This window comes from Uloborus diversus, unplaced genomic scaffold (assembly GCF_026930045.1).
Source record: "Uloborus diversus isolate 005 unplaced genomic scaffold, Udiv.v.3.1 scaffold_311, whole genome shotgun sequence".
In the NCBI taxonomy this organism is placed as follows: domain Eukaryota; kingdom Metazoa; phylum Arthropoda; class Arachnida; order Araneae; family Uloboridae; genus Uloborus; species Uloborus diversus.
This window is the reverse complement of record NW_026558474.1, coordinates 72,692-144,780: the sequence shown is the minus strand read 5'-3', so window position 1 is coordinate 144,780 and position 72,089 is coordinate 72,692. Positions and strand designations below refer to the sequence as shown.

General features: G+C 31.9%; 1 long non-coding RNA gene across 1 annotated transcript; it reads right to left on the bottom strand.

The window, feature by feature from the left end:
- Positions 1 to 37,010: 37,010 nt before the first annotated feature.
- Positions 37,011 to 52,088, bottom strand: LOC129233288 (uncharacterized). The gene is made up of 4 exons (XR_008581450.1): positions 51,986 to 52,088; positions 47,217 to 47,281; positions 44,119 to 44,169; positions 37,011 to 37,363 (listed from the first exon to the last, which is right to left on the bottom strand). It is a non-coding gene; the product is annotated as an uncharacterized LOC129233288 (long non-coding RNA).
- Positions 52,089 to 72,089: the final 20,001 nt, after the last annotated feature.

The window sequence follows — 72,089 nt, the reverse complement described above, 5'->3', positions numbered from 1 at the left end:
CTTTTTGCAGTGGTGTCAAAAAGAAAGCTGAGACAATTCCTTCACTTTTTACTGATTGATTTTATGTAAAAAGTGCATAAACACAGTTGCATATCTTGATTCTTAAAACAATTTTGGTTGTAAAAAAAAAAAAAAAAAAACTTAGTTGTATGAGATTGTGTTGAGAATTCATCCTTATTATCCTCTATCAGCACCAAATGTAATGTTAGAAATCTAAGCACTAAAATATATAATACTGCATGAAATCTGTTTTCAAGTGTTCGTTTCTGTTCTTTTCTATAATTGGCATAAACTAAAAAATTGACTTTTTCTCTAATATGCATACAGTTACTTAAATTTGTTAACTGTCCTGTTTGGAAAAAAAATAAATAGCCGCTGAATTCATCATTCATTTATGTTGTTTTGCATGATTACATCTATTATTTATCTTTTACACAGTGATGTGATTCCTGCCTTAATGTATCATCAAAAGAAGAAAGTAAGGCCTTTTCCATAGAATGCTAACTTGAGCACAGGACCAACTTTGACGATTCCTATCACTGCCTACATTAAGGTAAAATTACATTCATTTATTGTTTATGCATGTTTGTTTAAAGAATATTTTCAATATAAATCGGTTATGCTCCAAAAGTAATAGAAAAAGATAGACTGACATCTATGATTCATAATATTAGTGTTTCTTTCAAATCCAGAAAGGACAAAGAGCACTTCAACTCAATTAAAAGGACACTTTTTTTATGGTAGAAAATAAAGTTTTTTAGTACTCTTCCTATATTATTCTAGTGAACAAGGGAAAACAACAGGATTGCATTTCAATGCTTGCTGGTGGGAGTTTTCACCTTTCGAGAAAGCAGATTGCTTTTGTGATCAAGTATTGATAAACTTCAAAGGGGCTAGCAGGGTGCAATGAGGGATGGAAAAAAAAAGGGGTGCAACAAAGTTTCCCTTAAAAATTGTCCCCTTTGCAATTCAAACAAAGAAATGGACATTCGCCACCTGCACATTTGTACCCAGCTTTCCAGACGTAGCCTGTGTGACCGTTATTGGGAAGCAAGAGAGCGTATCGGCAGCTAAATATTTCACTATATTGTTCCTGTATTGTTCCTTACTTTTTACACTCTTTATAGCAGCCTCTAATGAATCTTAAAATGTGTATTAAATATTGCGAGGTAAAACATACATTCAAATCATTTATATTGGCATTTATTTGTATTTAGAGCAAATTAAAATTATAAAACGTGATGTAGGTAAAAATTTCTCACCTATTTCTTCCTAACCTATATTGTCTGCATGATGGGAAGATAGGAAAGATAAATTCTAGTACAGTAGAACCTCTCAATTAGGGACACGAAAGGGACCCGACATTTTGTCCCTTAAATAGAGGTGTCTTGTGTAGCAAAATGTCGTGTAGCCCCGTATGAGGTGGGAGATAAGTTAATGGAAAGGCAACCGTATCCTTTAGCGAGTGCATGGAACCCAAGCCAGAGTCTTGCAACCACGACAATCGCAAGGACACCTCGACCAAGAAGCGAAACTCGTAAGTGAGAATTATACGGCGGGGACCAGGGTTGGCAAGTTCCTGCCGAGGCGGTAAAAACCACTTTCTGCCACTTTGCGGAAGAAACTGGCAAAAACTCACAAAATAAAAAATTAATTCTTGATATACAACTGAAAATGCATGGAAAAAGTAATTAATTGTTAACCAAAGTACTGTAATTTTATTACAAAATTATCACAATTCAAAATCAAATGTTACATTATTTGGACCCTGCAATTGCCTCTTAGAAAAGGTGGTTTCAAAAATCTAAACAGGCTCTCAATTTACTATGCACAAATGAGAAATTTTAGAATATTTTTAAAACAGAAGAGCTAGCAGACAATGAATGCATCAAGGAACAAGCAATGTTCGTGAAACTTTCATCTATTGTATAACTGGTCCACCATGTAGTAACTGGGGTTGCGGTAAAAATTTGACTCAAAAAATAAGTTGAGAAATGGAGCCGATTTGTTTTGCAAAGCTGTAACATTAGGTACAAAATTTAGGCAAGTAAAATTCTGGCACTTTCTTCTTGAAGCACATGACATGATAATTTCAATCACAAACAATTTAGAGGAAGCATAGAAGTGAGCAAATTACAATCATTAATGCCTGTTTAATTCTGTATGTCACTCCTCTTTCCAAAGCACCCCTGTATGATTTTTTATCCTTTGTTAAATTAATCCGAAGACTACGAGCCTTTGCATTTGGAAAGTTCCCTTTCTGAACTAAATTAAGGACACTAGCATGGGAATTTATTTTTTTAAATGATGAAATGATGTTTAGGTTTTTAGTTTACTTAAACAAACATTATTTACTAATTACTTGAGTTATTAAAGACATTTTTAAAATTTTGCCAGTTTCTGCCGGTTTTTACCAGTGATAACCAGTTTCTGCCACTGGCACGGCAAAAACTAGTTTCTGCCAGCAGAAAGTCAACCCTGGCGGGGACAATCAGACTTAAATGACATCATTTTTCAGATCAAGCACTTTTTAAATGACTTAAGTTGGCATTCGTATACCACATAGTTCAAGAGATAAAATGGAAGTGTGTCACCCGTGTAATTTCGCTCAGCAGGCAAGGAGTAATCCGCAGACAAGACGCTGCACAAAAGTTTAGAAGAGTAAATAAAAATGTTTAAGAACATTTTTTTCAACAAACGAATGTTGTTAAGAACAACAAGCCGATACATTATCGGCTCGGATCAATAACACTTTTCCAATTCCAAATTATGCCATCAATCAACATCTTCAGAACATATAGCCACATATATCAATCATACACCTGTCGGCACAAATAGGACAAAAAGAACTTCCCCGGCTCAAAATCAGGATGTTAGGCCAGACTCTGCATAGACGGTAGCGGGAAAGGCACATCCGCTAAAAAAACAAAACCAGCCCAGCGCACGTCTATATAGCGCAAAGGAAAAATGATCAACTCCCGAAAAAAACCGAGCAAATTGCGCGGCAAGAGAAAAAGTTCGTTATACAGATAACGAAACGGGTGATCGAAATGCAAAAATCAAAACTCTCAAACACAGCATTACCATATTCGGCAGCCTATGATAGCGGGGGAAAAAGATACCGGCGCCACATACGAAAAAACCGTCTGTTGTGACGTCATCACTTTTATATTGTCTCAGACCGGGACAGGTCAAAATTCGCTCTGAGGAAATCTCCTGCGCGAAATCCAAACAAAAGAAAAATAAGGGATTCTAATGTGGATTACACCACAGTGTCACTTCCTCAAAAGTAATTTTATTTAATCCATACAGTGTGTTAAATCAGTTATTACATACAGTGTGTTAAATCAGTTATGAACTTAAGCTATTAACATTTGAGATTAAATACTTTTCCTTTTTCATACTCAACTAAATAAACTTCCCACTTAATGATTTTTTAAAGTTTGTATTATTTCATTAATTATAATCGAGTCAAAATTTTGTTAAGTCTAAAGTTTTGCTGCATAAAGCAATTATTTTGAAGTAATTCATTGCGTGAATCTGCTTCATGTCGTGTAATTTACTATGTAAGACATTGTGAATTACAATTAATGCTCACATTTCAATTTTTACACAAAAAGCTAGTCAGTGTCTGTGCCCTCTCCTTTGGCCCTGAGCCTACTTGAATAAATATCTGGGTAGGAAAATCATGCATTAATTTTCAGCAAGACTTTTACTTACAATGCTTTTTCTTTAACATATGTTAATGTTCAACTCTCCTCAATTAATATTTCGAGGAAAAGTGAAACATGAATTTCAGTAAATTCACACTTTCTTATGCACTTGTGCATAATTTTTTGTAATTTTTTTTCTATGTGATTGTCCCTTAAATAGAGTGTCCCTTATTTAGAGGTAAATTCATGGAGGTCCCCCTATTCAAAGGGACTGGGACCAGAAAAATATCCTTTAAATAGAGGTGTCCCTTATGGAAGGTTTTACATTATATATTTTTAACTTTTTTTTTATACCTTTACATGTATTTTTTAATATTTTGATATTGTATAGTACTTTTTAAAAGTCCTTATCTTAAAAACTTAAATGTGGATGTTGGTAAGATTCACTTAATTAATTTATAGTGGACTGTATTTTTAAAAAGGTAAATCGATGAAACATAGGTAGAACACTTTTTATTAAGTAACTAAAACATAATGTATAAACAAATCTCGGTGTACCTGCGCCGGAGTCTTCAGGTAACGACTGCCGAAGCAGAATGTGCGAGCCTTTTAACAACTGCGACGGCGCCACATGCGCATTAGTTCTAGAGTTGAGATGTAACATGCCGCCCGCATTGAAAGGTTCAACTTTCAAAAACCAATCACACATATAATACATTTCAAAAACAATCAGAATTTATCACAGGATATGAACATAATGACATAACAAGCTACTTCAAAATTATATATAAGAGGTAAACATGTAAAGAAGTTTAAAAAATCATAAATAGCAAATTTTAATACCCAAAAATAACCTTTACTGAGTTGGTAAAATGCCAATTTTAGAAATTGATCGAGAGAAAATACCATTAGAAGTTCTAATTTTTAAGACTCTTATTTTGTTATCTGAACCCTTTACGGTTTCCACAATACGACCAAGTAGCCATTGTAACGGGGGTACGTTGGGTTCCTTTAAAAGTACCATAGTACCAACTTCAACATTATCCTTAGCAAATTGTCACTTGTTACGCTGCTGTAAGTGATTCAAATAATCAGTCTGCCATCGTTTCGAAATTACTTGAACATAATTTGTTAATTTTTGCCACTTAGACAATTTACTTCCTGGAATGTCCTTTAAATTTGACTCTGGAAGTGCAAGTAGTGGGCGGCCAATTAAAAAATGACCAGGGGTCAAAACTTCATACTCGTTCACATCGGTTGATAAAGGAGTAAGTGGACGGGAATTCAGAATTGCTTCTATCTGAACCATTACAGTGGTAAATTCCTCGAAACTTAATTTATTATTACCTACGGTCCGTTTTAAATGATGCTTAAAGGATTTCACACCTGATTCCCATAGCCCTCCAAAGTGAGGAGAATGAGGGGGAATATTTTTCCAAACAATTTCTTCAGACAATAAATAGTTATTTAAGGTTGAGGTAAGCGTGTCTGCTTGTGCCAGTAACTTCTTAATTTTAGAATTCGCGCCTTTAAAATTGGTTGCGTTGTCACTGATAATGCTAGACATTTTTCCCCGCCTAGAGATAAACCTCTTCAGAGAAGCAATAAATGCATCTGAGGTTAAATTAGAAACAATCTCCAAGTGAATGGCCTTTGTAGAAAGACTTATAAAAATTGAAACGTATACATTAACAATTTTTGCCTTTCGAAGGTTACTTACGCGAATTTGAAATGGTCCACAAAAATCGACACCACTATTGACAAAGGGGGCAACTGGGTTTACTCGTTCAGAAGGCAATTCTCCCATTAACGGCAATGGCGAACTTGGGTTATTTTTGAAACAAACATTACAGTTATGCACAATCTTTCTTGCAATGCTTTTGCCATTAATAGGCCAAAATTGCAGCCTTACAAAATGAAGCAATCCCTGGGCACCAATGTGAAAATATTTTTTATGAAAACTTTCAAAAATTAAATACGTTAATTTGCTATGTCGAGGAAGGATTAACTGATGCTTGGCATCAAACTCTATTTGAGCTTTAGTAAAGGCGTCCTCCTACTCGTAAATTATCATTTGAATCCACAAAGGGATTTAGGGACGAAATTTTACTTGAGCCTGAAATACCTTTTCCATTCTTTAAGGCCGCAAGTTCAGAACAAAATGCCTTACTTGCACCTTATTAACAAAAATGGCTCTAGCTCTTTGCAAGTCATCCAAAGAGAGGATGGATTGACTTCTTTCTTCCTTTTTACATTTCCAATAAAATATGAGAATAAACCTTAAAATTCTTAATAATTTAAAATAATCATTAGTTACATTTAACAGATGTTTTGCCAGAAGTTAGTTATTTTTTTGTGTTACTGCACATCACATTTGAAACTCTCTTTGTTAAACTGTCCAATCTTCTTTTTGTTATAAAATCAAAAAAATGATTTTTTCTTAATAGTTTATAGATAATTTTTATTTGAGTGGGAAATAGAAATTTTTCATATGCTGGGGAAACACTCTAATTGCTGTGTTGCTTCAATTATGTATGAGATAATAAGTTAATTAATGAATGATATCTCAAATTTTAAGCAATTATTTTTAATTGGGACAATACTTTTCTATTATTTGCTTCTATAACCATACATTTTGATTATTTTCCTTTTATCATATGAAGCGGACAAATTTTGTCCGTTTACTCTTTTTAAATCATGTTTTCAATGCATTTTGTGAAAAATATTTTCCACACAATTAAATAAATAAATAAAATAAATAATACTAATAACTGAATACATATAAAAAAGTAACTAAACAAATGAGAGAATAAATATATAAAGTAAACAAAAAAGTGAAAGTTTAAAAAAGAAATTAATAAGTAAAACGAAATAATCTAGAAAAATAGGTTGCAAAACTCTAAATTTTTTTGTCTGATATTATGGACTCTAAAACTATTTCTTGTACTTTTGGGTTGACGTCTTTTGTTGCTAAGATATATAGAAATGTAGTAGCAGATTTTAGGGAAAGGGGGGGGGACACCCCCCAAAAGGAAAAATTTATTTAACTAGTTCTTTTTTTTTTTAATTAACTGCTCTGTATAACATGAAGAAATGTTTACAGTTTTTTAAAAGAACATAAAAGAGACAAAACTTGTTTGAATAAAAGCATTTTTGTTTGCTAAACATGTAATACTGGAGTCTGTATGTACATTCTATTACTGGAGTCTGAGACCAGAACGGCAATTTAACTTACCTATTGGTTTCGAACTCAAAAGAACGTATTACAGACATTCATCTATTAATTGTTCTTTGATAGAATCAGTAATTGACATTTATAAAAAAAAAAGAAGTGTAAAAATGTGCCTAGAAAAGTCATTTCAATACAGGAAGCTATTTGCGAAATATATTTATTTTTTCAGCTTATAAAAATACAAAATGAAGTAAATCACATGATAGTTTCTTGACAAAACCACAGTATTAATTGAAACGGCATGTAGTTTTTAAATTTTTGAGAACAAATCATCCATTGCTTTGAAATTTGCAAAGAAGTAGCTTCTGAATTCTTTAATAAAACCTTTATATTATAAAGCTATAATTTTCTTATTTACATAATATGTTATAGTTAAAATATAAATTCATTTTAAAAACTCAAATGCGGTATATGTTTATTTAATAACCTTGTACTCGGTTCATAATCATTATGAAAATGTTCCTAATTAAAACTGCCAAATTTTTCCGCATCTCGTTGAAATTATATAGCCTTTAGTGTTTAATTGGCTTGAAATAATAGAAGATATTTTACTCCCATATTAGTAGAAAAGTGCATAATGTTTAGTTAGGAAAAAAAACACATTTGTTGATGATCTAAATGAAATGTCTACCTTTCCTCCCGATCATTGTGAAAAGCCTTTGGATTTATTTGTTTTTCTTATTACTGATTGGCAATAAACTGCAAGAACTTTTTCAGCTTTGCAAGCCATGTGTTTTGTCATTCAACCATTATGTTGTGTGAAATGTAGCTGTGTCTTTTGGTTTCATGTTAACAGTGCTAATAGTCTTCTGCTTTAAGATGAACTAAAATAGTTACTTAAAATTATACAGTCCACACTTATTCCTTTGCGGGCCATCGAATTAACAACATTTGAAAATAAAATCATGAAAACTTCGTTATGAAAAAATTTGAATTGGGGGGAGGGGGTTGAACTCTTCAATTTCTTGGGGCCCTCTCCAAAAATTTTCTACATCTGCTCTGTAGAAATGAAATAGTATACTAAATCCTATTGTTTGAAAGTTAAAGTTAAGAAGTCGAAGATTAATTTAAAGAAAAAAACTAGATTTACTTTGCCGTTATTTTGTTATCGAGTTAGATTATAACAATATTTTGATGTATTAATAGGAAACATTTGATAAAACCATTTAAACTTTTAGTTGGTTCTACTAATTTACTGAAACTTTTAACTTAGGGATGCACAACCTTTTTTTGAGTAAAGGACTGACTTAGCAGACATACTAGTGAAAGTGCATGCAATATACTGACAGCCCAGTTATCCCATCCTGAGACTAGTTTTGTCCTTGTTATGTACTCGTCAATCTGGAATAAGGAATAACTGAGCTGGAGGCAGATATCATCTCATTGAAGCTGAGAGGGGCCTCTTTGCCCTGGCTTAGGGATGGTAGCTTACTGCTAAATACAGTAAAACCTAATAAGTTGACCACCCTTGTTAGTTGACCACCTGTCTAAGTTGACTGCTGTTTTCAGGCACAGAATTAGATCTTATCATATAATTTAACCTCTATAAGTTGACCACCTGTTTAAGTTGACCACTATAGTAGTGTACCGCAAGTGGTCAACTTACACAGGTTTCACTGTACCCAAGCTTTGCCTTCTATTTTAGAGTTTAACTGCATCATGTCTGCGGACTCTCGCTGTTGAGCTAAATTTACTTTATCTACCAGTTTGTTGGCACTCTCAGCTTCAATGAGATGACATCTGCCTCAGGATTGATTATTCTCTATTCCAGGCTGATGAGTTCATTACAAAAGCGAAACTGCAGTCTTTTGATGGTATAACTGAGCTGTCAGTATATTGCATGTAGTTCTGCTTTAGCCCTGGCTTATGGTAGTAACTTACTGCTAAACTAGTGAAAGGTCCCCAAGGCCAAGAACCCAATAGACTAAAATTATATATAGTTTCCATTTAGGATTAATCAGTTCAGCTTTCAACCAATACGTGAATAAATAATGAAACAAAAATTTAGGAACAGAATAACAGTCATAATGGTATGGCTATAAAAGTTCACTCAAATGCAGTAAAATTATAATATTTATACTACTTCAGTGACGACAGAGGGTTGAGGCAAGGAGATTCTCTTGCATGTATCCTTTTCAACCTTGCCTTTGAGAAAATCATTAGATCTTCTGGTATCAACACTCGAGGCACTATTTTTCAACCAACAGTACAGATTCTTGCATATGCCGATGACATCGACATAATTGGAAGATCCAAAACAGCTGTCACGGATGCTTTCATCGCTATTGAGGCTGCTTCTAAAGAAATGGGCCTTAGCATTAATGCTGACAAAACCAAATATATGGAAATAAACCATAAATCATTCGATTCTACCCCATTCTTTGTTAATGGCTACTCAACCCCTTTGAGGAGTTTAAATATCTTGGAAGTATCATCACTAGAAACAATGACATTAGTGTTGAAATCAATTGCCGCCTAACTATGGCAAGCAAATGCTACTTCGGTTTGAAAAACCAGTTAGAAAGTAAACTTCTTCGGTAAAGTACAAAAATAAACATATACAAGACCCTTTTAAGACCAGTCCTAACTTTTGGAAGTGAGTGTTGGGCTTTAACCAAATCAGAAGAAGAGAGATTGATGGTTTTTGAAAGGAAAATTTTAAGAAGAATTTTTGGTGCTATCCAGGAAAACAACAGGTGGCGCACTCTCTATAATTTTGAGATGTATAAAAAATTCTATATACAGCCAGATATTATCCACTTTATTAAAGCCAATCGCATCAGATGGCTGGGGCACCTCTTTAGACTAGGTAGTAGGGACCCAACCCATAAAGTCACCTTCACAATTCCAGATGGTGCGCGGACCAACCAGATGGCTCGACTGTGCCGAAAAAGACTTAAAAACTGTTGGCCTCGGTGGATGGAGGAAATCTGTTTCTGACAGGGCGGGATGGAGGAAACTGATTGAGATGGTCTTGGCCTGCTCTAGGCTGTAATGCCGAAAAAGAAGAACTACATCAGTGAAATAGTTGAGACTAAGTTAAAGCTCCTAGTTGCTAGTTTACAGACTCATTGTTGGTATTCTTATTCTTTCTTGATTGTAAAAAAAATATTTGTCTGGAAATTTCCTCCTTAGTCTAGGAGAAATGGCTGGTTCTCAAATGTACCTGCGCAATACAATGAAACATAATGCATCAAAAATGCAGTATGTTAAACTTTATGCAATGTGAAACATTGTACAGGGTTAGCATAAAAGAAGATCACAGTTTTAAAAATTCATATTTTATAAACTATTGCACCTAGGGCTATAAATGATACATAAAAATAAAGATAAACTGAAAGTGTTTTTGGGCTGATAAATGGGGTATGGCTATTAATGTTGGGAAATGTCAAGTGCTAAATTTAGGGCATGAAAATAAGTGTACAAGTTATTGTTTGCAAGGTTCAGTCATTAGTCAGGCAGAAAAAGTTACTGATCTGGGCATCTTAATAAGTCAGGATTTAAAGTTTAGTCAACTGTGCAGCATAGCTAGTAACAAAACCAATAAGGTGCTTGGATTTATCAATAGCTCTATTTCAAACAAATCTAAAGAAGTTCTTCTGCCCTTATAGAGAAGTCTGGTAAGACCTCATTTGGAGTATGCTGTTCAGTTTCTGTCTCCTTATCTTAAGAAAGATATTAATATATTGGAAAGGGTTCAAAGGCAGGCTACAAGGCTAATAAATGAACTTTCTCATTTAGACTACGATTCCAGGCTTAGAATGCTAAAAATGTACAATCGTGAACAAAAGAAGAAACCTAGGGGACATGATTCAGTTGTTTAAATTTAGTAAAATGAAAGATGTTACGGGGCTGAAGTTTAGCACTGAAAACAGTACAACGGGTCATTGTTTTAAGCTATTTAAATCTCAGGCTAACATGGATATGAGGAAAAATTATTATTTTAGCAGGGTGGTGGAACCTTGGAACAGCTTACCAGAAGAGGTGGTAATGAGCAAGGGAGCTGATAGTTTTAAGAGGGCCATTGATCTTCACTGGGGTTTGTAAATTGACTAGGAGCAGCCTAGCTGGACCCAGAGCCTATTGCTGGTCATCGCTTTTGTATTTGTAAATACTTAAGCGTGCACATTCCGCTCTAGCTTTTTTTATCACAACAGTCCGTACATGTGTATTAACTTCTGTATTAAGATTGGCAACCAAGACCTCTGGTGGAAATGCTTTAACTCCCAATCCCTCTCTCTCCACCCACTTTGCTGGGCCACTGACCTTTATTCTTTTTTGCAACAGGACTAAAGTTACTTATCTCTCTTTTATTTTCACTTACTAATAGGAAAGCTTGGAATAATTGGAATTTAAATGATTGAAATAAATCTTTTCAGAAATTCGGAAAATACCCGTGAAAGGGAGCTGTCAGAAGATAATGGTATTGGGGACAAGCTCAGCATTATTGATGATGTTATATATCAGGTCGCAAAAGTAAGCATTTTAAAAGGTCACAGTACCTTTCAAACATTTTTTTTTTAAATTTAAGTAAATTTTATATTTTTTTGAAACCATAACATGCATACTTATTTTGTAATCTATAATTTACTTTCAAAATTTAAAAATATTGCCTACTTTTTTTAAAAATTCAAAAAATTGAGAAAAGTTTCAATTTTTTAAAATCCCTTAGGCTTTTTTATTTTTAAACTAATATAAAAAACGTTTTTTGCTAAACGATCACTATAATCATCTCTAAAAATCTGTGTATTCATTTACTTATGAGTTTATTAGAAAATTTTCTGTGATTAATTATATAAAAAATCAAAGTTTTTTTTTTTTTTAATTTTAGTTTTTAAAGGTTTAACAATCTCTAAACATTTGAGTAATTGATAAAATGCTTATCCAATGCAGTTTTGTCAAATATGTTATCCTAATTGCAAAAAGTATTACTTTAAAGCGGTATCTTTAATAGAAAAAAATGCTTAGGGATTCTAATGACATGAAAACACAAAAAAAAACATTATTGAGAAAAAGCAATTTGAAGTTTTTCTTTTGCATAAGAACACGTAGCGAACATGGCCTAAAACCACTCATAACTTTTCAAATATTTGAACTAAAGCAATGAAACTTTTCCCCTGGATTCAGAATAGTTTTTAGTTTTGAAATATGCAATAAAAAAATTTTTGATCGTTCCATAATACTTCACAGGGTCAATAAGTGATCAAACCAAAAATGAAATCATAGCTTACGTAAATAGCTTAAAATTAGTATGGCATTGATCGGTTTTTCTTTTCAAATTTTATATCTTTTGCTCCAGTTCAGCAACTGTTTAGCATTGCTTGCAATTTTTTCCATATCTCAAAAAATGAGAACAAAAACAGGCACCTTTGCGTCATTAGTTTTACTTAAATGCATTAAAAAATAGATTTTTTAAATTTTCAAACATTTACTTTCATACCTGTATATTTTACTTCTACTATCGGCATATTTATAATATTGTGGGCATTATGCATAAAAAATCATTGTAAGTATTTTTTTTTTTAATTGTAAACTCTTAAAATTTTGGTTGTAGCAAAATAACAAACAATTAAAGTCTAATACAGTATGAACTGTGTATACATTTGGATATGGGTGTAATTACGCCTGTATGCAATATACAGTTAATGTAGTGTTGTGTAATGAATCTACTTTACGTTATTTAGATGTGCCCATCTTTTGTATTTTAATAGTAATTGTACAGTACAGTGTACTCCTTTTACAGTAATTGTAATAGTAAAAATTTTCAAGTTATATATAATCTTATAGCTTATATATATCTTATATATATAAGCTTATCTTATTTTCAAGTTTATCCACACAATAGTAGCAATCATCATTAAAATCATCTCTACAATATTATAAGAAAAATCTTAAGTTTTAATTAAACGTTGTTACAGCAAATATGAGTATGCATCATGAGTCTGTAATCGTAATATCAAAATCATAATCTATTACATTTTTATCAACTGTAATCGTTTGCTGTAATTGTAATTACTTTTTAGCAGATGATTATAATCATAATCGTAATCTCCCAGTTTTCAAGCTTGTAATCATAATTGTAATCAATTACAGTTTCTCGTAATTGACTCCAAACCTGATCACAAGTAATAAGCATTATTATAACAAATATTCTTTGAGTTATAACTTAAATATGTTTTTTGACCGAAGTAATTACAAGCCCTTTTAATTGGTAACTCATAGTTAAATAATTGGTTATGATCAAAATTTAATTAGAGTTAATACACCTTTCATGTATTTTTATTGTAATGTGCTGCTTAGTTGCAATTAAATATCTTTTCCTCAACGAAGTTTGTTCATGGGAAATTTCTGTTCTTTATAAAAAAAAACCTTGTTTTTTTTTTTTTTTTAATTTTTTGAGCAAGCTCCTTCTAATTTCCAGTACTTCGGCATTCTACAACAGGGATCCTAACCTTTTTTCACCCAAGAGCACAATCTAGAATATCAGCTGAATGGCAGCGGCCACTTCATATGTTTTTCTTTTTTTTTTTTTTTAAGTAATTTATTAATGAGGCAATATCATTAAACCTATAAAAGGTGTTGCTTATTCGTAATATTTTATGTAAAATAAATAATTAATACAAAAAATTATATTTTTAACTAAAAGTCTGAGTTTTAAGAGTCAATATGATTTTTTATCATTGCATTTCATTGGCCATTACTTTGTAATTAGGAGATATGAATATGACGACATTCCCTGATAGTAAATTTGTATTTTTTCTTGAGGTGCTCACTGAAAAGGAAAGGTACAGTAACCGTCGCTTATATGAACCACGTTTGTTGTAAACATTGGATTGATCAATTAAGCATTGATTCAATTGACCGGCATCCACTGTATTACTCGCGTGAATTTAAGTTTTGATACTTCTGTAATACTGCAAAGGTAATGCAACTCATCTCGGGACCCCCCGAGAAGTGTAGTCTCAAGCTCAGACTTAATCACAACCATACTATATGAGAAATTTGGTTAGCTACAACTTGGGGCGGGGGAAAAAAAGAGATTGGTCGTATTTTGCTTTGCTTATAACAATGTTAGGTGTCATTTCTACTTTTGCATAGCTAATAGTTAAATGTGAGAAGTTTCTCACTGCATTTCTTTGAAACTGAAATATTTTTATCCTCATGCAGCGATAGGAAACATAAGACGATCAGCCGGTGCCGTGGCGCCTGTGGACATAGGGTTGGAGACCCCTGTTCTACAGCATGTGAATGAGGAGGATCTCTTCCAATTTTTTATAAATGTAATCAAAATTCAGGAGTAGACCTAAGTTACAAAAAGTTTTGAAACCAGTATTTTTTATTTCATCCTTTGGAGGGTAAAATACAAATTTAACAGTATAAAAATGAATAAAATTGAAATATTTTATTACTTGCAATTTCACACCTGGAATGACAGAGGGTTTGCGCAGGTCATGGGAGTCCTGGAACTCATGGGGAAAAAAATAAGCAAATTTTTCATATCTGGGAAAGTCATGGAAAATAACAATTTTCATTCAATGTCATGGAAATTTGTCCCAAGTCATGGAAAAATGTCCTGGTCAAAGAGAAAGTAACAATAGCTAAAAGAAATATTGAGTGATTTAACAGTACTGCACCATAAACGCTATTAAAACTGGAAAATTGAACGATCCTATAAACAAATCTGAATTTATAAATCTTACTGCATCCACTTCTGTAGCAGCCGCTCGTCTTTTTTTGCAATGTGATTTTACTGCTCGGACATCACTCATTTTGAATTTACCATTATTTTCAGCAATTCTTATATTTTATATTCTGTAGTAGCAAACTTGCACGTTCTTGATTTTGCCACGCACACTTAAAACACGCAATTCAATTGTTTCTCATTTTCATCTATCATAAAAACTTAATTATAGAACTTATCAGCGTTTAACTAATTTGTTGAAGGTTTCAGAAACTAAAAATCTTTAGTCAGGCGATAAAATGCAGAAATAGGATAATTCTAATGCTCTAAAACAGTAGTGCCCAACATACGGCCTGCATTTGACATCCTCATAGACCACCTGCACATACCAATTGCTTAGTCGGTCTTTAAAACTAATCCATGCACCCCACTGCCACGGTCAATATCGGGAATCAAACACTATATTCTGGAATTTCTGAGTCTATTAATTTATATGCATTTGAAAATGTTCAAATAAGTAAACAAGTACATTTTTTTTTATTCACTACTGAATATATATATTTTTTTAATATAAATATCTGGTTTAGAAACATGAATTTACCAAAAAATGTAGCGTTGGGTTAAAGAACCGAAACACTGTCAAATTATGTGGATGATTAAGTGCACTGTTGACACTAAAAGGCAACTTTTGATGCAATTTATTGAAACTTGGTAATGATTCATTCAACCTTTGTCTTATTCATTATCACTTTAACTGTTTACAAAAAGAAAAAAAAACTATTAGATTTAGTTTTAAGTATCATTATATTCCATTCATTATCTTTCCTTTACAAAAATTTATATGATGAAGACACAGAAGAATAGAGTTTAGCTTTTTAGGTGTACACTGATATTTTTTCAATCACAAGTAAGTGCTTTGAGAAATAGTGGCATTTAAGTAGAAGTTTTGCTAAAGCTCATTTCCAAAAAAATCGGCAAGTTTGATATTAAATAGTACTATTCTCTTCATTTAACGAGGTCATGGAATTTTTTCATCCGAATAGAGTATGAACCCTAATGACAATAAATGTATTTATAATTTTCAATTATTTTTGCAGCATTTAACAATTTTCCATTTCATATGATCTTGTTAACCCAAAACTAGGTTTTCGGCTTTGTATAGAATATGTTCTTTTTATTGTTTTAAAACTTATTTAAGTATCTAAAATCAAAAGTATGAGAAGCTGTAATTGTAAAGCTGTTGTTTAAAAAATGTTTTACAGCTTGGGTACAGGGTTTTAAACTTTTGACAGTTGTTGTATAAATTATGTGAAATATGTTTTTTACATCATGATTAAAAACCAAATAATAATGTCAAAAATTCACCAATCCTGATATAAATATTTTGTTTCAATCATATAGATAGGAACTGTCAATCCTGTTTGAGACTTTCAAGAAATGACGAAAAATGGTGATCCTATGTTTTTTGTGAGGGTAAGCTGTGCCTATTTACTGCTGTTTTTTACTTCTCTGTATAAAATTATTCAACCCATTTGTGTGCCTGTGAAATCATGTAATGTTTTTAGTTCTTAATTTTGTCTCTTTTTTTTTGGATAATTCTTCTAATGTAAGTATGTGATGCTATTTTGAATTATTGAAAGAAAAATTCCAAAAACTAGCATGACCGAGCGGACTAAATCTATTTTAAAGTTATTCATTTCATAGTAGTTATAAAAGAGCAAAAATACTACCATGTGTTGTAGACGGGGTTCGCTGATATATTTCAGTCAATATATATCATGATATGTATCGCTATATATATATATCTGATATTTTGATATTTTTTCATTAATCATATGAATATTATTCATTTTGTACTAAAAATATACAAAAGGAATATACTATATATCTATATTATATTTAGATATTTTATTGATACCATGCATAATTATGATATATCTTTTTTAAATTTATTTTCCTAAAATTGTTAGTGATGTTACAATTTCAATATAGATTAAAAATGCCTAGTTGAATAAAAATAGTTGGTCAAATAAAAAGGAAATGTATTATGGCTGTGCACTAGGGTGGAGTGAAAAAAAAATCAAAATCTGATAAAAAATAAGCATTCGTGCTGCCTTTTTAGAGACATTTGGTTATGCAATAGGATTTTGACTGCGAAACATATATTGAGGTGTCGCTCGCGCCTTGAAAGTGGCCATTATTGCATAAAAACTGAAAAAAAATAACAAAAATTTCATCAAAATTTGATAATTTGAAAAAGAAAAATATTTACATCAATTGTATGCTTAAAAAATTACAGGTCGCTTTTCTTGAATGCTTTATAGTTAAAATTTACGTATTGTTGTTAAAGATCTTGAAGCAGTAATTATTCTACGCATGGCAGCCATCTTGTAAAAACCTTTTACAGTATTAGAAAATTAAAAATTATCTCTAAAATGATGTATCAGACGTTAATATTGATTGAGTTTGAAATTTTGGGCTACAGGTTGACATTTTGGAGGAATGACCCTATAATACAATGATCCTGAATCATTAAAACACATTTTTAAATTAAATGATACTAGTGATGTGGATCGGGTAAATACCCAGTGAGTAGGTAAATATTTTTTGGGTATTTACCCAAGGCCTGGGTAAATACCCAAAAACTGGGTATTTTACAACAAAATGCAAAAAGTGAGTCTGCATTTTTTTAAAAAATCTAAATATGAAATAATTGGTAAAACTGATACATACATATGTATTACACAGTTTATAATATTTTTTATTGGAAGACTTGATGAAATTATGAAAGAAACATATCATGAACCAAAGAATCTTTCTTTTCAATGTCATAATTGGACAAGTATAAGCAATTTAATGATGAACTTCAGGATTTCAAAATCAATCTATGTTAGTCATCTCCAAAAGGGAAAAAAAAGAAAAAGAAAGCATGAGGGATGCTTGGAAGAATTTACTGAGAAGTTATTAAGACTATGATGTTATTCATTTATTTTATTGTTGTTTAAGTGATAACGTGGCAAATATAGAAACAGTTTTCACATTAATAAGCAAAAAAATATATATATTGTTTTCTGTTGCCTTGCTCATTTGCATTTGCTCCTGGGTACTTCATGATGAAAATTTATTCGAACTATTTTTAATACACGCAATTAGTGATGTCCGGTGGGAAGGTAAATATTTTTTTGGGTATTTATCCAAAGGCAGGGTAAATCTCTTAGTAATTGCACATTTTGCCAAAAAAAAACTTTAGGTGGTATCAAAAGGTGATGATTTTCTTTTTAAAACAAACTGTAAAATGAAAATTTAAAAATATAAAAATTTATATATTATAATTTCTTTAATTAAAGGCATAATGAAATCTTATCAAAAAAAACTGTCAGAATTTAGAATGAACTAATCTAAAACTTAAATAAGATGGCACGATAATTTAATTTTTTATGGGGTAAAGCAAAGGGATATAAGTTTAATTTTGTCACATAGATGGCGTAGCACAACTTTTCATCTTTGATTTTTCATAATATCATGCTACCAGTTAATTTTGGCTTTGAGTTGTAATCAGTTTGTCCAAAGCCTCCTAAATACTAAATGCCTATCACATTTGTTTAAAAGTGATCCTCCGCCAGTACACAAACAACGCTACTGCCTGATGGCAATACATGGATGGTGTTGCTATGATAATGGATCCAAGCAATTCTAATCAAATCGTTAATTGGTTAATTTTATAATTTAAATTTAGAGGTTAACCAATTGTTTTCTCCACTTTTAATTTCTAATGCTTTCGAACTTCGATAATTGGCAGTAGCCAGAAGACCGAAAATATGCTTACTGGGATGATTTTGTTCTATGTTAAAAAGGAGAACGCGATAGACATTTAGTATTTAGAAGGCGTTAGTTTGTCACTCACTTTGTATTTGTACCGGTAAAACTTTAAATTTTGCTTTGAAAAGTGAAAAACAAAAAAGGAAGATGGGGACATTGATTAGGCATATCCAACACATTTAATGTGAATATCATATTAGATTGCTAAGTTGTTTCACACAATGATTCTTTTAATATGTGATAAAAATACAATTTTTGGGCAGAAATTTATTGTTTTGTATATGGTTGGTTATATATATACATAGTGGAATAGACTGAAAAGTATTTTAGTTGAATATAAATTTTTGAAATAAATACCCGGGTAAATACCCATTTTGGGTATTTACCCGGGTATATACCCTGGGTATTTACCCCTAAAAATAAATACCCAGGTATTTTACATCACTAAATGATACTAGAGACGTACCGAGCACTTGGTAACTACTCGGTACTTGGCCTACTCGGCCAATTTGCCAAGTACTCGGTACTCAGCCAAATTCTGATCAGATACCCAGTCAATACCGAGTAGTTGCAAAAAATTGAATATTGTCCAAGGCAGTAATGAAATTTATTTAAAAAAAAAAAGAGCAAGCATTATATTCTACAATCATTTACAATTAAAATTTATAAGTCAAATTTAAATTTTGAGAATAATGAAGTTTGTAATGCTTCAATGGAATAAATCTTTATTTTAATGTCCCCAAAGTTAATAAAACTTATTTATTAAAAATTATGCAAAAAAGTTTAGTATAGAAAATATGGAATTTTTAAGTTAAAAATGGATTTTTGCTACAAACAAAAATTGGTTATAAAAATACCTTTGCTTAAAAAATAAAAGGAAATAAAGCAACATTAAAAGTACAGCGCAGGAACATTGCAGACATGTGTTTTGGCGTTACAAGGAATTCCTTTTTCAATGCACAAAATGGGAGCTCGTGGATTTAAAGGCATCCGGCAAAATTCGGATTTTTTTGTCGAATTTCTTTACATTCTTTAGCTCACATGTTATGCACTAAAGAAGATGTTCCTTGTAACGGGAAGGGGGGGGGGAGTCAGAAACATGTGTCTGCAGTGTTCCTGCACGTTTGTTGTATTAAAAAAATTATTTATGTTTGGTGGACTAAAACTATAATTGATTGGTATAGTGAAACCCCTCCTAACAGACACCCCTCTTATGCGGACAATTTTTAATTCCCCAGTTCCAATACAAATAACATTATTAAACCGCTATCCTGCGGACACCTCTCTATTGCGGACAAAAAAAATTGTCCTGTTAGTGTCCGCATTAGAGGGATTTTACTGTAATTTGTTTTAATTCCAACTTGATTAACATACCTTTTATTTATTAATTTTTTTTTTAATAATTTTTTTGTAAAATTTTTGACTCAAACAAAATTGTTTATATAATGCGTAATTGAATTTTAGCAGGAATTCAGTTTTAAAAACTATTATATGGACAAGGAGGTCTACACTACTATTCCAATAAGTTCAAAATTCATCACATGTGTGTCGGTGGTTCTTCTTAAAACATAATTGGTACTCGGCAACTCGGTACTCGGCCGAGTAGTGAAAGGCCTCGGTACTCGGCCAAAGTGCTAATTGGTACGTCTCTAAATGATACGAAGGGTGGAAAGACCTGATGTAATTTAAAATACAAAAGATTGAAACATCAATGCTAGTTAATAGATGTTATTTCATGGCAACTTTTTTGCGTAAATGATACTAAAACTAAAGATGTGATTCTATTCTCAATAATTAGTCTATATCTTTCAAGCTGAATTTCATAAGAAATAAAACAGCTTAAAAATTTGTGTAGAGAGACTCCCCTGTGTACTGCTGCTCATAGCTCTTAACAGAAAGTAGAATTTAAAAAGTGAGTTTTTCTTTGCAGCTATGAGCAACAGATTCTGAACTCATGTGATATTTTCTTCCCTCATGTTCTTCTCGATAATCACTTGGAAAGCTTGTATTTTAGTTCATTTATGTAACATTTTCATCTGCACCAATTTCTAACTATACAGTTGACTCGCTGTTTAACGACTTTCAAGGAACCACAAAAAATCTTCCTTAAGTAGAAAGCATCCTTAACTAAAATGCTTTTAACACTATAGTCAACCATCTGGGACTGGGAAAAGTCGTCGTTAAATAGAGAAAATCGTTAAATAAAGCGTTGTCAAACAGAGACCCAACTGTATAATTATTTTATCATGCAATATTTATTTACAAACCTCTAAGTAAAAAGATGAAAACAATTTCCCTCTTTCAATGTTCAATACTAGTGGATGAACAAGCATCTGATAAGAGCTGTATTCATATATTCTTCCGTATTGTTAAAATGATTCCTTTTAACTCTGAAACACATGTATGCAGTGATTTGCAATTTTCATATTTCAATAACATTGCTTACATCTTTTTATTGCTTTATTGACTTAACCATACTGAGGTTTGTCCGATGTTTCCATTGATTATTCTTTCTGAAAGAATAATCAATGGTCTTTATTTTTTTAGCTGTTACACAAAGAGCCGAAGTTGAATGAACTTATTTGAAAGATTAAAAGGATGTTAAGTTGTATCATTCCTAAATCTTTGAAGTTGGTAAAGAACTAAGGGCATCTTGACTCAAAGTAAGAGCCAATTATAAATGTATTTTCATAATTTTGAAACCAACTCTTTTTAGCCTACTTTCCCAGTAAAAGTCAGAAAAAGAAGAAAAAAGCATGAAAGAAGGCTTAATGCATCTTAAAAATATCCCGAAAAACAAAAAAAGTCAAAAATAAATAAAATAATTAAATAAATATCAAAAAATCAAAAATTGGAAAGTAGGGTATTGAGATGGGGAAGAATGTCTGTCGGTCTGTCTGTCTGTCTGTCGGTCTGTCTGTCTGTCCCCCCCTAATAACTTTTGAATGAATAGTCCGATTCGAACAAACTTTTTTTTGTTCGAAAGATCTCGGCAAGGACACCTCATTCCCATATTTCGCTTTTTGGTTTGAACTATTTTTTGTTCAATTTTGAACAGTTCAAAAAAAACTTAACATTAGCTCCTACGGGGAAATTCAAGGCAATTCCGAACTGTGAGGCGAATTTGCTTCAAACAAACTTTGTAGGAAAAAGCTTTTGATGAAAAACTTGTATATAAAATATCTTTTTGATTTGAACAATTTTCTGTTCAATTTTGAACAGTTCAAATCCCTTAACATTAGCGCCTATGGGGAAACTGAAAGTCAATGTCGATTCCGTACTTGAAGGCGGATTTACTTCAAACAAATTTTGTTGGAAATAGCTCTTGACGCCGAACTCCAGACTCCGACTCCGAGAATTTAGGGACACCTGAATCCGAATCCGACTCCTGTGCCTGACAATTAATCGGACTCCGACTCCCCGACTTCAACTATGACTTCCTAGCTTTGGCAAAAATTTATACACGGACAAATGACTGACTCCGATTCTTGGATATTCGACTCCGACTCCTTCATCCCAAAATTAGATTGACTCCGACTCTGACGCTATGGTTTTAACTGTGAAATAATTATTGTTGATGTGATTTGTTTTTATTTTAACGCTAAAGTTTTTATTTAGGTATTCAGTTTTCGGTGAATAAACTCGAAGACATTTATGTTTCTACATAACGATATGCGCAGACGATTTTTTTTTTTTTTTGACAATGAAAAGTATTTCTTTACTTTGACATTTTATTGTTTTTATTTATCTTGATACGTGCATTAATTCATTTAAAAAATTATTTTTGGCAACAGGGGAAAAAGAAACGATTTTTTTTTTGATAGGATGTATTTATTTTAATGAGCTTATTAATTTTTATTATTTTTTTTTTTCGTTTTGAAAGCTGTTGAAGAATTTTTTTTAAATGGAAAAAAGTGTATTAGCTGCTTTGTTTAAAAGTTGCTGCTTATTTTATTTGTTCGTTTTGTTTTGTTTTTCTTTTTTTTACGCATCTAATTTTTTTGGATGAGTGAAGAATATTTTATTCCTAGAAAGTAGCTTAAAATATTGGAAAAATATGTTTGAAATAATTTGCGATTTTAGCTATTTTGAGAACATTGATCAGGTACTAGAAAGTAGTATGGGTATACGGGAAAGTAGGCTCGTCTAGTTCTAGACAGAACTTCTTGTTTTCCATTGTCATTAGGCTTTGTTCTAAAAGATAAATATCATTTTAAAAACATATTTATTTTTAATCAAAAAGCATATGCTTTTTAGGTTTTTAAGCAACCTAACCCTGTTTTTTATTGACTTATTAGTTTTATCACTTGTAAGCTTATCATGTAAAAGTCTTTTACATCTTTGCGAAGGTTTTCTTCTCATGACCAGGGTGTCATATCACGATATAAAACTAAATTACCACCAAACTACTTTAGGTAAATTGTTTCTAAAAATTGTCAAGCTACTCTAGTTTCTGTTTATTGCAGTTATAGAACGTATATATTAAAACTATGAATTTAAAAAATAAATTACACAAGTTTTAAAATATCAGTGCATGTATTTAATCATCAACTTATTGCTCTTTAGTATATGCAGGGGTGGAAAATCTGTGCCAAACTGTGCCAATTTACAAATTCTGATACAACCTGATACAAAATGGCCAAATTCGCGATTTTTGCGCCAAAAATGCGATTTTATTTCCCAAAAACATTCACATGAAAAAAAAAAAAAGCCTTTGAGTTACTTTTTGTTATTCAAAGGTAATAAGAAGCAAATAAGTAAAAAAGGGGGTAAAGAATTGTTTATATTTGCCAAAAATTGCGTGCTGTGCTTTAAGTTTCAATCCTTTTGCATCCTGTAAATTTTTCAACGATTTTGAAAAGTGGAAGTAATTTTCACCTATGTCAGCTTAAATTGGCTTATTTTATTTCTTATTTTATAATTATTTCTTGTTTTGGAATAAAATTAAGGTGTTGGGGAATGTGGGGAAAAGTGAAATAGCAGGTCAAAGTGGAATGGGGAAATATTTACTCTGCTTTTAGCTCCTCTATCTAGTAATATTTTAACTATGTACTAATGTATGTAGTCTACTCCAGTCAAAAAAAAAAAAAAAACCTCTGAAAATCAAAGAATATGATAATACAAGCCATTTATCAAAAATTGATACTCATATTGCAATATTTTGTTATAAGTCAAAAATTAACTTTGTCATTATAAAAGGAGAAAGTTCTTATTATTAAAATTTTAAATATTAATTTACACCTACCAATATTTGGTGTAGTATTTATTTGCTTAATATTATGCTCATTTATATTTTAAATGCTTTTTACAGTTAGTCAAATGCATGCGGACAAAGCCTATGGGCAAAGTGAAATAGTTTGTTTCATTTACTTATACAACAATCCTTTATCAAATCACTTAGGTATTCATTCATTAGTTATGTCCTTCATCATCCTTCATTTAATAATTTCCTTATTAATTCATTCAGTTACTTATTTTTTTCTTAATTCACAATTTTATTCCTTCATTTACTTTTTCTCATTTAATAACTTATTTATTTGTTTATTGTTTCACATTTTCTTTTCATTAATTCTTTTCTTGAATTTTACTCATTTATTTAATTAATGATATGTTTAATAACCAAATAGAAAATATTTCAGTAGAAAAAGTATTGTTTTTCACTTTGCCCAATAAAAAAAGTGAAAAATTTCCACCTGTTTTCGAAGGTACAAATTTATTGCTAACAATAAAAAATAATGTTTCAATGCAGGTTCTGTTTTCAAATACATTGTTCTTCATGCACCCTAATTTTCAGCACGTATTTCCAATTTGTTCATTTTGAAAAAAGTAAAAAATTATCTTAACTTTCACTTTGCCCCGCATTTTCCTACTTATAACTGAATTATTATGAATGAAAAAAGTGTCTTAAGAGTTCATAAAAGTATTAAAATTTATTTTTTTAAATACTGCATTTAAGCAGTAAGCGCATCAAAGCATCCATTTCTTTTAAAATATTTTTGAAAATATAGTTTATTTTGCACATTATCTACTTGCTGCCATTCATACCTGCATCTATTACGTTTAAATTACAAAACAAAACATAGTTTATTTAATACATTATCTATCGGGTGCTACCGATGTTGAGTAATAAAATTTTCTCTGGTTCCTGGTGAAATTTGAACTAATCAAAAGTGACACATCGACATTGAGTGAGGTTAAATGTAATGCAAATATATGTAGTCACGGCAGGTAATGTGTAAATCGTCATACTTAACAGTAACATGGAGTCCACATCCTTTCTTTTTTATAAATTTTGTTCAGCCAATGAAATGTTACTCCTGAAAATGAGCTGCTTAATAAAGCTTAGTAATGTTAGCATGAAAAATTAATGATTTCTCTTTTCATATAAATGTTGATATTATTTTGGACTATTCATCCAGTTCTTGTTTAATCCACTACAAAATTGTCTCGTTACCTTTTTACACCATTTCTAAAACCACATATTTATTTTCAAACAATAACAACAACACATCTACACTTAAGAACACAAAGTTCTATTCTACAATCGCAATTACGCACATCAGAGATCGGGAGCAGTCAGCGCCCTCTATACTGTCATTACTTTGATTTACAACAGTTGATAAGTAATTTCTTTAGTAGTTGTTAATTTAAATTTTAAAACTTTTAGTTTTTTAAAGGATTTTTAAAATTTTCAAATTCTAAGTACTGAAGTAGTCTTTAAAGCTTGAGGAACTTTTATCTATTTATTTATTTATTTATTTATTTATTACTTTCTTCTATATCTAATATATAGAAAAAAGTATTGGATTCGTGCAAATTTTCGAATTTTGACAGATTCGAACGTTTTGAGGGCTTTGGTTCAATTTTGACGCCAATCGCTCCAAGAGGTGTTGATTTTTTTTTTTTGCGAATAAAAATAGCTTTATTAATGCAACAATAAGAAAGATAAATCGTAATAGATTGTCGTCTGCGTATTTCTCGTGATTTTAATTGTATGGAAATGATCGGAAATATTATCTCAATGATTTAAAATTTTTAACTGTTGCCATTTTATGTTTGTTAATAAATTAAATATTTGTAATTATTTCAAGCAAGGCTTTTAAAATAACTTTCAATTTTCGCTCTTTGCTTTGTTTTTACAATAATTCAGACATTGGGATGGTCGTCAAGTTTTTGCATGTGTCATTTTGTTTTTGTTAGGAATATTGCTTCCTCGTCAAGCATGGGGCGGGATCAGAAAAAGGAAAAATATAGAAGAAAGTTTCGTGATGGCCACAACATACTAGTTTTTTTGCTAGTATTAAAAGTAAAATTTCAGATATTGATACAAGACTAGAAAATTTAAACAGGGTCTCTAAATTTGGTTATGTACGTGTGAACAACTTACTGATGTAATGGTTTCTAAATTTAATTCATGGGGGGGGGGGGGACATGTTGAGTTTAAAAACTTTTATTTCTTCTAGATAAATCTCTAATTCTTGGCATTTTTTTTCACTTTTATTTTCAAATCTTTCTGTTGAAGAAATGCTTTTTGCACTTCAAAACTTAGCTTTTCAAATCAACTAATCAATTACAAAAAAAAAAAAATAAATAAATAAATAACCAAAGTAAAAGAAAATCTTTATACTAGCATCTCCTCCCCCTCTCCCTTCTGTTTTTTGTAATAATTAGAAGCGGCTTATAAATGTTTTTTGAAGGGTTTTTCTCTCCCTTTAGCTTTGTATGTAATAAACATACAAAAGGCATTTTTAAATTGAAATGCTTTAGTCATTGTCTGTGTCATGTAATGCTATATATAAATATATGACAAATGTTTGCAACAACTGCTAAGAAACAACTCTGTGGCTGTTTGCTAAAAGTTAATATGTCAAATTTGTCATGTTTTCAAGGGAGTAAAAACAAAACATGATATGTAGAGTTATCAAATTTTGGTGTAGAATTATATGAAAGTTTTTATTATATCATGTTTGGTAGTTCATATATTTCCAGCTTAACAAATTCTGGGTGTAGAAAAATACCACTCTAAACACATATCATGGTTGGTAATATAGAACATGGTCAAATTTGACCTATGGGTCATTATACAAAAAATGTAAGTTTTTGAAATTGGAATTCATAAAAAAAAAATCTTCAATTTTTTTAAAAGTTACTTTATATTGTTCCTTTTAGGCACTTTTTACTCTCACATAGTTAGTCACATTCTTGATTGATTATTTTATAACTTTCTTTTGTAGCTAAAATTTTGGGTGTGAATGGAGGGTAATGGATAGAGTAAATATATATTTAAAATGTTATTTTTAAACTTTTCATATAAATAAACATTACATCTTTTATAAGGAAAAAGATTTGAACTGATTAAAATGTACACATATTTCTTAAAATGGATTTAAAGAAAGTAGTATGCTCCATTTCTCATTGTATATCCTCCATTACATCTGTGATACAGAATATCATACGGAAATGGAGGATACAAATACTTAAGAATCACTTTTTTTAAAGTAAATTACATAACTATAATTTTTTTTGTACAGAAACAATTCTTTCCTTTGTATCCTAGTTCTTGAGTTAAAAAGTTAAGGACCTATTTGACTTCAAAGAGAATAATGCTGAAATTCTTTCACACTAATTTCTTTAGCTTCACTATGAAGACCCAGAGTTGAAAAGAGCTAACTTGTGATTCTAAACCTCTGTAATGAGCTGCCAGTATTGCCGTCTATAGGAAATTCTATTGTTTAGTTAAATTCTGAACGGAGGATACAAGAAAGACTGTGACAGTGTTTCAAAAGATTATGAATGCTATATATTTCTTTATTTTGCAACATAATGCTTTTAACCTATTAAAAAAATATCAAATGATGTGTATTTCACTATTAAATCTGTTATACTTTTTGTATTGAGTAAATAAATGAAAAAGTACGTGGGAAGAGATGTGTTGGGACATGTATCCTTCCGTTCAGTGAAAAGAAAATTTAAAAATTTTCATAACATCATTAATTTGTATTGATCATTTTCAAAATTTGTTATATTTCTCTAAATCTTATAAAAAATTGCTTAAAAATAAATATTTTTGAAACAAACCACCCTGGACGTAAAAAAAGGCATTTTTTGTAGAATGACCCTATCAACTTTAGCAAATAACCACAGAACTAAATTAAGATTCTAGTTAGGTATGTATTATGATTAATCGAAAGTAGTTTTTGCACTTTACCAGATTACAATATTGCTGCCAAATGAAGCTTTAAGAATTACTTATGTTTTTTTTTGCTACAAATGTTTTGTATTTGCTTCAAACTGTGTAGTGACAGTGTTCAGAATTAAAAATTTTGTTACGAAACCATGAATTCACCTGATACAAAACTGATTAATCTGATACAAAACTGTTCTTTCTGATAAAAAAATTGGCATTTTTGCCGATACAGAAATGAATTTTTGATTTTCCACCCCTGTCTATGATTTAAAAAATAATTTTTGTTAAAGTATCATGTAAAACAAAAACCATTAAAAAATTAAGCTTTTTAAATATTTACCAAGACAAGTACTGAAAGTACTTGTCTCGGTAAATATTGTGAATTTCCTTTCTTAACCCTATCAACTATTACATAAGGAAGTTTTTTATGTCATTGGTTTAAATTAACATTTTTTAAATGAACATTTCTGAGAATATCATCAAATGTTCATTAAAACTCTTCAATATTTATTCATTATTTATTTTTTTTCCAATGGGGATGTATAAGATACCCACCTCAAGAATCGTCTGGTCCACAACCAGACCTAGTGCGCTCCCCAACAATGCATCATAGTCTTTCATGTGTCACCATTAAGGCACGGATGCATGACACAGTAGTTTTTTGATGCCCAGTTCCCACCAGATGGAGGCACCTAGGATTTGATGCAAAATTGCTCTAGGAATTTAATTTTGCCTTGGGAATTTTAAGCCAAACAAATACCCTAGGGATCTTTTACGTGCTGCATAATCATACGACATTGAGCGCTGATGATTTTCTGCATCTGGAAAATCCACCGACTGGCTACCTCAGGCCGGCCAAAACCTGGGTCTACAGGCGTAGAAGGCCAACTTTATTTACTGTATCATTTGATTAAAAACATTTTTTATAATCATAGAAAATATTTCATGACAAAAATATTTTATTTCTTGCTTTGTCTCATAAAATCAATAAATAAAATCCACTTATTTGTAGAGCGAAAGTTAACTGCTAAAAATGAAAAATACTATTTCAATGCAAGTTTTATTATAAAATACAACGTTCTTTCTTTATGTACTGTAATTTTCAAAGCAAATTTCCAATTTGTTCATTTTGAAAAAGCCTCTACTAGCATATTTTTAAAAAATGTAAATGTAGCATTAGAAATTTTATAAAAGCATATAATTTTTTTTTCTGTCTGGAAAATGTTTGCTATTCTGATTATTCATTTTATGTTTCAGTTGGATGAAGTGTGATGTGAAGCTCTGAAAATCAAATAATGTGATTGGTTATACAGTTTCGATTCATATTTTTATAACATATTTTCTGTAATTACGATGTTATGGAGGTTTTTTTTATATAAATTGGCTTTTTTCTGTGTGATAATTCTTTTTAATAAAATAACATAATGTATACTTGCTTCGTTATTGCTGAGTTCTAGGTTTTGAAGTAATTACAAAAACTTCGTTTAGTACAGCCCATTCTCTTATATTTCACTCTTTTCTCTTTCTGCGGCAGTTGCAATATTCTTTAATAAACAAAGAGCATTCAGCCTTTTTACTATTATTATTTTTATTTTTCTGTAAATGTAATTAAAACTTAAGTGTAAAAGTAAATAAGAAGCTAATGGTTGTTTTTTCTGCAAAAGTAATAGTGAATTTATTTATTTTTTTAAAGCTTGATGTATGCTACAGTATGTTAGCAACACTTACCTAAGTAATATCTAACATGTTTAATTTTTGTGAGTATATTTAAACCCTATTAATGATGAAAAGTTTCGGAAAATGATTTGTTAAATGTTTTCAACCACATGCCTATGAATAACTATTATATGGGTGCTAATTACAGGTGGGACATCGATGAAAGGAATTACAACATCGATGGTGTTGATATTGATACGTAGACCAAAAAAACATGAATGTTTTCAAACGTCGCTCTTTTTATCAATATATAGGGTCAGGTGGGGAAGAATGGGTAGTTTATTAATCTTTGAGTTAAGGAAAAAAATTTTTTTTTTTTTTTGAATAATAAAAACATACATGTTATTTACTAGAAACGTACCAAGTACCCGGTAACTACTCGGTACTTGCCCAATACCGAGTAATTGTAAACATAAATTTCTCTCTTGCATAAATTTATACTATTTGGAAAAAATGGGGATAAAAATATTTGGAATTGTGAACATTTTTTTTGAATGATTATTGGTCCATACTCCATACTGGAGTCGACCCTGGGACCTTCCACTTGGTCGCCAAATGGCCTAACCACTGAGCTATTTTGGTTGTGGAGGTGAAGATCTTACATATTATAACAAAATTTTAGTTTAGTTGACATAGATTTAAGAATTATAAAATCTGGAATTAGCACCATTGAGTCAACATAAAATTTTCTTTCCTGCATGAATTATTACTATTCGGAAAAAATTGGGGTTAAAAATATCTGAAAGTGTGAAAATAATTTATGATGATTATTATACCCCCACTGGAATCGAAACTGGGACCTTCAGCTTGGCAGCCAAACGCCCTACCCACCAATCTGTTTCTGTTCTGGAGGTCGAGATCTCAAACATTACAATAACAAAAAATTCACCTTAGTTGATATTGATTAAAGCACTATAAAATCTGGAATTAACACCATTGAGTCAACATAGAATTTTCTTTCCTGCATCAATTATTAATATTCGGAAAAAAAGGGAATAAAATATTTGAAATTGTAGAAAAAAGTTATGATGATTACTGACATCCACTGGATTCAAACCCGGGGCCTTCCGCTTATTAACCAAGCGCCCTAACCACACAGCTATTTCGGCTCCGGAGACTGACATTTTAAAAAATATAAAAACAAAAAATTCACCTTAGTTGATATTGGTAATATAGAGGTAACATCATAGAGTCAATATAGGATTTTCTTTCCTGCATAAATTACTATTCGGGAAAAAATGGGGCTAATAAAAGATTTGAAATTGTGAAAAAAAAAAAAAATTATGATGCCTTTTGTTCCCCACGGGAATCAAACCTGGGACCTTCTGCTTGGTTGCCAAAAGCCCTAACCACCGATCTGTTTCGGTTCTGGGGGGGGGGGGGAGATTTTAAGCCTTATAAAAACAAAATATTCTCCTTAATTGATATTAATTTAAGCACTATAAAATCTAGCATTAGCATCATTGAATAAACATAGAAATTTCTCTCCTGCATAAATTAATACTATTTGGAAAAAATGGGGCGAAATAAATATTTGGAATTTTTTTTTAAATGATTGTTGGTCCATACTGGAATTGAACCTGGGAACTTCCACTCGGTCCCCAAACGCCGTAATCACTAAGCTCTTTTGGTTCTGGTGGGGGGGGGGGGGATCTTAAACCTTATAAAAACAAAATCATCACTTTAGTTGCTATTGGTTTAAGCACTAAAATCTAGAGGTAACATAGAGTCAACATAGTTTTCTTTCCTGCATAAATTAATGTTACTCGGAAAAATAGAGCTAAAAAATTATTTGAAATTGTGAAAGAAAAAAAATGATTATTTATCCCCACTGGAATCGAACCCTGGACTGGGCGCTCGGTAGCCAAACGGTCTAACCAATGAGCTATTCGGTTGTGGAGGTCGAAAGTTTAAATCTTATTATAACAAAACGTTCAACTTAGTTGATATTGATTTAAGCACTACACTGTTAAAACTACAGGATGCATTCGGCACCTTTCAGGGGAGAAACGCTTGTTCACCAGCGGCACCCAATACGGAGCCGAAATCGCACCTCTAAATAGGGTGAAAAACAGGCACCTTTTAAAAACTAGACAGCCGGAGTGAAAAAAAGGATCCTTCGGAGAGAGAAATGGCAACCTTACTATAGATCCTCCTCCCCCCTCCCCCGTATTGTGTGCGTTTTTAAATACAGTTGTGTACCTTTTTTTTTTAGTTTTGTTTTGATTTATGATATTCTACGTTTTGGACATTTTTCACATTGAACTCGGTATTGGAAATGATTAAAACATGTAATTACAGCATTTGATCATATTTCAGAGTTTTCAACATAGTTAAGAAGTGCCCATAGCGTTAATTCATCTGATCGTGCTCTAACTCAGTGTTTCTCAACCTCTTTTGACCCACGGGCGCGGTAAAAGCAAATGAAAAACTTTGCGGACCGGTGAAATCTTTATCGTTTTCTTAAAGAATCATAAAATAAATAATATGAATAATAACTCTGGGGTCGTTAAAAAACATGTGAAAAAATTCAGGGTTCTGATGTTTTTTTTTTTTTTTTTTTAACAAAAAGTAATGTTAAAAATTAATAAAACAATAAATATCTACCCCTTCACTTGTATCAAAGATCTGTCACAAATACGTTATAATTTAAAAACGAGTAATTATTTAAAACATGTGAGAAATTATACATTTACTAAAACTTGACGTATTCCGAAAATGAAGCATAGCTGTACTTATGGATTATTTAAATGATGAGCCAAAAATATTCAGGGATATTACAATTACGGAAAAACAAAATCGTTTCATAAACGTTAATCAAGAGTAACAAAAGAAACTGCACATAAAGTTTTTCAACAGTTAAATAAAAAACCAAAAGAAAGTTCTAACGCTTTCGAGGACTGCTAACAGGAAATGATTCTAACACTTGAATGAAAAAGCAAAAAAAAAAAGAAAAAAAGAGCTAGACTGAGAGAGATTTTTTTTTTTCGCTATCTTTATGTTATAATCTACGAAGCACAAGAAACATTTTTATTAAGGTTCTTTTGGTGATGGAAATTTCACGATAGTAACGGTAAACGAGAACTAGAAGACTAACGGTTACTGTGAAAAGCAAAAAATGCACTTTTAAACACTTAACTATGTTTGAAAGCCCTAAAAGCTACAAAGTGATCAAAAGCTGTACTTACTTGTAATTTCGGATAATTAATCCTAGAAAAGTTGGGTTTTAATCCAATAGTGTACTTCATTCAATGTGAAAGACACAAACGCAATCATTATTTGTCCGCCATATTGAGGTGGTTGAATGTATGTCTAAGGCAAAAAGCGCATGCGCAATGAGTCTTTCTGCGATTGCATGCTGTTTTGGCTCCTCTGCTCTATTTTCTGGCCTGCATTGCTCCTTCAGGCACTATGCTTTCACCTTAGAGGGAATATTTTCACTCGTCTGGAACCCCTGCTTTTAACAGTGTATAAAATCCGGAATTAGCACCATTGAGTCAACATAGAATTTTCTTCCCTGCATAAATTATTACTACAGTAGAAGACCGTTACGCACACCTTGAAACGAGAGCTTTTGCATTATACAGGTTTTTACATTATATAGTTCATTTCACAAGTTTTCAAATTAATATTTTACAGAATATATCTTTTTCTTTCCTGCATAAGTTAATACTATTCAGAAAAAATAGTGCTAAAACACTATTTGAAATAGTGAAAAAAAAATGATTATTATTACCCACTGGAATCGAACCCAGGACCTTCCGCTTGGTAGCCAAACGCCCTAACCACAGATTAAATGGTTAACAATTTTAATGGTGTCAAAAAGAAAATTGTGGGATAATTCCTTCACTTTCTATTGAATGAAGAAAGTAGTGCCTAAATTTCAGCTAAGCCTAAAAAAATTCGAGTTAAAAACGCAAATAACTCCCGGAGTAATCAAGTTAGAGCATTGGAACAAATTGCGTAGATCGCGGAAAATTCTACCCTTTCGTCAGTAATATTAATATGTGCAAGTAATTTTTCACCCCCATATTCGAGAATTAATGTGCAAGTTGGGCTTAATTTGGAATAAAAAAAGAACTACTCGTCGAAGTTTTTTTGAACTGGTCTGCAAACCTTTCCTGTGCTGAGGAAAGAAACTGTAAATTTTCGGCGAAATCGGCAGGGTATTTCTCGAGGTTTTCGCCTTTAAAGAAACAGACGCTCTTTGGAGACTTCATATTATACTATGTAGAGATAAAAGCAGAGCCGATCCTAGGGTGTGGGCCGCCCTGTGCAAAGATCTAATGTGCCGCCCCTCAAGCGTAATTTGCATATTTGTCTAATCTTTGACGTCCATATAAATATTTCTTCAAATTTCTATATCAAAAAAAAAACAAGAATGATGAACTTATAAATTTCACCTAAGGAGTTTCTTACTATAAAACTTTTCTTCCTTTTTTATATCTTTGAAGAAAGTAATAGATACCAAAATTTACTAGTCGAAAGAACGCATTTTATAGTCTGTCTTCGGTGACATCAGAGAAAGGACGGAGGAGGAGGAATCAGGGGAGGGAGGATTGCTTCCAGAAAATTATCGAAATTGGCGTACGAAAAATAGTTTTAGTAATCTTTGTTTCTGTTTGGTTGCAAGAAGAAAAGAGTCGTGTATATTCAAGGTGCATGGAGAAATTTTCGAAATTGACGTCAAATATTGCAATTTTAGGAACTTTTTCGAGACTTCAGGGTAAAGTCATGTTGGAGTTTTCTCCTAAAATTCTTTCAAAATTGAAAACAATTCGAAGCTATTTTTTTGTGACCGTAGCTTACGAACGATCGGCGCTCTTCCCGAAAATTTTCCGAAACTGAAGTTTTAAACAAGCAGTTTTGGATTATCTTGTTAACGTTGCTAGAGGGAGGGAGATTCATCATCTCCTATAGAAAGTTCTCGAAATTTAAGTTTAAAACGCAAATTCAGGCTGTCTTTGGTGACGGTATGGGATCTGGCGGCTTTCCTCCCGTAATTTCTCGGCACTATTGTTTCAAAAACCCATTTTTTGGCTATATTTGAAAACGTGAAAATATTCCGAACCGAAATATTTTTCGGAACTAAAATCCATTTTAGGCATTTTTGGGAAGGAAGGGTTTTGGAGCTCCCAAGTGGATATTTCTAAAAGCGCAATTTTATGCTATCTTTGGTGATGTTAACAAAACTGGGAAGCTTTGGCGTATCTTTCGGATATTTTTCGATATTAATATCTGAAAAACACAACTATAGACTTTCGTCCATCTCACTTCGACGATTGATGGGCATATGCCCTAGCGCCGTAGAAAGTTACATAAGCCAGGCAGTTTTCCTCCAGAGTTTTTTAGAAAATCGTATTTTACGCATTGTTTGATAGCGATGGGACAAAGAGCGGGCGGGGGCTCAGTGTGCCCTTAAGAACTGTTTTTTGAAACTGAAGTCAATTTCGAACTGAAGGGGTGGTATTAGGGGCCTCTGTAAAGACGCTAATTGAGACTATCTTTGGTAGTAATGTTTGGGAATGGATTTTGGAACCCTCCATCGCAAAAATTTCGAAAACAAAAAAAAAAAAAAAACACGGAAAAGATCATTATGAAAATTTTGATGACATTAAGAAGGGCTGTCCTCTGGAAACACATTTTGAAATTTTAAAGCCAGCATTTTCAGGCAATGTTTAATTAAGTTAAGGTGGAAAGGGTGAATCAAAGATTTCATTGCCTCCTTAAGATCGGTGGTTCAAACAGCAAAATTTTCCGAAATTAAAGTCCTAAAAACGCAATTTTAAGCCTTCTTTAGTCTCGTCAAGGAGGTCATGGCATCCTTTTGGATCTTCGTTTTGGAGGTACGTTTAAATTTACTACCCAAGGCAAAAGCCCTGATCTGAAACCGGCAGTTCATTCGTGATTTTAATTCGAAAAAAAAAATGCTGTAAAGGGGCAAAATCACCAAATTTTAGTTCGTCATTCATATATGTTTGATTCTCAGGGGAGTCGCAATTTTCCACTATTTCTCCACGCATCCGCTGAAAATAGAATTTGTTGTTTGAAATGCTTGCGAGAGTATCTAATCTGTATAGTTTTTTTTTGAATATAATATATAAAATATGTCTTCATTGTTCAGGTCTATAAAAGCTTTGGGGGGTAAACATTAGTGGCCGCCCTGGGCCCTGAGTGCTCCTTTTAGAAGGCACCCTTTCATGCTTCAGGAGGGGGAAATTTCCCTCATCTCCGCTCCCCTGTATCCATGCCGAGTACCGGTTCTGTCACAAATTTTGCAACCAATAAGCCAACACAATGTTCCCTAACAATTTATTTTTCTTAAACTATGCTATGCTGTCGGGAAATCGGCACTTACTTTGATAATTAAACATTTAAAATTCAGCATATTTATTTGACTTATTATTTTATCTTGTGAGAAATTCTTGAGGAATTTTGCTTGATTAAAAGAATTATATAATGCGGCCTGCGGCCGCCCTTGTGCGGTGCACACGCTGCACACCTGCTAGGATCGGCCCTGGATAAAAGTAAGGTTTCAAAGAAATTCTGGAAGGAAGTTTGTGGCGAACTTGCGTCCAAGAGACCCCGTAGCCTTGAAAATTTGTACAAAATTACTTTGAGGTCTGGGAGTGTGCATCTGGGGTTTTATTTTTTTAAATTTGAATTATTTTTATTTTTAATTAATTTTTTAAGCTCAAATTCCGCGTAAATTGCCTATTGAAGGGGTGAAAAATTCCTTGAACATATTAATTTTATATATAGTTGGAAAGGGTAGAATTTTCCTCTGTCTACGCAATTTGTCTCAATGCTCTAACTTAAATACGGCAGGAGTTATTAGCGTTTTTAGCAGCGAAAGAGTTGTCCCACAGTTTTGTTTTTGACACCACTAAAAAGAGCAGCTTTTTTTTACTCCAGATCTAACTTGACCTATGGTAGAAAAACTGGAAGGAAAAAAAATACAAGCCCTTAAAATTAAAGTTCGAATAATATCATCACTATTAAAATTATTGATGTTTTATTTGGTGTTGCCATAGTTACATCTTTTCGATTCGCATGTTTCTTCTGTCTTATTTACAAACTTTAAGGGTTTTGATTTTAACGGAAAATCAACTCAATTCAAGTCCCGATATACAGAGCAAAATATATTACCAGAGACCACGTATATGAAACTATTTTTCAAACGTACAAATCGCAGTTTTGCAATGCTGAGGAGCCCCTTAATCCTTACGGCTCTGCAAGTTAGTACAAGGTATTTTGAAACAATGAAGGGGTGCTTTCTGATTCAAAAAGGAGCCCATAATGCGTTTTTAATCTTCTTTCTAATTGACGATTTAAATCTTTGCGAATCAAGTAAGATTGCAAAGCAATCTTTGGGGGTTGGTGAGTGTGAGCGAGCACGGAGCAGAGCCCCCTAGTATCTTAAAAAAAACCATAAAACGAAATTAATCGCATAAACTTTGAGGCTCGATCTGAAAATCTATTCAGATCACATTTTTCAATGACTCAGATGAGACGCTAGAGCTCTTTACTTTATTAATGTGTGTGTGATAAAAATGACAAAAAACAAATTAAAATACAATAAAGTAAGAAAAAAAAAAGCCAAAAAAAGCACAAATCGCCAATTACAGCAGACACGTGTTTCGGCGTTAAGTAATGGGCAAAAAGTAATGAGCGTATGGATGAAAAGACATCCGACAAAAGCCAAGAGCCTTTTTGCATTGAAAAAGGCGTTCCCTGTAACGCCGAAACACGTGTTTGCTGTAATTGGCAATTTGTGCTTTTTTTGGCGTTGTTTTTTCTTACTTTACTGTTCAGCACAAAAGTATTTATTTATCTTAAAAGACAATATTTTACTCTCAATTTCAACAAACAGAAAAAGAAAAGGTTAAATTTCGTCCGTAGTTCAATTTTCGGAGGCATCATCATCGGGGATGCTGCAACTTTCGCTGTCGCACGAGATGGCAGAAGAACTTTTCTATGCAAGTACGAAAGGACTCGAGGTTTGCAAGAGTCTGTAGCTTCTTCTGCCTCTATCAGCGATTCTGGACATCGGCCCCAGCAATATAAGGATTTATCTAAAAAGAGAAAAGTTTCACATCAATATAGAAAACTTAAAATATATTGAGCCAAATTCAGAACTATACAGAACATATAAACTAACTCAGGGGTATCTTTAGCTAGCTTATAGAAAATTCCAATCATAACGGCAAATTATAGCAAAAGAAAAAGGGGCAGAAATTTCAACAAACTCGATCATTATGAAAAAAGGCTCATGTCACAGTTTTCAACATGAAAAGAGTAAAATTTGGACACTTATGCATAAAATAAGGGTGATCTTGCATGAACAAACTTTGGGACAGAAATTTGAGGGTAAAAGGGATTTTTATAATAGGAATCAGGATTTACTACATTAAGTCAGTGCAGGACCAGAAATTCAGAGGCAGAATTTGCTGTCTTTTTTTTTTTGAAGTGAAAAGGGAAAAAAAGGGGGGGGGGGGATTTGGAAAATAAATGCTTGGAAGATTGCATAAGTTTCGATTTAAGTTTTGCTGTATTTTTTATTTTGTCAAAAAAAAAAAAAAAAAAAAAAAGAAACATGTAAATTTTAAAACCATAAGTGCGAAAGGGTTGTACAGTAAATAACTATTAAATATATCTGTCAGACACAAAATTACGCTACAATGGAGGACTGAAATGCATAACATATGACATAGCTATGTACAAAAGGAAGAAAAGCAAGCCAACTTTTAATCTGAACCTATTAAAAACAAACATTTTACTGAAACACAGATCCTTAGTACAGTGAATGAATTAAAAAGGCATTACAGTAAAATGTGTTTAAAAAAGGCACGTCAACAAAGAAATTGTTTACTCAAGAAATTAATCAATGGACATTTTTATAGATTATTAGTGATACCCGGATGTCTTTGTCCGTAGTAGAAAATTAAAAGGTCATTTGGTTCGCCTGTATATTTACAAATAATGGATGATGAATTTATCGCCAATTTGCTATGTTCTCACCTATTTGGTATGCTTGTCCATGTTGCGGTCCCAAGTTATGATAATTTGGTAATTAATTATTCCATGTTATGATAATTTGCTGGGTAAAATGTTCTTGAAATTGGAATAAAAAAAGAACAAAATCGAATTTTTGAAACATTGCTTCGAAGTGCACACCCCCATGCTACAAACTAATTCTGTGCCAAATTTCATGAAAATCGGCCAAACGGTCTAGGCGCTTTGCGCGTCACAGAGATCCAGACATCTGGACATCCAGACTGAGAGACTTTAGTAAAGATTAACATGTTTACTATCTAAATACATCTCAATTCATTTGTTTCCTTTTAGTGATGAATTGACATTCAAAGAATGTTATACTTCATAATTGATCATTTTATGTGTTAAAAATTTATCCATCAAAATTTTTATAAAAAATGGGAAAAAGTGACTATGTGTTTTTAGGAGCATTTAATTATGTTTAAAGGAAGAAAATTGTAATAAGCATTTTAAGAGAGAATATACACAGAAAAAATATATTGTACTCTTTATATCTTAATTTGGTCAATAATAATATCAACAGCAAATCTGTAACTATAGGTCACAATAAAATTATCACTAGCTAATTTTGTAAGTTTGTTACGGATGTTAATAAACCAGTTTCTGTATCTAAATTGCCATTTTTTGCATGTTGCATTTCCTTTTTCAAACACTGTTTTTAAAAATACTGTAATCTTTTTAACTGAATTCCGGTTTCATACTTAATTTCAGAAATAAAATGAAGGAGTTTCGGAGGAGTTTTGAAGGAGTAAAATGAGATTTTGAAGGAGTACTAATGGGCTGTCATTAAATGATGTCGCTCTTTTTTTCAACATATTTGACACCCTTGCTCCTTTGTCAAAGTCACTTCTCCTTACTCTTCCTCTTGTCACATGTCATATTTTTTATAAGCATACTGTTACAATAACTATGTGATGTCACCATCTCTCCACCCCCGAGTCAAATTTCATGAACCCATCTTCCCCTCAAGACGTGACATCACTTGTGAATGACCCTTTTTACAATATCATAACTGCGATAAACTAAGCAATTGCTTTTTTAGCACAATCACTTAATATAGTTCATCTACTTATGCATTTTTAAACATTTAAATAATAATTAGACAACCTGACTTTTGCTGTTGAGAGTGGTAGAGGGAAGAGCAATCTTAAAACTTGAAAAAATAGCCAAGCCCCATTTAAGCAAGTTTTATACTTCACTTATGGAATGTCTGAGTCATCTAATAATATTTTCACCTTCAATTTTTATGGCTTTAATTTTTAAATCACATCTTTATAAAAAAAAAAAAAAATATTACTACATTAAAAACGCCATTGAGGCAAATTTCAGTTTTCGATAGGAGTGCTTTAAGTTATTGTCACAGAGAAAGATTCTGTACTCTTGAACTAGAAGGAGTTAAAACCAAAATGAAGGAGTTTGAAGGGCCCTCCCAAAGAATTTCCAAAATGAAGGATATTGGAGGAGTTTTGAAGGAGCGTACGAACCCTGTGAATTTTAAATCATGCTATTACATTGGCGGCTGATGCATCAAAAAAGTGGGGGGGGGGGGGGCAAACGAGGGGTAGAAGGGCAAGTTAGGTGGACGAAGCACCTACAATTTTTTTTTCATTTAAATTTGGCTGTTAAAGTTTAACATTGTTATTGATTAAATGACCTCTCAAGAAATTCAGGACAGGACCACAAAACCAAGACAGATGGCCCCAGTAGACATCTTTTTTGGCAATTCAAACCTCCATTATTCTTTTTATGAAATCACCAGCTGCGTTGCCCGATCTGCCTTTAAAATAAAAGGTCTATTAAATGACGCGTGATCAAAAACCAACATAAAAGAAAAGAAAATAAATAATGGAATGCTGCCACAAGAGACTGAAGACTTGAGCTGCGACTCAAGTTTAACCTCAGTTGATAAAAATTTCCATTTGAATGGGAAAACTTCATGAATAAAACTTACTCCCCTAAAAATCAATCAAAAGGAAATCAAAAAACCCAAATGAATAAGAAGAAATATAGATAAAAGGATTGTTACACACAGAGGTAAATTGTTTTTAAAAAGTATTTGCAACCTTTATTTGCATTGTTTTCTCTTCTCATTCCTCCTTTCAGCCTTGCAACAGGATCACGTCAGCAGAATATGCAAATTGCCAGTAGCATTTTATCTCCCGGCACTTTGCCTCGTTCTCTCCCTTTTCAATTTCAATCCAAGTCAGACTTGGTTGTTTTCCAGCGGCTTAGTTGAGTCTTTCCGTTTTTGCCAATAGCTTCAGCTTTTTGCTGATATGAATATCATAGCTCCATATGTTTAAAATAACGTTTCATACTTTGACTTAGGATGTTTGCTTCAGAAGTCATTTAAAGTATAATGAGCCGCTTAGTATGTTAAAGAGCGTATTTTCAATATTTCGTTAAACATATCATTGTATATATCATAGCCATAATAAAGAAGTTACTTTTAACTTTGGCTCTCCTTAATATTTCACGAGACACACGTCCTGGTTGAGCTCCTATACTAAAAGTTAATAAGCTGAACACTTAACAAAACTCACAGCTTAACAAGGATCATTAGAATAAAGGCAACAGTCCCACAACAGTACCAACAGACTCTTTGAATCTTCATTAGAGTTAGGACAAAAGTCTCCCCAAATTCCAGTACAATCTCAAATCCCTATCAGATCTAAGAACAACAGCCATTAGTCCCCCCCCCACAAACTCTCCATTAGAAGAAAAAAACATTCCTTAAATATCAGTATTATGATAAGCGCATCTGTTTAAAAAATTCTGCGTCACAATAAGGGTAAGAGCTTTCAAATAATGTCAACAGTCCCTTAAGAAATATTTGGATAAGGTTAATAGTCTGAAAAACCGGTATAAGAAGGAGAAAAAAATTTCAACATAAAATCAACATTCTCTCTTTTAATCACAGTCAGAATTGGAAAAAAAAACTTCAAAAATTTCACCTTTAAATAAGTTCTCTAAAGGTTTCCATTTTGATAGTGGCGTCAATTCCTCAGAAAACATATCAGTATCAAAAATTCTAAAACAAGGTTAATAAATTATTGATGCTGTCAATCATTTGTTAATTAAGGTTGTCAATAATCAGCATCAATAATCTGAAAGTAGCAATTAGAATAAAGTGAATAGTAAAAGTTTCCTTATTTAATGCTACTGAACTCTTAGATTATCTTCTAATGGCAGTACAAAAAAAATAGATTGCGGAAAAAGAAACAAAAGGGGAAAAATTTTAACTATCTCAATTACAGGAAAAGCCTCAAAGCAAACGCAAGAATTTTATTTTTTCACACTCTAGAAAAAGATGGCAACAGATCTTTCTTCTCATTGATTTTATTCATGGTATTCAAAGCGGAGCTTGCAGTATTTCCATGAGCAAAAACTGGCGTCAATAGTTTAAAAAGGAAGATAAGCCTTGCTTAGAATACGAAATAGACTTCAAATGAAGAATTATAAGGGGGGGGGGGGGCTAAATATTCCTCAAACTTCGGGTAAAGTTTACATTGTGCCGCATTCTAAGGGCTTTAACATGCTGCAAAAACCGAACAAATACGACCTTGTTTCAATGGGACACACTCAAATTTATGATTTTCTTTAAAATTGGAATAAAAATTGTGGATTACATTTTATCTAAACGAAAAGTACTCTATGTTCGCTCAGGCGTCCCTGACAACGTGTGTAGTAAATTTCAGGGTGATCTGTTGAGTATTTAAGGCGTGAAAAGGTAACAAAGTCACAAACAAAGTTCGCATTTTTAATATTAGTAAGGATAATTTGAGGAAAATATAAAACACACACTTGTTAAGTCAGTTCTTCTATCCTTAAATATGTGAATCAATCAGTTTTATCATTTCTTCATTCAATGCTAAATTTGAACTTGGAAACTTTTGAAAGTGAGGGGCCGCTTATGTGCTATTAGCTAATTTCATTAAGTACAAAACACCAAATTTGGGATTTGTGCTCTTTTTGGTATTGTTCTGGGTAGTTTACTAAATTAACTTATGATCCAGGGTCCATACTCAATTTCAGAAACAAAATGAAGGAGTTTTGGAGGAGCAAAATGAGATTTTGAAGAAGTACTAATGGGCTGTCATTAAATGATGTTGAACTTCTCTTCAACATATTTGGAAAAAACGTAAGGTGAAGTGTGTGTGACAAACTTTCCCTTTTTTCACACTTCACCTTATTCCTCTTGTCACCTATAATAATTTTTAGTCATATTGATATAATATTTATATCAAAATATAACCCCTTGTCACAATAACATGAACCCTCTCCCCCTCAAGGCATGGCAACATTTGTAGATGACCCTTTTTACAATTTCACAACTACAATTTACTAAACAATTGTTTTTCTTAAACACAATCACTTGATCTAGTACATCTACTTATGTGTTTTTGAATATTTAAATAATGATTAGACAAACTGATTTTCGCTACTCGGTGGAGGGAAACGCAATAATCATAAAACTTGAAAAAATAGCCAAGCATCATTTAAGCATGTTTTACTTCACTTATGAAATGTCTTAGTCATATAATAATGATTTCGCCTTCAACTTTTATGACTTCTATGATCAATTTGTAAATCACATCTTCATGAAAAAAAAATATATACGAAATTACATTAAAATTGCCCTTATACCTTCGCTCTTGCGAGGAAGTTATGTTGTCGATGGAAGTATTTTAAGTTACTGTCATAGAGAAAGTTTATGTACTCTTGAACTAAAAAAGAAGGAGTTTTGAAGGAGTCAAAACCAAAATGAAGGAATTGGAATGGCCTTCCAGAAAAATTTACTAAATGTAGAGCATTGGAGGAGTTTTGAAGGAGCGTACAAACCTGGTATACTTTTTATTGAAGCTATTGAGATAATATTCTTTTTGATCCAAAATAAAGTGTTAAAGTACCAACTTTTTCTTTAAAAAGAGGGAGATGAATCATCTTGCACAATTTGCCGATCTATTTTATTCTGTCCGAAATGGTGAATACATTTCTGATTTATGAGTATGTGTTTTAGAGCAATTTTGCATTGAAGTTCATTTAAAGCTTAAAAATTAAATGCTGAGGCTTTTGAGTCATGAAACAAAATAAACAAGTACAGTACTTCAACTTTATGGTAATGCTATTTAATTTACAAAAAAAAAGGTAAAATAACAAAAACGATGAAAAACAAAACTGCATTGATGGAATTAAAAGATTACTTTGAAATAGTTTTAGTACCATACAAACAATTACACTGAAAAAAGAGATAGGGGATGGGGGGGGGGGCTGGACTCATGTTTTTAAATAAACTATGAGCAGCATAGCTCATATTAATAGTTACACACAGACTGAAACTATCGCTTTATCCTTACCCTAATTGAACATGCCTTGCTTGACGCAATTTTTATTTTTGAGGTAGACCGTGCAACGCTGGGCAATGCTGCTTCTTATAACATAAATACAAAGCCACCATTCAGCATCATGCAACAGTAAATTAAGAGCACGGAATTTAATATTTTTTGAAACACCGTTTCCATCAGATAAAATAAAATACTCACAAAAAACAGGTGCTTTGAGGAAGCTGTTATGGCTCAAGTACTAAACACATTCAATAGACAACTTTCTTTTCTAACAAACTTATGCATCATTACTCAAAGACATACATCAATAGAAATAAAATAACAAACCCTGGTTAATGAAAGAGTGTTATACTAGTTGCACACATATAATCAATGATCATTCCAAATACTAATGTAAAAAATATACTACAAAAATGTATACTAACTACCTCCGTGTATCAGTTTCAGATAAATAACCAAGACAGCCGGAAAACCATTTCCTGAAATTGCAAAACAGAGATAAGCAACATACAAGAACAACATGTACTAACTATATTAAAACATCGAAGATTTTTTTTAACTTCCAATGGCAAGTATTTAAGATAACAGTACATCAATGAAAATACAAAACAGAAAAAGTAGACGACAAAAACTAAAAAATTGATGAGAGTAAATCTATAAGCCAAGAGAGTTTCCAGCCCCCCTCAGATTGGAATACAACCAAGCGAAGGGAATTTAGATGGATGGGGCAAATACATATCTCCCAGCAAGCATGAAAGTGCCAGTTTGCAAAAAAAAAGCTGAACTCCATGTGGATTGAAAATTACCACAATAATAACCAGGGTTTGCCGATACATATCAGTCGATACATATCCAATATTTATTTTGAAAATATCATAATATTTTGATATTTTTGATACTTATCATTTTGAACTGCGAGATTTGCAATACTAAAATAATATGTATTAATCATATCAATATTATCCATTTATTACTAAAAATAACTGAAAATAATACATTATATACATATGATACATTAATATATCATTAATAATAATATTCTATTTTTATTTTTTATTCATAAAATTATTAGTAATGTTACAATATTAATATAGTTTAACAATGCTTCGTTATAAATCAATGGTTGGTAAGAAAAAGGAAAATGTTTTATGGCTGCGCACTGACTATTGCATATTTTTTATATCTGCATTATATAGTTATGTAAAAGTAGAGAACAAAAGAAAATTCAGTAAAGCAGCTGCAGTTAAAATAACACAATTCAAATAAACAACATTTTAAAAGTAAAATATAATTACTGAAATGCATATAATTGTGTGCTACAATAATCAATAAACAATGTAGCATATGATTTGAAATAAGTTTTTCATGTTTAATTTTTACAGAAAATTTTATATTTTATTATATAATACAGTGATGTTTTTCTTTGATTTTTACAGGGCTCATGTATAGTAATCAATTTATAGAGTAAATGAATATAATAGTCAATAACAGATATAATAGCCAGTACCAACTTTAGTTATGTTATATTTTGGTCTTTAGCATTAAATTATCCTATTTCACAAATTATTGTAGATATCAGTCACAAGTAATAACAATTAAAGTACGCAAATTTTTAACATAAAATGTATATTATGTATAAGTAAAGAAAGAAACATTAATTATAGTTCTATATATTTTAAGTATAATTTAAGATAATAAACAGCAGTGATTTGAGGATGCAGTTATTATATAATGACTTTAGTTTGCGCTGATTTAAAATATTGGATAGATATCAAAATATAGGATGTTTTCAAAAATATCATGATAGTTTCAAACCCTGATAAAAACAAGCAATTAGAGCTACACTCATAAATCAGGACATTATGAAATGCATTAAAAATGCGCAGTAAAATTAATTATTGAGATTATTAATTAAGCTACCAATCATTTAAAAGCAAAAAAAAAAGTGAAAAATGAAGAAATTACTAAATTGAATATTGAATTAAGAAGATTAAAAATGGCCTTCAATTTTCAACAGAAATGAAATGTTATTTAAAAATAATTTATTACTTCAGTATGTTTAGTAAAATAATTATATTTAAAATAGTTATATTTAAAATTCAAACCAGAACAATTGATTGTTTAAATTTTCTTTCAATAAAAATAACCCTTATGAACACTGGAGACAAACAGTGAAAGAAAAATTTTTTTCCTTAAAATATAAGTGTCATTCTCCAGAACACATAACTTTTGAGCGCAAATATTTTTCAGTTTCGTAACCTTCTGTTTTCTTTTTTTTTTTCATTCTTACATAAAAGTGTTACCTACTAGAAGTTACCATAAACAATGGCCCAGCTAAGTTCCAATTATTTTACTCATAAATAAAAAAAGCCTTGTTCACGGAAATTTAAAAAAAAAAAAAAAACTTTCAATGTTTAAAAATCAAAGCCAATTCAATATCAAAGTAGTAATTTTGTTAATTGTACAAACAATCAGCTATTTTAATGCTTAGTGGGAATATAATATTAAGCACTCTTAATTAAAGTACGGCTTAAAGTCAGAATAACAACACTAAGTTTTTCAAACAAAATCTATCTTTTTGTTTTTCGACAAAAATCTCATAACTTTAACTATGGCTGAAAATAAACAAGGGGGGGCTCCCTTGTATGATGGAAAATAAAATTTGATGTCATTACTGCCACTTGTTAATGAGGAATGGCATTTTGTGTTTAGGTAATGGAGGTGATAATTTATTGTGTGGCATGTAGCGTGTGTGGCACAAAGTGTGGCAGTAGCCACAGTTTGTCTTACTAAAACGAACTAAAACACAATATTAAAAAATTAAATGCACTTAAACAATTAGTATTTGAGACACTTGTGAAAGGAATTATAAATAAATATGCATATACTTTTAATTAAACAAATTATCAAGCATCATAAGCAGTCACACGTGTGACATGCCACGGAGGTGAGAATTTACATGCTGTGAATCAAAAATGTACTAAATAAAAATTATTATTAAAAAATTGTTGGCAGGTTTAAATAGATATATTTTTGATGAAATTAAAAATCATTGTTAAATGAATTGTTTCTTAAAGTTTTTACTATAACGGCAGTTGACAGAAAAGTTACACTGTTTGAAGAATGACCCATAAACTTTCAGAACCACTGATGGTCTGCAAAATCCCTTTAGTTTTCAACATGATCACTATTGCTAAGCACTTAAATTAAGAGATTCCAAAATCACCTTTTTGTTCCGATTTTGTACTTTAAATGCTAAATTACCTTATTATCATTAACATCTACTTGAATATTTTTAAAAAATAGAATGATAAAGAATTAAAGTGAGAAACCAACGTAAAATAAATAACATTGTAGCACAAAGTTTATTCGATTATTTTTCATTTAGAATGATAAATGTTAGCGAAGTAATTTGAGCTTCCATTGTGGCATCATGTTCATTGTGCCCCTTGAACATTCCCATTGTTAGAATGTTTAAGGTTACTCTAAGTAGGGAAAAAAAAGTAACGTTTTCTTGTGTTCATACCTGGTGATGAGTCTTATTCAAATGCGATTGACTTTGCTGAAGACACTTTAGCAGCGACTCGGGACCTATGTGGAGCAGGAAACAAAAACGTTAGAAAAGGAAGCTGAGGAAGAGTCGCAAAAACGACAAATTCGGTAAATCTCAAGAAAAAATGTCATAATTTAATTAAGCTAGTTGTAGAAAAACTTTGAATGCAGATTCCGATCGAATTACAACTAAGTCTCGCTGAAGGGGAGAGTTTACATGTCAAACCTTTCTAAACTGATGAAACAAAATAACTTTTTAAAAATGAACTTCTTTTTTCCCTATATGCTGTATTTGCGGTCAACACTTGCAAATACGAATAAAATCTTTAAATTTTTTCATAACAAATACAGTAAAACTTCAATAAATAGTAAACAGAATAAATGGTCGCTCCGTTTAAGTTGTCATATTCCTTTGGTCTCAACAAGTTCTCATTCAGTAACGTAAAATGATCCTCCTTTACTGGTCACCAAATTTATTTTTACCCCGGTTAACTAGTCAATCAAAAATTGATTTCTAAAACTCTCCTTTCTTATCGGATCTTAGAAAATAGCGTTGGACTCAGTTGAAATGCTGTGCGATAACCATTTTTCCTTGAAATCTGGTTCCTCGCTTCTGATCATTCAAAGCATACTTCTTGCTATCACTGTGTCTAGTGCCAAGAATATAAATCAAAGTCCACCCAGCAAGACCGACAGAATCTAACGCCTGGAGAAAGTTTGTCAGTATTTAACATCCGTTCAAGGAGCAACAGATGCCGAATTCAAAAATTTAAGTATATCAAAAGAGAGTTAATTTCAGTAAGCAACAACTTCATCAGTCAACATTGACTGATTGTTTTAATGTACCATAAGTAGGGGAATGTGTGGCAAAGTGAAATGGTTAAGGTCATGAAGCTTTTTAAAATGAACAAATTGGATATTTGTTAAGAAATTTGCAGTACATTAAGAAAGAACATTGTATTTCGTCATAAAACTTGCACTGAAACAGTATTTTTTAATTTTGGCAGTAAACTTGCCCCTTCGAAAAAAAAAGTTGAAAATTTTCACTTTAAAAATTCATGCCGCAAAGAGAAAAATGAAATATGTTTCTAATAAAATATTTTCTATTCCATTATAAAAAATATTCTTGATCAAATGAATCAGTAAATAAAAGTTTCAATGAATAAATGAAAAGTTTCTGAAACAATAAACGAAAGATTAAATTAACTAATTAGTACATAAAGAAAAATAAATAAGAGAGTAAAAGAGTGAATGAATATTAAAATAAGTGAGTGAATGAAAAAATAAGTTAATTACTCAATAAAGGACTGCAAATAAATTAATTAATAAATAAATGCGTAAGTGACTTAGTAAATGATTGAGTGAGTAAATGAAACAAACTATTTCACTTTGCCCTGCATGTACTCGACTAATTGTGCAAAAAATTTAAAATACAAATAAGCTTAATATAAACTAAATAAATACTTATTAGAAGGTGTCAATTATATATATTACATATATATATATATATATATATATATATATACATTAGAAGGTGTCAATTAATTTCATAAATGTTAATAACAGGAAATTTACCATTTTATAATAATATAAATAATTTTTGACTTCACCAAAATATTACAATTTGAGTATCAATTTTTCAAAATTGTCTGTATTACCATATTACTTTAATATTTGGTGGTATTTTTTTTTTTTTTTTTGACTGGAATAGACTACACGTATTACTATATAGTTCAAATATTACTAGATAGGTGGCAATGAAAGCAGAGTAAATATATCACCATTTCACTTTGTCCCACATTCCCCTACAATAAAATAAGCTGTTATTGATGTTACGTACTGTATGCGTAAGAGAAAAAAAAACATGGTTAACTATAATAAATATTCCTCCCCCCCCCTTACATATTCAAAATGTATGCCTTAATTTTTTGCATAATTGCCATATCTGATCATTCCCGAGATTTAAGCACAAAAGACTCTGCTCAAATTTCCAAAAACGGATTTGGATGTTTATTGCAATGCAAATCATTGAAAATAATGCAAAACGGGCTTTTTTTTTTGGATCATTCTTAATTATTTCTTGAAAAATGCAAAGTTTTTTATTCAGAATAATATTTCATACTCATTGGTTTAGATGCTAAAGTACTAAAAGCCAATTATTTTGTCTAAATTTTAGATTATAAAGGATTATTCATTATTTATAATTAATTTTATGCAACAAATTCAAAAATCTATTACCTTAAATTTTACGTTTTGATACATGGCAACTAACACCACGTTTGGTCATTTGCAAGATAGAGGTAGACGATACTATTAATTACCCAAGTATCCGAAAACAGAATTGAATGTTTGTCTCAATGCAAACTGTTTGAAAAAACACAAAATCTGCAATAAATTATTTTCTTGAAAGAGGGCATTTTAGCTGTATTTTATCCTCATAAGTTGATATACACTGAAACTATTTCATCTAAAATGCTGTTTCCTGCCAGCTTCTCATTTATTTACTTATGTATTCTTTTTTTTTTTTTTTTTTTTTTGAAAAAAAAAAATTGAAAACCTTTTTTAATTTAAACTTTTTATAAATGTAAAAAAAAAGTACTGAATAATTATCTTTTAGAATGAGCAAAGTTTTTTCAATGTAAAAGAAATTAGCTTCATGCCAGTGTAGAAATAAATAATTTGCATGTTGATTGAATAAAGGTCAATGACACAATATTTAAATAAATATCAAAACTGATTCGCACCAGGACAGGTATCGGCCTTTTTTTTTTTCATCTATTTCTAAATTTCTGAGAGAACAGAACGATCCCAAAACAGAAATTAGCTGACACAGAAATTATTCCCACATTTCATGACAATTTCCAATTCAAACTTCAACTTTTTCATGCAATACATATTTTAGAACTATCTTTTGGTATTTTAATTTATATGTAAATGCTTTCACTCTTTTTTAAAAAGAATTAAGGATAGAAGAAAATAAAATTTTAAATTTCCTTTTGTTTCTTCCCATCAACTTTTAGCATAGTGTTTCAACCTGGTCGTTTCAATTTAAACTAGCATGTTGTGGCCATCACAAAACTTTCTTCTATATCTTTCTCAAAATTCCGATTCCTCCCCATGCTTGATGAGGAAACAATATTCACAACAAAAACAAAATTACACACGCCAAAACTTGCTTGATTTATCTCACAAAAGCAAAGCAAAGAATGAAAATTGAAAATTATTTTAAAAGCCTTGCTTCAAATAATTACAAACTATTTTTTGTTAACAAACACACAATAGCAACAGTTCAAAATTTTAAATCATTGAGATAATATTTCTGATACAATTAAAATCACGAGAAATACACAGACGACAGTCGTTTACCATTTATCTTTCTTATTGTTGCATTAAAAAAGCTATTTTTATTCACAGAAAAAAATATAAGTCGCCCATGGAGCGATTGGCTCCAAAATTGAACCAACGCATGTTTACATATGGATTCACATTTATACCAAATTTCATCCAGAACGTAGCATTACTGCTTACGATATGGCACTCACAATAGAAAAAAAGATCAATAGCGCCACCCCCTTTCAGCTGTTGACGCCAAAATAGAATTATTTCTTATACCCTCTAAGGGCTACTTGTTGATAAATTTTTGTTTGATTCTGTTCATTATTTCTTGAGATACAGCAGTCACAATTGACGACAAAAAATATTCTCTAGTCCAACCCCTGTTTGAGTTATTGACACCAAAATTGAATCAGAACCTGTATCTGTTAAGCGTAACGTATGGACCAAGTTTTGTTTGATTTCGCTGGTTACTTCTTGGGGGAATGGCAGGCTTGCATAACTCAAAAAACGCCTCATTGCTGCACTCCCTTGTAGGAATTCACGCCAAAAACCCATGGGCGCAAGTTCACATAGGGGTACATATGTGTACCAAATGTCGTTCGATTTCATGCGGTAGTTTTGCTGTAGAGAGGCCACAAAAAACTGGTCACACACACAGACAGACATTTTCCAAAAATAGTCGAAATGGATTCAGCATGTTTCAAAATGTTCGAATCCGTCAAAAATTCGAAAATTTGGACGAATACAATACTTTCTTCTATATATTAGATATAGAAGAAAGTAAAAAAGAAGACAAACTTAAGTTGAGGAGAAAGTGGGCTACTAATAATCAACTAATCAAAATTGTCTTCTACTGGCCACTGGCTAAAATCTAAAAAAATTGAATTTCCAGGTTGCATAAGCAGAGGAATTACATAGATGAAAAGGATCAAATCAATATCCAAAACCAAAATTTCTCAAGAAAGCTTGTTGCTGTACTGACTAAATAAAATGGCAGAACTTATGAAATTCAGAAATTCCAAGAAGAATGACAGGGCCCGAGTTAAAAAATGATTTTGATCAATGTATGAAAAATAAATAAATAAGTAAAAAATAAACTGACTTCAAATTGATTGATTTTAATCAACACCTCGGTTATGGATAATAATCCCTTTTATAATGCTGAAGAATTTAAAAATCTGAAGCACTAAGTACTAATAACTTCACGTACTAGTAACTTCAAGACTACTAAGTTTAAAAAAAAATAGTTCCTTGCTCCTTATAACCAAAATCGGAAATACATGCAGGATATATTTTGTGAATTTTGTACAGTAATAATTTGTTTTTAATTATTTAGTCACAAAATAAGCAAATGAAGAACAGATACACAAGTTCAATAATATGTTGCTCTCACAAATATATTCTTACCTAAACACTGTGACGAAGTTATCAAACATATGATTAAACTAGAAATTCTTTCATCAGCTTCTTCAGAACTCATAGAGAATGCAGCCAAGGGCTCATATGTCACCCTTCTAATTATATCTTATAACAGCTAAAGGAAACACATCAACCCAACAAGCATCGAGCACCAAAAACAGAAGGAAGCAAGTTTGGTTTCATACACAAGTAGAGAATCTGAAAGAAGAACAGAAGAGTTAGATATAATTTGTTTTTCATTTAGTGGAGGCAAAAGAAATGTTAGCAAGCTTCAACTATAACTAAGATAAGTGCTACTGCAAAGAATTACACACAGAATAAACACAATTCAACAACAAAAAATAGAATTTAAAAAAAAATCTGCAATTTTCAAATAAAGTCCTCAAATGAAAACAAACCTATGAAATAACCAAACACGAGGGTTTTCGAAAATAAAAAGTGAGCTCATGTGATTTGATGTAAAATAACACTTATCTGATTTTTTTTCTTTCTAATGCTGCTGTGTTAGACTACTTTAACATTTTGCAGACCTAGTGCAATCCCTCAATATGGCATCCAGGTTTTCATGTGTCACCATTGAGGCGAGAGGTTGTCAATGGCGCAGAAAATTTTGACGCCCAGTTTCCCAACAGATGAATGCACCTGGGCTCTCTCGGATGCAAAACTCCACTAGATTTTAATTTTGCCCAGGACATTCAAAGCAAAACAAATACCCAAAGGATCTTTTACATGTCACATAATCATGCAACACGGGGGTTGATGATTTTCTGCACCTCCCAAATCCATTGATTGGTCATTGCCCGTCAGAACCATGGCACAAAAGACAAATGCCTTACCACCAAGGCACCCAGCCCAGACTACTCTGAAATAGGTTAACACATGCTAACAAAGCAAAGGTTCTGGATAATTTAGAGCCATGGCTCTCAATATTTTTGAGCTCATTGCCCCCCTCTAGAGATGAACTAACACCATCGCACCCCAGGAGCCATTTCCTTGAAAGAACCATAATTTGCCAGTGTACGCCGATACCATTGATAATGTAAACGCAAACTTAAAATGAAGAAAAATGTTTTTGATAAATCAATTTCATCCAATAACTCCCAAACTATTAGAAAAAAAGGAATCAAATAAATAAAAGCATCTTTTCATAGGGGTTTTTTTTTTCTTTTTCAATCATTTATTTTATTTAATTTTCTTTCTTTTCTAAAAAGAACTGATATGTATTTAAAGAGAAATACTTAACTGAAACCATTGAGGTACTTTTCAAAAACAGCAGTGAAATTTTTATGAAATTATTATCTTTTTTAGAGAGAATTAAAAACACTGACAAAAAAAGGGGGGGTGTATAAAAATTCATAAACTTGATGATGAATGATGAAATACATCATTCAGGTTCCATCAAACTTTATCTATTTATTTTTTAACTTGTGATTCTTTTCCTGAACTCGCAGCAATTGGTCTTGTATTCTGCAGAGGGAAGGTAAGCAGTATTTGCAAAAATGAGTTTTTGAGATATTTGAAAAGAACTGCATTTACTATTCCCTACTAACAGGAGGGAAATGTTGGAATTTGACGTTATTTCTGAGCTTTATATTCAGCGGAAACTGAATAAGCAAGTCTGTACAGTAAAGCTCACAAGTCCAACAGATGTCAAAATTCAAAATAACAGGATCATTCCATATCAAATCATCCAGCCACAAACGAAAATGAAACCCATGGTCTCAGATTTTAATGATATTTTCTTCATTTGTTCTATTCACCATCACTACTAATCCTGTGAATTTTATCATTGATATCTTGAATACTTTTTGACATAATAATTACCGAAAATGTGTTAAAAGACACGCTTTTGCTTTTCCGAGAAATGTTGTGCTAGTGACATAGTTAAAGAAAAAAAAATCATGTCTCTGGCAATTTTCAAGAGATCACAAAGATTTTTTCACTAGAAAGTTCAGAATAACTTGCAGAATAAGAGAAAAAAAAAGTTTTTTTTGAAAATATATCTAGTGAATGGTGCAGTTACCATTAGCTCAAACTTGGATTTCTCAAACATTTTGAAGAAAAAATAGGAAATTTTGAAAAAACATTCAAAAAATACAGCAATAAAAAAATATTTTTTAAAAAATAACTCTTAAAGCATAAACTAAATGGTTCTAAAAATATTGGTGGTTTTTTTACTGCCAGTAACTTTACATGAAACAAGAAACAAATTACGTACACAATAGCTTTTAAAACAACTATTTTTGGCTTACTACTATGCAATACTCATTGCTCTAAAATCACAAATATAAACTACATAATACAAAATAAGGCTGTTTTACAACACATTAGTTCATAATTCAATATTGATAAAGTTAAAAATAAAGAATTAAAAAAAAAAGAAGTCGCTGAATCATCATTTTGTACTAAATATTCAGAACCTAATACAGGCTCATTTACTACAGTAAAACTCCTCTAATGTGGACACTAATGGGACAAAAACTTTTGTCCGCAATAGAAGGGTTCTGCAGGACAGGAGTTTAATAATGTTATTTGACTTGGAATCGGGGAATTAAAAATAGTCCGCATAAGAGGGGTGTCCACACTTGAGGCAGGGTTCCCACTCCAAAATGGAAATCAAACTAAAGCACCTTAACGTATCCTATTTTTCTCCAACTAGCGTGATTTCTTATGAAAATATTATGCTTTGCTGAGAACACATATTTTATGTATTATCGAGCCTTATACCTGGTTCCTGGAGATCCCAATAACAAATGGACAAATACAGAAAATATTAATTTTAATAAAAGGAAATTAAAAAATTACGACAACAGGGTAAATGAATCTGAAGAGCAAAAACGAAAATTTTGAACTTAGTGCAAGATAGAAGTCTCTATGATTTAAGAATCATCTACAGTGGTTTCGTGGAGCATTTTGCGATTTTGAAGAGTAGTTCAATATTGTGTTTAAAAATTTTAAAAATTGCATAAAAATAATTTTCAGAATTTTAGTAATAAAATATTTATAAAATTAAATCAAACTCTGAACATAATGAACTTTGTTTTCTCATATTCAGATATATGTGATCTGATCTTAAGGTTAAAATAAAAAATATATAATAAGAAAAGAAAAGACTGAATAATATTAACAGTTTTGAGATTATTTAAAGAGCCAAGACTTCAAATTATTATTAAAAATGTATACAAGGGAAGGGACCAGAAAGAGAAAAATACATGGGTCCGCAAAACCGATAATGTCAATCGATAACGTAAGCACAACGCGTATTTACTTCACAATACCATCAAACACAATGGCAAAAATTACAGCACTAATAGCTTTTCAACAGAGCAACAGAGCAGAGCTCTTCCCTTGTGCAGAGACAACTGGACTTTTATACATCACAAGTCCTATTTATTATCTTGCATTGAAAGCATCTAGAAAGATCCACGATGGTCCAAAAGGTTCGAAAAGTCAGTTTGGTGACATTTAGCAATTTGTCGCCAGAAATAAGTTGCCGAAAATGATGCCAACTTGACAATAGCTTGTGTTTTTTTCGCGAAGCCCATAGACTTTAATGTTAAATGCACAGAAAGTTGTCACATTGCTAACATCACAAACTAATGTAATTTTGAATGAGAAATAAAGGATTGAATGCCAAATTAAGCAAGATTACAACAAATTATGCATGTAAAAATGCATAAATGATAACAATTTACTAAGTTTGTAACAATCCTCTTTCATTTTGTGAAAGAATAAGGCACATTCAACAGATATTCCAATTCCATAGGCTATTAAAGAAGGGAACTTTAATAGGCTATGGTTCAGGAGAAGGATTATATAACTCAAGGTATTATTTTTAAACTATTTTTTTTTTACTAGACTTGGATTTTTTTCTTATTAGTAGCAAAAAAATTATTTAAAAAAAAATCTAAAACATATTTGGTCTACCATATACCAGAAAGGGTCTAAAAGGAGTGCGGGAAATTATAGACCTGTGAGTCTAACTTTGGTGATTTGCAAAATTTTTGAAACATTGATAAAAATTAAGATAGTAAATTTTCTAGAGACTAATACTCTATTGACTAGTTTTCAGTACAGTTTCAGGAAAGGTAAATCTTGTGCAACTAATTTATTACATTTCTATGACAAAGTTACCATGGCTTTGGACAATAAGAAGCCTGTAGATGTTATTTACATTGATTTTCAAAAAGCTTTCGATAAGGTACCGCATGTTGCTCTACTTAGCAAATTAGCTGATATAGGAAAAGGAGGGAAAACTTTCATTTGGGTAAAAAACTGGCTGACCCGAAGGAAACAAAGGGTAGTTATAAGGGGAAATTATTCTAGTTGGAATGAGGTTTTAAGCGGGGTTCCTCAAGGATCAGTGTAGAGCCTGTTTTGTTCATTGTTTTTATGAACAATATATATAAAAATATTTCTGCGAACATGAATTGTTTTGCTGATGATGTCAAAGTTATGGGGAGAGTAGAAAATGAAGAACAAGCAAATCGGCTGCAAGAGGAACTAGATCATATTACGGAGTGGGCTGATAAATAGGGTATGGCTGTTAATGTTTGGAAATGTCAAGTTCTACATTTAGGGCATGGAAATAAGTGTACAAGTTATTACTTGCAAGGTTCAGTCATTAGTCAGGCAGAAAAAGTTACTGATCTGGGCGTCTTAATAAGTCAGGATTTAAAGTTCAGCCAACAGTGTAGCATAGCTAGTAACAAAGCCAATAAGATGCTTGGGTTTATCAATAGATCTATTTCAAACACATCTAAAGAAGTTCTTCAGCCCTTATATAGAAGTTTGGCAAGACCTCATTTGGAGTATGCTGTTATTTTGGTCTCCTTATCTTAAGAAAGATATTAATGTATTGGAAAGGGTTCAAAGGCGGGCTACAAGGCTGATAAATGGACTTTCTCATTTAGACTATGATTCCAGGCTTAGAACGCTAAAAAGGTACAGTCTTGAGCAAAGAAGAGACCAAGGGGACATGATTCAGTTGTTTAAATTTATGAAAATGAAAGATGTTACGGGGCTGAAGTTTAGCACTGAAAACAGGACAAGGGGTCATTGTTTTAAGCTATTTAAATCTAAGGCTAGCATGGATGTTAGGAAAAATTATTATTATAGCAGGGTAGTGGAACCTTGGAACAGTTTACCGGAAGAGGTGGTCATAAGCAAGGGAGTAGATAGTTTTAAGAGGGCCATTGATCTTCACTGGGGATTGTAAATTGACTAGGACCAGTCTAGCTGGGCCCTAAGCCTGTTGCTGGTCGTCACTTTTGTATTTGTATGTATTTCAAGCAGAAACCTGACAGCTGCAATTGATAACAATTGATAGCAACTATAGGTAACAATACATTTATGAAAGTGTCATTTAAAAGTTATCGAAGCAAATTCTAACATAGCACTAAATACCCTTAAGACAGATCCTCTAAAAATGAATTTTTAAAACATATATAGATATTTTTTTCTTTTTATGATATCTATACGTTTTTAGAATATAGAGCTATATATTTCTTGCATTAAGTATTACTGCCAGGGAAAAAAAGAGAGAAGAATTCTTTTTTTAGACAAATACTTTCCCAACAGTGAGATTTGAGTGGTTTGTGTCCAGGGAACTGCAAGGAATTTATATTTTCTTTTAATAAAGCTTTTTTTTATTGATTTGCAAGCAGCATTTTCTTTTCACTTGTAAAAGTCACAATATGTTATGAGAATGTTTTGCACAAAAAAGAAAGGATGAAATTAAGGCGAAATGGTGTAAAATAACAAGTAATATTAAGTAATAAAAGTATATAATAATTTTGTGTCAAACTCTCTCTAAAAAAGAAACTTTTAGTGCTCCAAGTGCAACATATGATCTCCAATTACTGTTGAAGTATTACGTCTCTTAGCTTGCAAATGAAGTCTAGCTTTGAAGATAAACCATGTCAGTGCACAATGAATACCAAAATAGGAAACAAATTAATACAAATCCCTAAAATACCGAATAACAAATTGGAGCCAAATTGATGCAAATTCGGTAGCTATAACAAATCAAACTCTCTTACATCTTGGAAGGAAAAGACTTAAACTTTAGAAATATTTTGCTGTGTATGGTGATAGCAATAGCGACCCATTCTACAATGGGAAAGTAATTTAAATTTTGCACAAGGAAAAAGCAGAAATAAAATTTCTGGCACAAGGTGTCAAAAATTTTCCCTTGTCCAAGAGAGATACTTTCAGCAGTAATTTGAAACAGATTTACATTTTGTGAGTTGAAATGAAAAAAAGAAAAAAGTTGCAGCTGAGAGTAACCCAAAAGTAGCATACAAACGTTATTAAAGAGACGTCTTCCCAGTATCGAGGACTTGGAGCAAAGAGCAAAAATAAATTGTTTTCGACCAGTAAGAGTAACATCAAGTTATTTCAGTTATAAAGTGTTATTTCTTAAATATGACACATTTTATCATTAAAAAATCTGTTTCTGGGTTAAGAAATGATAACTTAGAATACTCAATTACTTTTAACGCATATTACTTTCTTAAAAAAAGGGGGTGACCCAGTGGCGGATCACCGCATAGGCGCATGAGGCGATAGCTGGGGCCTCCAGAAAAGCAGGGGGCCTCGAAACTGCGAAGTGGCCTATCCTCAAAACCAAAATTTTTTGTTTTGAGGATTTGCCGCTGACAGCCATAATTTTGAGTGGAAAATGCTCAAAACTCATGAAAATTGATATTTAATCATGAATTTTAGGGGTGGCCTGATTGCTTCCAATAGGGCCCCCTGAGGCTTAGGGGGCCCCTGGCTTCAGGCGCCTTTGTTTGGATTTTCCCTGGAGTTTGGATTTTCCTCTTTCTTCCCACAATTTCAGCATAAAATTGTGTTTGTAAATGTTCGACAAAATTATTCTGATAAAATGCACAGTTAGTCTTGCTAGCAGGCCCGGATCTGCGTACCCGCAAACCCCGCAGTGCAGGAAGGGGGAGACACAACCTGAAAGAGCCCAACGTCCCAAGAAATTTAAAAAAATAAAAAAATAAATAAACTAGCATTAAGTTCTTATTAAAGGTACGAATGTACACTGCTGGCCTCTGGGGAGTGGCCCTACAGAGTTTTTGCAGGGCCCCCCAAAATTTATAGATCCAGGCCTGCTTCCTAGAAGAACTTTTCCCGTTCCAAGTAGTTCTTTGACCACTTACTAGTCGGTTTCGTCTGAGTAAGGAGTATGCATCTTGTTTTAAAAAAGCACTATTGATATACACATAAAGATATTTGCTTTAATTGGAATAGTCATATAGCTAGGAAGTGTCGAGAAAGGGGTAGAGAGGGGTGAGGCACCCCCCGTCCCAAACAAATGATAACCAGTCGTCATTTTTGTGTCAGTATTATATCAGTCCTCAAAATATGCCAGTCGTCATTTGTGCGATTATGCCCAGGGCCGTATGCAAGGAGGTGGTTCATAGGGTTCAAACCCCATCCGAAATTTTTATCCAAAGAAATGCTTTCCATTATTTATTTTATTTATTTATTTATTTATATTTTGGTGACAAAAATATTAGTGTTGTTATTATTATTATTTAAATTTTATTTGTGAAGTGAAATTAGTATGACTGAAAAATTGTACAAACTAATTGTGTGGTTACGGTAGTTATTGAGAAATTCATTTATTATGTAACAATATGGCGTTTTGTAAGAACATCCCCTCCCTCCATTTAGAGAATCATTGTAACAAAAATCAGTAGAATATACATGAAACCAAATTTGATAGATCATATAAATGTTTCAAAAAACGTGTTTGGTAAAACCCCCTCCGAAATAAAAGTCTGGTTACGGCCCTGATTATGCCCAAGTCGGTATCTTAATAAGGGGAGCAGGCAGCAGGATTTACAATATGGGGTGTAAAACTCGACCTCTTGGAATGGTCACTTTTCTTGACGAACAATTACTTATATTACCTTTCCTTATCTCTAGAATGCTGAAGGGAGAAGAGACAGATCTGTGGGGGGTCCAGATCGAAGTCGTTTTCACACGCCGGGCACAGCTATTTTCTTTCTTTACTTTTTGCTAAGTTTCCCACTTTCCCACCCATGACCAACCCGTAACAAGCTAGTTTTATGACGTATTTAACTAAATAAGTAATTTGAAAAAGGCAGGAATTTTTTCTTATTTTTGGACGAAGAAGGAAGAACCAGTTAATTCGCTGTTTTGATTCACTCGTGCTCCTAAACGTGCTTTTGTTGTGTGTCTTCAATCAACGACAAGACCACTCCTTTTGAGATAAGTTTAATATGTTTTCGTAATTATTTAATTTTTTAAATTCTGCTGCAATCTTGGTGTTAAATGATAAATTTTGAAGTATAATAGCCTACAATTAAAGGTGTACAAAGGTATTGCTTTTGAAAAAAGAATATACTGTTAATTCTTCTTTAAATTATATTTCCATTACAGAGTAAAGAATCATTTGTCACTTCATTACAAATACGCTTTATAAAATTACTAAAAAATTTTTAAATGCCTCTGCAGCGAAAGTAGTTGATTTTTCGTGTTCTCCTTCTTTCACTGGTGCCATTTTTTATAATGCATTTTACAATTTCAACTTCATTAAGATTGATTTACTTATAAAAGACAAACGTTTTACATAAAAACTGTAGTTGGGGCAAACCTAACCTGATAGCGTCGTAATGGAATAACTAAGATCTGCGTAGCTTTCTTAATGCTGCCAGGTTAGGTTCTCCCCAACTATTGAAGTGTTTCAGTTTTATTTTCAGGAGTGTACGTTTACATTTGCCATTTACTAAAGAGCATGTTTCACTGCTTCAAAAAAGAAAAAGAAAAAATTGATGGTAATGATTATAGAAAAAAAACATAGGCTTTAAGATTTGCTTGAAAACTTCTGAAGAATCAGGATTTTCAAACAGTAAAGGAAATTAAATTACGAATTTTGAATTTCAGAAATATATAAATACTTCAGGAAAGTAAAAATATGAGAGTAAGAATTTCACTTTGATTCATCATAGTTGCGAACTCATTATTATTTTCCACCTTATCACCCCATTTCTTAGCGTACGCCTTTGGATTACCATCCGGGGGGCTCCGAAGGCCGATGAACTCTTTGAATTTCAGAAAATACTCGAGCAAGGGTCCCCGAACATACTTTTTCTTTAATATCATAAAAAAATTAAGTTTTGTAAACTACGCCTAGAAAATATTTAAATGGGGTATAGCCCCTGAATATAAAATATTAAAGTTCTTAGGACCATAATTTTGAAAAAAAAAAAAAAAAAAATCACAGAAGAGCCCAGCACCTCTTTCCCGTAAAATTTTTTATCATGTAATTTTTGTCTGAAAATTGCTTTTTTGAAACTTCAATTCCGAAATTGGGAAGGGGGGATGGGCAGAGAATTGATTTCGATCTATTTTTTAAAAAAATGATTAAGGGCACTCCCTGGGCTCCATCCCTTACCCCTAACGTTAAATGGCCTATAATCGCGTTTTTAAGGCTTCAATTTCTACTACTTTCCGCTGAGACAACTGGATCTTTTTGTACCAAACATCAGCAAAGAAAGTCTAAAATGACGTTTTTAAACCTTCAAGTTTCAAAAATTTTCCGGGAAGAACCCCCCGGACCCCCCTTTTCTTATTAGATCGGAAGTTTTCTCTCTCTCTCTTTTTTTTGCTAAGTGCCTCACCCTCCTTTGACTTTTTTCTGATGGCACCACTAATTATACTTGCATTGGAAAAACTGGGGAAAGTTGAGATTTCGCTTAATGACCAGGGGTAGGAATTGTCCTAAGGTTCCTAAAATTTCGAGTTTCGTCCTAAAATGTCTATAATGTTCACACTATATTCCCAACTTGCGCAGTAAAATGAAACTTTTCCTGATGATATGCCTGTATTTAAGGACAAAATTAACTTCGTAGACCTTAAGAAAATTTTTTTTTTAAAGAAAGAGAGTAAAACTGCTGCTGCTACTTTTTTTCTAGAGAAAGGCGCGGGGGGGGGATGCAGTTAACAAAAACAAGTGCTCAATATAAAACTGTTTTATCTATACTTTCTAAATCTTAGTCATTCTTCTTTATAAAATAAAATAAGAACTCAAATGTAAGCACTTGGTTCAAAAAGTATATTTAAAACAAAAGTTAAATGGTTTGTCCCCAGGTGTACTGAGAAGGAATATTTATTTTTAAAGTGCTTACCTTGCGTTGTAGTCTGAGCATTAGCTTGTTCTTCCAATACAAAGAGTCAGTTTGCTTTGTGTTTCGGTTCAGTGTAGTTGGATTATTTCTTGCACATATAATTTTTAAATTTAGTCACTAACTTTTTGTTTTAAAATGTGAATAGTAATTTGTTTAATTAAAGTGCCATGGGAAACGAAATTCTCTTCCTTGTAGTTGAAAAAGCAGGCAGAAATAGATGCAAAATTAGCACATGGTGCCATGCATAAAGGGATGAATTTAGAGCATTTTATTTTCACAGATATTGTCTCATGCTGATGCAGCGAGACATAAGAGGTTGACAAGTAGCTTGAAAAAAATCAAGCTGTATTTTAAATTCCATGTTCTTCGTCTTCTATTGAAAAAAAAAAAATGGTTACGATGAAACAATCCAAAGTTTTTATTTCGAATTCACTCCAAGATAAAATTTCATAAGCGGAGGTTTTCATATAGTTTTAGTTGTCATAAAAAAACAATTATTCATTTGCATCTTAAAATGATTTTTCTGGAATTTACAGGGATATTTTTGATGATTCTGAGATACTAAAAAGTATCAGATTATCTGTTAAAAAGAAAAGTATGCAATAAATTTTGGACTTGCTCCTTGCATTCTACCTTTAATCCCTCCTTATTAAGGACATTTTTTGAACAACAGCAAAGCAACTAAAGAAGCAATTGGACATATTACATTTATTTTTACTTCATACTGGTCACTGTGTTAAAGAATAAAAAATTGAATGCATTGTATTGTAATTTTCAAGATGGAATTTGAAACGTTTTGTCATCCAATGCGAAAATTAAGCTTATAAATTACGTTTAAGTTAAAAAAATTGATATTTGTTGTCCTAAAAATTACTAAAATTTTATCAAAATTGTGTCCTAAAAATTTTGAAATCTCCACTCCGACCCCTGTAAAAGCCAGAAAACGGGGCTCGGAGGATCTCTCCCCCTGAACTGACTAAATTACGAACAAATATAGGCGGCAAAATTTTTCACTGTAATGTGTTTTTTTTTTTGTCAGGAATGTTGTTTTTTTCCCCTTTTAAATAAGAATTTAACTGTCCCCCCCCCCCCCCGAAAGCTTGTTCGTTTATCCAAAAAATAAAAAAGGTTATGATTTCCCGCATTGTTAATATTAGTAAGACTCTATTGTTTTTGTTGTGAGGGCCTCGGGATCTGGCTGCGCCTGAGGCCTCACAATCCCATGATCCGCCACTGGGGTGACCCATAATTATCTGAATCCCGGGTAATTCTTGTCACTCAATTTAAATAAAATAAGTAATAATGCAATTTCAAGTAAAGGGATTATTTGAATAATTTCTAAACCGTTCAAGCTTACTCCATGCCAAATTAAATGATTTTATCTTTCATACTTAAAAAAAAATTAAGATGGCATGATTTTTTGACCCCTAATTAATCTGTCTGACCCAAGTTGTATTACAGTGCCTTTTCCATTAAAATATGTCCAGTATACCACGTGAAAACACTCATTTTAAAAATGCAAGTAGTAAGATAATTTCATTTCCCTACACACCTAAGTACTTTGCTACTTTTCTTATCCACACTAAAATATACACAAAGCAGAATTAGTATATCAATAATTCCAATTAGCGGAAATGTTTAAGTAAAAATTTAAACAGATCTTAATTTGATGTAGGTAGAAACGGGTATGGTCAAATAAAAATTCGAATTTTTTTTGTGGGGGGGGGGGAGGTTTTTTTTAGGGGAAAAGTAGATTTTCTCTGGAGAAGTTTATTTCCACTTGAGAAAAATTCAAAACTTTTGGCACAAAATAAATGTATGCAAGAAAATAATAATATGTATGGTCCCTTTTTTTTTCTTTGTAAAAATATTTTTTTTTATGTTCAATATCCCACATAAAACTTTGCTAACGGAAGCTGTGATTTAAACTCATTGAGGACCCAAAGTACTTTGTGCTACTTTTGTCAAATAAAACTGTAAAAGGTCAGTATTATATCAATAACATCAATTAGTGCAAATATTTTAATCTATAAATTTACAAAATGAAACACACACACATTCTTCTTTAACTTAACCACCAAATGGATTAATGTCAATAATTGTGGGTGCTTTAAACCTACAAATCTGATGCTGGCACAGTTACAAAACAAACTAGGCTTTTTTAATAGTAAAAGTTTTAAGCATATTTTTAAGAAGGAAAAATAAAATGGATAGCATGAATTTTAAATATTAAGCACTTAGATTACATTAAGCTTTGTAAGAAAATGCAACTATTCAACTACATTTTGATTGGAAAAAAATTCATTGTAGGGCTTCAACATTTTCGAAAATCTTACATCTTTAGAAAGGAGGCAACTGAATTTATATTCTCAGTAAGTCACGGCAAAATGACAAGAGCATGTAAGACATCTAATGAAGAATATGAAGCGTAAGAATAGCTTGGTGAATAAAAAATAAGAGATGATCAAGAATTACAATCACAGTCAACAAAAGAAGGAAAGTTTTACCAATGTGATTAAGATCAGATTTTGAAATGCATAAAAAAGCTCAACTGACATGCAAAGCATGAAAGAGTAATCACGTTCATGAGTAATCTGTTAAAGTTGGCACGTATGCCGCACTAAGTTTTGGGCTCTTTCCTGCCATAACAATAATATTTTACTGTGTCATAAAAGTAGCAGAAGGCAATGGATTTAAGCTTTCTCTCAGTTAATTGAAGATGATATGCAGTAGAAAACTCTTTATGCTTTTAAAAAATGAATTAAAAACACATTTGAAAGAACAACAACGATAACTTACAGTTGAAGCTTCACTCTTGCAGCTCAACACTCTTGAGATCCCAAAATCTTCCATTTTCGGAATCCTCTTGTTTAGGTTGAGCAAAGTGATCTGGGACTTGAGGTTCACAGTGCAAGATAATCTTGTTGCGAACATGCTGCAGGCCATTTGCCCGAAATAGCGCAGCACTTCCTGAAACAGAAGATAGGTTTTGCGTCAAAATGACTGCGAAGTTCACACAACTTATAGTATAAGAAGAAACCATTCCAGAAAAAAAAATCATAGTAAAGAGAAGGTTAAAACTGCTCCGCATTTTGTGGAGTTGCTACTCAAAAATAGCAAAACTCCGCAGCTCCGCAAAGAAGTTATTTTGCCTCACATTTCCTGGCCGAGCATTTTTAAGCATGACGAAGCGCTTAAAGCAGTTTTTTAATTTTTTCTGCTAGTGCTTAAGATGGTTATCAAAGCAAAAAAACAATTTTAGATAAGTGGTTTTAGTTAATTCATTGAATTTGATGCAAAATACCGAGCTGCTCTGTAAAATTTTACAATGCTCCTCAAAACCACCACAGATGCTCCTCAAACTGTTTCTCCAAGGTTGGCAACCCTGGTAAAGAACATGATTTAACCATCAAATTAATGATGATAAGTCAACTTCTTGAACATTTTTTTTTCCACAAGTCATTTTACGCAACTTATTTGTAGATAGTTGCAAAATCACAGAAGTTTTTAAAATTAGGGGGGAAAGTGTTAAGAATATCTCAATTCAAAAGATTAACTTTTTGCTGCTTTACTTATGTTTATACTCTTCTTCAGCCCATTACTAAGCCTCAAAGTTTATTTTCTCATTTGAAATACTACAGAAAGTCAGACCAGGGTTACTATGAAAGATCCTGGTGGTCTCAGAAACAATTTAAGGTTATAAACATCAATATGCTTTTGTTAAAAATAATGTACAATATACATTTTTCAATTTTGCATGAAATGTTAGCAATGTCAGTTTTGTGAAAACAGCAAATGCTTATTAGTTGGGGCAAATCTAACCTGGCAGCATTGTGACGTAGATCCCAATCACAGCATTATGATGCTGCCAGGTTAGATTTGCCCCAAGCAGTGGTTATCCTATAGGGTGTACTCCATATACGCCGTATACTCTCAAATTATATTTAGATACATATTGTATATCCACCCTCAAGCTCCACAAATTTTCATATTATGGCACAGATATCGTGCGTAATGGATTACTGGGAGTATACCCTCAGAAAATTTTATAGGAACTCCACTAGCTCCAAATGTAGGTAAATTTTCCAAAACAATTTTTTCATTCTTTTTTTGCATTAAACAAAATTTATTTGCAAATTCTTCTAAAATGTGGTTCTTTAGAAAAGAAAAAAAGTTACTAGCACTTAGTTTATTAATATTCCGATTACATAATTTTTTAGCAGTCTGTAACACAGTTGAAAATACTTTTGAAAAAGTCTGTCAAGTAAAGCGGCATAATATCTGTCATAAAACTAACAAACATGTGCCAAATGCTACTTAAAATTAAAATTCTAAACTAAAAATATCATGTAAAATGTAGGATAAGGGAAAATATGCAAGCATATACCAAACAGCTGGCTTACCATGCATCAAGATGTTGCAGTTTCACATTAATTATAGCCAAACTAACCAAGGTAGCAAACTTCTCTATAAAGCTGAGATTACCTTCACACTGGTAGCAAAAATTAAAATATTTTTAAAATATTTTTTTTATCAGAATGTAATGATGGTTTTCCAGGCTATTACATCCTGTGAGAAGAAATAAAACAATCAACAAAGCCATTTTACAAATACTTGTCCCTTACAAAATTCTTTTTTTAAAAAAAGCTCAATTTTCTTTTTTCCAATTTTAAATATAATGCTCAAAACTTTTCTAGCTTATTCTTATATTTCTTTGATACTACCTCTTTTGTACAACATTAGAGTATTGTTGTAGCTTTTCAGAAATATTTTTTTAATCTGCTTTTGGTTTGTGACAGAAGTGTTCAAACTCGGGCCAAAAGTGGCCCAAATCGGGTCTCGAAAATTATATAGCCCGACATGCCCGGGGCATGTAAAAAATTTGATTGAGCATGAATATTTTACCTTTACATGCCTGGCTGGGCATGTAACTTTTTTAATCATATATTTCTTCCTAAAATTGTGTATTTTATTGAAAAATTTATGTATCCTTTCAGATTATATTTTCATTTCGAGCGATATTACTAAAATCATATTCGGACAAATAAAGTCATTAGGAATCGTCGACAACAGGGATTGCTTGAGTCGAGCAGAAAAAGAGTTTTGTGTGTGTGGTTTCTGTGGAAAGGATTTCCCCCAATTGCGCTTGCGTCAGTAAGGAGAAACCTGTTAATCTTGGGAATCGTGGCGTAAAGTGTATGAAGAAAGCATCTGAGAACAAAATTATTGTTTCAAAGAAAATTATCTATTTTGAAATATGAAGATTGAATTAACATGGAAGATAAAACTCAAAAAATTGAAAGATGGCACTCTTGTAGATATTTTTTTAATTTTATTAAAATACTCAAGAGTCCTGGGCTTAGTTCAAAAATGATCCATATCCGGTTCACAAGTTACATGTTCCTGAGTCGAGCTCTAGGTACCAAACAGTTCAATGTTTAATCCTACAGATTTCTAACTGTAGAAAATCATTATATTTATGCTTTTGAAATTGTCAGAGTAACATCCCTTTACAACATTTCATGACAGGTATTGATACTTTTATGAGTGCAAGAATGATAGAATATTGAACATTTGGCTCATTACCTAAAAAAATAATTTAGCAATCTATAATTCCAGTCTAAGACTGAGAATCCCAAATTTTAGGAAGCATGGTCATTTTGATAACTAAAGCATTACATGAGTTTCTTGCTACAAGTGCTATTGTCAGGGCTGGCCGGATTGGACCCAGTGGGTTTTTATGAAAACACCCATTATTTAGCCCACTTTTGGGGTTTTAAAAATTTTCTGAGAAGTTTTTAAAAAAATTGATTAATTTAAATACTTTCACAATTTAAACTTATTTTTTATTTGTTCTTTACCACAGACAATGGGCATAAAAAATGAATTTTGAACTTTAATAGTATTTTTAGCTCTTGACAGCATTAAAAAAATACTTCAAAGATTTTAAATAAATATATTAAACGTTTTTCTTTAACTGGTCAATAAATAACTCAAATTATCTTGACTCAGTCCTGTCACATCTGATTTTCTCAATATTTGTAGATTGTATGGAGGAAACCACTCTAGCTAAAAGGCGTTCATGTGAATTATTTTCTGCAAACCAACACGTCACAAATCTCAAATAAACAAGGTATATTTTTAAGAAATCAACAGGTTTCTCAAACGGTCTGGCAGAAAACAGAATAGGATGTACAGTATTTTCATGATCTTACGAAAAAGTTTAATATTTCTTACTCTGTACACAGAAATAGAAAAACAGGCAACATAAAGTTCGAAGAAGTGTCTTGATTAAACTGGAATTCAGTAAAAAAGGATTTAAACTACTTGAGGTTCTACTGTAGTTTTGCACAACAAAATGAAATACAATAAAGTAAAATGAAAAAAAAAAAACGTAGTAATTAAAAATGAACAATAGATTTTATCATTCGAGAAGTAACTTTGCCTTAATTGTTGTTAATCATGGCAAATTAAAAATCTGAAACTTCACCATTCTTGGGTTTTGTCGTCTTTTATACTTCTCTTCAGAAAATTCTGAATTTTAACTAATTTTCCACCTTTTTTTACTCCAAGACAATTTTTGCACTTTGCCCATATACTTACGCTACAATATGTTACAAGTACCCCACATTTTCCCTAAAAAAATACAAAAAAACCCACATTTCTTTTAAAAAACCCAGCTTCAGTTGGGTTATATTTTAAAAACCCCAAAAAACCCTGGGTCCATGGGCTTTTTTAAAAAAACCCGGGTTTTTGCCAACCCTGGCTATTGTCAGTCTAAAATCCCTCTTAATAGTTGAAAAAAATAGTATTCATACTATCCCATTATTTTTATTGTACCTACATTCAACCTGAGTTTGAAAATATTAAGCAAGATTGTTATTAAAACCACGCTTTGTTCTTTAACCATGACTGTACCCGAATTCCCCCATCCATGGGGTAATTTGGATATAGGGAAAGTTATGTTTGTCATTTATATGGAAATGGGTCTATTAACATGTAATTTGCAGAAAACTATTCTGAAAAGTCATAATGCTAAGCTGAAACAAAGAAAAGAAAAAAATATATACAGTTGGCTCTCTGTTTAACGACTTTCAAGGGACCACAAAAAAATCGTCCGTAAGTAGAAAGCGTCCTTAAAAAAAATGCTTTTAACACTATAGTGGACCATCTGGGACCGTGAAAAGCCGTCTTTAAATACAGAACGTCGTTAAATAGAGCGTCGTTAAACAGAGAGCCAACTGTATGTGTGTATTTATTACAGGACTGCAAAGTTCAAAGTAGGTCATTTTTATACCCAAATTATCCCAACAGAACCTAAAGAATGTCCTGAACACTTAAAAGGAAAAGAAAACTACTTACTCTTTAGTTTCTGTTGCCATTGCTTCTTTTTCAAACATTCTTTTATCTTCAGAAAGAGACAAAACCCAATTTGTACAGAAGGAAATCTAAGGTACAGATTCTGTAAGAAAAAATTCTTTCTGAGTTTTACAAAAAAATCTCTGAACAATCACATATGATTAGCTTTAAAATGAGAATTATATTTGTAAGAATGAAGAATTATAAGAATTATATTGTTGATAAATTTAAGTGCAAAAGTTGGAATAAAATTTTTTAAATGGGTAGGAGATTCCCCTTCTAGCTCCATGTGTGGAAAAGACTAAATTTTGAAAAGGTGAAAAACTTGCAATTTCAAGCTTTAATGTATTTTCATTCTAAAACTTTGCATCTTACAGTTCTGTTTTTGTATACCTTCATGCAACCAACTCTTAACCATTACTTTCTTATATTCTGTTAAAATTACACGAAGAATCCAAAATTTAATGAATCTGCTAGGATAAGCAAAACAGTATTAGCATCACTGCTAAGTAACATCATACACTCAAACTATTCAATTTGGCAAAATATTTAGCAGAAAGTTTTTTAATTAGGATTTTGTATGCAGAAAGTTATTTGTTAATTCTAAATCTAATCAGATTACCAGCACTTTTCAACAAAACGACTTCTTGACAAGGGTTTATACACTTTAATAAAAATTGGCTTCATAAACACTATAGAATCTAAACAAAAAAACAGACCCAACTACATATACTGTCTTTAGTAATTTATACGGGAAGACGGACAAAACAAATTTTACATGTTAACTTTCCCATGAAGTATGGCTTACAACTACAAAATACAATTTTAATCATTACTGATGCTCTATAAAAGATATAATCTAAAAATATGACAAATAATATTTTTTAAAAACTTACAACTTTAATACAAACACAGTATCATATTATCTTCAATTTAAAAAAAAAAAAAAAAAAAAAAAAAACAATCAACACCAATTCTTGCTTTTACAAAGAAAGAATAGAATTTGAACGCGTTACATTATAGTTGACGCGATAGCGCGATAACATAGAGAGAGATTCACGCTCTTGGTCTTTCCTCTTCGATGTACGCCCTTACGGGGCCCAACCATTGAGAAGGAATACTAATGGAGGGAGCCATAGCAAATGTATCAGTGAAATAAGCTTGGGACCCAATGTTTCCCAGGTCAGGTGACTTGTTTGACTGGGAAGTTGTCGCGTTTTGGCAATAAATATTTTTCAGACGACGCAACAGCACTTATTATGAAGTCGGGGCTACAAATCAGAGCAACTCTGGCTCCAACTCCTTTACCGCATGATAATAAATAAATAACGGACACAAATACAGGCCTATCATTCAAACTCCCTCTCCCCACTTCTTTTCGGATTTTAAAATATAATGTAATTGCATTTTTCATGTATTTTGATGTTTATTCCCTGAAATGACGGGCATGTACAAATAGTTTAAAGTGTTCTGTTATTGACTGAAAATTTATGGATTCATATGTATTGTAATCAATGTTTTGAAATGATTTCATACGCAAGCATACTAGTATTTAAACTGAAGCATAAAAATAGCAAATCTTGATTCTTCCGCATCTGCTGTTCACAGGAGCTTGCGTGAAGATACTCGCCAACAAAGCAAATGTACACAAAATGCTTAAGAGCCGTTAAAATAATTACCAGTTAAGTAAAAAGTGTTTTTATGGAACTAAAATGTTATTTGCATTCAAGATATACAATGTTTTACAACTTTTATAGGTAAAATAAATACAAAAATTTAAAAATTATAGGCAACTGTGGAATATGTACTCGTTGAATGCATGTAAATGTTATTTTTTCTTTATTTAGAAGAAAAAAACATTCGTACATGCTAGGGAAAAGTTACTGGACCTCCTGGTGTGGCTTTTTCCTCACAGTTTACAATGCTAGAATACTGCACTATTACTATAAATCTAATTTTTCCCTTTTACAGTTAAAGGTTGTCATCATGCAAGGTTTCAGCTAATGAAAATTTCTTCAGCGGTTACGGTCAACTCAAAATTGCTCCCCAGGTCACATGGTACTGTTGCCGTATTGGGATAGTAGGGTTGCACTCTCTCCATCTATTCCTTCTCAATGGGCCCGACGGCCCAAGAAATTGAAGAAAAGTATGGAAAAAAAACAGCATCAAAATATATTAACGTTACAAATATATATTGTTGGCCTCTGGGGAGGTTCCGTACAGCGTTTGTTGCGGGAATTGAGGGAGCAAAAAGTATAGATCGAGGCTTGCTTCTAATCCCAGTGTATTACGAAATGCGTGATTTTTAGCATAAGACTTAACAATATGCAACATAAAGCAATACTGGAAGCTTTCCAGGAGAAGGAAAGATTGAAAAGTATTGGAGGAACGAATAATGTCGCTGCGTTGCAAGGAACTAAAACAGGAAGCGACAAGGCGCAAAAACTGCTATATTGAAATTTTTGAAGGGATTTTGGACCGTCCGAACAACTCTCATTTGCTTTAGGGGTATGGGTACTCTCTGATAAGTAGCAAATATATCCTATCCAGACAAGAGCAATAAA